This window comes from Canis lupus, chromosome 23 (assembly GCF_048164855.1).
Source record: "Canis lupus baileyi chromosome 23, mCanLup2.hap1, whole genome shotgun sequence".
Lineage (NCBI taxonomy): Eukaryota > Metazoa > Chordata > Mammalia > Carnivora > Canidae > Canis > Canis lupus.
This window is the reverse complement of record NC_132860.1, coordinates 22,647,190-22,705,181: the sequence shown is the minus strand read 5'-3', so window position 1 is coordinate 22,705,181 and position 57,992 is coordinate 22,647,190. Positions and strand designations below refer to the sequence as shown.

Below are 57,992 nucleotides of genomic sequence, written 5' to 3'. Positions count from 1 at the left end.
ACTGTGATCCTACAGGCCGTGCGAGTGGAGCCCAGTCTCCACGAGCCCATGTACTACTTCCTGTCCATGCTGTCCTTCAGTGACGTGGCCATGTCCATGGCCACCCTGCCCACCGTGCTCAGAACCTTCTGCCTCAATGCCCGCAGCATTGCTTTTGATGCCTGTCTGATCCAGATGTTTCTCATTCATTCCTTCTCCATGATGGAGTCAGGGATTCTGCTGGCCATGAGCTTTGACCGCTATGTGGCCATTTGTGATCCTTTGCACTATGCCACTGTGCTCACCAATGGAGTCATTGCTGGAATCGGCGTAGCTGTGACTGCCCGGAGCTTCATCACCCTCTTTCCCCTTCCCTTCCTCTTCAAGAGGCTGCCTGTCTGCAGATCCAATGTTCTTTCTCACTCCTATTGCCTGCACCCAGACATGATGAAGCTAGCCTGTGCTGATATCACTATCAACAGCATCTATGGATTCTTTGTTCTTATATCCACCTTTGGCATGGACATGTTTTTTATCTTCCTCTCCTATGTGCTCATTCTGCGTTCAGTCATGGCCATCGCTTCCCGCAAGGAACGCCTGAAAGCTCTCAACACATGTGTGTCACATATCTTGGTTGTATTAGCATTTTATGTACCGATGATTGGGGTTTCTGTAGTGCACCGCTTTGGGGAGCATGCCCCACGCTACATACATGTCTTCATGTCCAACGTTTACCTCTTTGTACCTCCTGTGCTCAACCCTCTCATTTACAGCGCCAAGACAAAGGAGATCCGCCGAGCCATTGTCCGTATGTTTCACCGCATCAAAATGTGATTTTCAGGTTTGACTTTGATATATGATGTTAACTCTAGACATAGGTTAGCAACCATAGTGTCATTGTCATCCTCCTCCTCCTCATCATCATCATCATCCTCGTCATATCACAAAGGATGAGATATGTGTGTGTAGTGGAGGAAAAATAAAAACCAGGAAATGGAGCTATAAAACTTGTAACACAAAAAAAAAAAAAAAATAAAAAAATAAAAAAAATAAATAAATAAAATAAAACTTGTAACACAAAACAAAAGATAGTACATTCAGCAAACCTCAGTGGCATTCACAGAAAGGTAAATATCAGACTATTGATTGATTAGACATAACTGCAAAGGTATATTAATCTAAGCTACTCATTTTCCATAAAAAATAATTGTTATTGGTATAATAATAATTAATACATGTCCTTAAAATTGCCAGTGTTTGTTAGAAATTATTGATGTGCATTAGTTCATGTTATTTTGTTAACAGTCTCATGAAGTGTAGAGAATTAAGTGTTTTTCAGAGTAACACAGATAAGATGTGATCCAGATGAGACTCAATACTTGTCTGTCTGCCCTATGTGTACCTACCCCTAGAACACCACCTCTGTGTGGTGTTGGCCTCGCTACTAATACTACCACTGCTACCTTTGCCTTCACCTCCCCTATTTCAAGTTCACAAAGTGACATTTGACCCTACAGGCAGAACATGCCATAAGATGTATAAACAAGTATGACTCTGGAGAACTGATGAAAGCTGACATCTAGAAGAAACTCCATATTGTTCTCTGCCTCCCTTATCTGCTCGCCAATCCATCCTCCCACAGGAAAACAACATTCAATATCTGGAACATAGAGCCTTGCACTTTTGACATGGTAGTAAGTGCATGATTTCTCTTGAGTTTCTTTTTTGGGATTTATTTTTTTTTTCCACACAATGACATAAGACATGTCAAAAAATATGCCTTTCTAGAATTTCTAGCTACAGAGTTTTTGGAAAGGCAGTATAGAGAATTTATGCCTGAGACACTACAAAATAATTATTATGGAATTCTGTTAAATTGCTTTTCCTGCTTACTCTGTCCTTGATAGCAGGATAATTTCTTGGCAGAATTGGAGTGCTCCCAGATGGATGAGGTTTGGGCTTATACCTTGACTAAATTAAAGCAGATGTTTCACTCAGCATAGTACCCTCCAGTTCCATCCACGTCGTAGCAAATGGTGGGTATAATAAGTCAATTGGAGAAGGACAAACATTATATGGTCTCATTCATTTGGGGAATTTAAAAAAATAGTGAAAGGGAATAAAGGGGAAAGGAGAAAAAAGAGTGAGAAATATCAGAAAGGGAGACAGAACATGAGAGACTCCTAACTCTGGGAAATGAACTAGGGGTGGTGGAAGGGGAGGAGGGCAGGGGGTGGGGGTGACTGGGTGTTGGGCCCTGAGGTGGGCACTTGATGGGATGAGCACTGGGTGTTATTCTATATGTTGACAAATTGAACAGCAATAAAAAATAAATTTATCAAAAAAAAATAAATTAAAGCAGATGCCCTGTGGAGACTGACCTAACACCAGGGAAGCAGGGCTGGAGACCTCAAGCAGCCGAGCATCAAGTTAATCTGGAGTTTTCTTTCTAAATTCTCTTCAGGGAATAGGAAGGAGAAGTATCAGGTGCCAGAGGGAGGGAACTGTTTCTGAATGGAAACAAAGTGAGCATTTGCAATCTGTGTTTCACAACAGGCCCCTAAGTGAAGTACAGGACTCATATAAATGCTCTTGTCCACTAAATAAACTAATTTACAAGCACCATTGAGCACCATAGCTGATCATGATTTCAAATGGAACATAAAGAGTTGGACGATGGCCTTCAGTCAGTTTAAATAGTGACATTGTTTAATCTTATAAAAAGCTCTATATTGCCAAATCAAATAATAACAATTTGTGATACCAAGAGAGTAGTGTTGAATGAATATGCAAATGCAAAACAAGTTGGGGAAATGGCAATATGTGAAAGTGTGGAAAACACTAACTGATTCTCACCTTGGGGAGAGTAAGGAAGACAGTCCTATGACCATAGGCCTAACATTGACAGCCAAGGGTAAAAAGGGGAAAGGATATGGAGCACCGAATAGAAGCCTCTTACAAGCGCCTCTGGCTCCTCTCCACTTTATTTCCTCCCTTCTTTCTCTATCATCAGTTAGAAATGTGGCTTGTTTGAGAGGATAGAGAAAAGGTATTTTTAGGGTTCTCTTCTTCTTATGAGGCAGGTACCATAACTTAGAGACACTCCTGCATCTTTCATCCTGAGAAGGCCAAGAAGAAGCCCAATGTTTTAGTTAATATAGAGACTCTGTTTGCCTCTTTCTATATAACAAGTTTTTCTTTGAACTCAACATTTTTCTCTATTAAAATGGGAAAATACCTGGATTTTAGCCAACTAAAAAGGAGCGAGGAAGATTGTATGCTTCTTGTACTTTAGGCCTCTTAGGTCCACCTCAAAAATTAGATCACCTTAGAAATGAAATACTAACCATGACTTAGCTAAGCTTGCAGACAGAAGTTTATAACGAAGCTTATGGAGAAAAAAAAAATCTATGAGTAATAGAGATCATGCTTTTGTATTGCCTTGTCAGGGGTGCCAATCTCATCCTCCAGGGCCTGTGTTGGGCGGGTCAATGCAAATCACAGAGAGAAGAAACTAGAACAGGACTAAGGATAGGGTTGGATTCCTGTCTCCCTTCCTCATCGTAAGACTCATAGTAAAATCAATGCAGCGAGAGTATAAGACAGAATTGAGAAAACATACATCCATTTGCAGGGGGGAGGGGCCTTCTATGGAATTAATTTCTATATGAGGCTGGGAAGTGGGAGAACCTTTAGAAATAAGAATGAGGTAGTAGAGGTTTATGAACCGATGCCTGGGTATGGCTGACAACAGTATCAGGGAGGTGCAGCCCCACCTCAAGGAAGACAACCCGGACCTGCTCAGCTCTGCTAGGACGAGACAGCTTTGCCACTGCAGGTGCCACTCAGTGGGATGACAAGTTCCCCTCCCCGGATACTGTTCTATGAATGAATAAATAGGAGCAGGGGCACACACTGCCTTTCTTCTGAGTTACAGTTCTCCACAGCAAGGGCATTGCCTCATCAGGAAGATACCCACCACTCCCTCATCAGCTGCCACACTGTCTCACTGTGTTGACACAGGGGTGGACTCAGGACCCTGAGCTGTTCTATTTCATTTTCAGAGAAGAGAGGATTCATGTGCTGGGGCCTGTGCATTGAGCAACGACAACCAGATGCCCTCTGGACAGTTGAGTGGGGTGTGTGCCCTGAAGAGGGCTCAGGTTTCAAGAGGGCCAAAACACAGATTTATGAAGTCAGCCATCACTCTGTGAATTACCATCTTCCTGGCCTCAGACAAGTAATTGAGTCCCTGCTGAGGCATTACCCTATGCAGGGAAGAGGAGGACAGCTAATCAAGCAGTGCCTCCACATGAATGTCTGTTGGGAGGATCATGGAGAGCACGTGACCACCAGTCGACCTACGCACTGGAGCCCAGAAATCGAGGCTCCTCACTCTTGACCCTGTCCTTGCATTGTGCATAGAGTTTGTCTTGCTTTTTCTCACAGCGGCCCCAAGGGCATAGTTTTGTGTTGCTGAGATCCTGTGGATCATATACAGACAGTTCAGATAAGGACTCTGCATACAAGCTCTTCAGGTTCCCATTCTCAGCGCAGAGATCTACTCTCTTGCCACCACCCACGATAAGCCTCCTATTTTAGTTCCCTTGCTTAGGAGCTCTGCCACTTGCCAATCTGTGGTGGCCTGGCTTTCTGTCACCTCTCCTTGTCCTCCAATTATGGGAGTCGGTATCAGATGACACTTGGGAAACTTCCGAGGAACTTGAGATCCAACAGTTTAAGTTTTGGGAGCATTGGCAGGCAGGGGGCATGTCACTTACTTCACCCTTCTGTCTGAAGGTAACTGGCAGGGGTCTGCATCTCTGCCATGGCTCCAGCTTCTGCTGGGCAAGGTCACCTTGCCTATAGCTCCAGGAACACCACCTGTAACTTCCCCAGCCCAGTGGTTGTAGCAGCCTCCTGCTGTTGTAAATCTCTAGGTTTTATTCCCATCTGCTCGTCAGTTTCTCAACTGTTTTGAAACCCATACAAACAATTCCCAGGTTTGAGCTCATTGTTGTATTGCACTAGTTTTTATGTTAATGTTTCTCTGTCTCAATCCCACCCTTTAAGCAATTCTTTTGTTTCTAGGGCCGGACCTCTGCAACTTGTCATTTCTCCTTTGCCACCCAGTTCCCAAGATCTGCAATTGGCCAAGGGGGAGGGTGGGCTGCAGAAGGAAAACATTACAGTGGCATCATTGTTTCTATTTTGCAGTTTTCCACATTTCCAGAACTAGTCACATGATGACCTGTAAAAGACCACAGAACAAGCTAAAGATAAATCCGCTGCCAACCCCACCTCCCCCTATCAGAGTGAGTCCCAGGCACACAGGACTCTTGTCTGAACTCTTGAGACCTAAGCACCACCTAAACAGCACCCATTCCTCCAAGTCTGAGTTTCAGCTCTGGCGGGGGGGGGGGGGGGTGTCTTTGCCTTTATCTGGTCAGAATTAACACTATCTCCTATATTTGTTCCCCAGACCTAGGGTGAGAGATGACTTTAGGAATTTATACCTTCGCATTCCTTTTTGTCTTGAGTATTCTCAAATAGTTTCCCAACAACTTTTTTTACATTATGTTTTCTCCATTTAAGGAACTGATGTAGTTAAATATAACTGATGAATACTGTTCTGGACCCTGGTTTTGGTCTCCTGGGTTAGATTGTGGCTGATACATGTGAATTCAAGATTATATACAACATTCCAAACCCTGTGCTAGGACCTGGAGACACATGCCAATCAGGAGTCCTCTGGGAGCACTTATGGTATAGTCAGAAATATAGCAAGTGCATTCATTGCAGTCTGCATAAAAGGACTGTTATTGAGAAAGTAAGGCATAGTATGGGAATTCCCAAGAACACACTCTACAAATAATGAGAAACAATTGAACAGAAGAGACACTAAAATTTCACAGATGCTTAAGGAAGAAAACCATTCACAGGATTTTCATCAAATAAAGCAGAAATCATGAGTTTGTTCATTCAACAGATGCTTAAAGAATACCTTCTGGTGTGCTACAATATTTCATACAAAGTAGACACAACTGTGAACAAAATAATTAAGGCAAGGCTCATTCTGATCATGTTTATGTTTTAGTGGAGATGACAGACAACAGAGAAGTAATCATTTGAGAGCATGAAGAGTGAGATGAAGAAAATAAAATTCAAACTAGGAACACATGATTGACACACTCAGGCTTGCCACCATGCTTTACATGGTGGCCAGCACTTAATCAAAGCTCCACATGCGTTGATTGAATAAACAGAGGGAGCTTCAAGTGAGTCAAGCAATGCAGAGTTGGGTTTTTATTTTTCGTTATGTTTTATTGGGCTGGGCAGTGTGAAGAGGAGGTAAGGGGCAGCACGAGCTAAAGCACAGGGTTTGCACATGTGGAGCAGAAGGAAGTACTTCTGTCACAGCTGTTGCTGAGGAAGATCAAGAGGGAAAAATGGGAGAGGAGGTGGAGGGGAAAAGGGAGCCGAAGACGGGTGGGAGGAGAAGAGGAAAGGATGAGACAATGAGAAGGAACACGGGAAGCTCTGGAAGAAAGAGGGGTGTAAGCAAGACGAAGGAGAGTAACTGGAAGAGGAGAAGGAGCATGAGGGACAGAGAGACAGCAATAAAGGGAAGGTGAGTAGAGGTGTGATCACCACGTGCTTTATAACCACTTAATCCATGGAACTTTCCTTTCTTTTCCTTTAGCTTTGAGGTGATTGTACTTTCTTCAAGTGTCTGGAAACTACTCAGATAGTCAGCATTACATGCTGAAACCTTTACTTCTCCACCGCCCCCAAAGATCGCCAGGTTAGGTGTCCATGCCCCTGGGCCATACCCTCTGTGTGTGTGATGGGGGGCTTGGTGACACTTCTATGTAATAGAATAAAGAGTAAATAAGCATGTGTGAGGCAAACACAAAACTGAAAAAAAAAAAACCTGGAAAATTAAAGAAAGGAAGCTGAGTAGCATTATACCAGAAATCACTCCTTCTGGAGAAAGTTATGTCAAGAACATTGCTATGGACGGGCCTCCATGGAAGCCTCCTTCCAACAGCCATGCGAGTTTGGGAGTGTATCTTCCAAAGCTAATCAGCATCAGAGACTACAGCCCTAGCAAGAGCCAGATACAATGAAAGAATCCAGGCCAGACCACCCGATCAATCTACTCCTAGACCCTAAGTGCATGAGCAATATGGCAGAGTTCACTTTTTTTTTTATTTGAGTACAGTTGACACACAATATTACATTAGGTCTACAACACAGTGATTCAACAAATCTATACATTATGCTGTGCTCACTGTAAGTGTAGCTGCCATGTCTCACTATATGATGCTATTACAATACCCTTGAGTGTATACCCTGTGCTGTGCCTTTAATCCCCATGACTTACTCATTAAAAAGGTGGAAATCTCTGTCTCCCACTACCTTTCACGCATTTGCCCATCCTTCACCTGCTCTGCCCACAGGTATCTTTCAGTTTGTTCTCTGTATTGATGGTCTATTTCTGCTATTGTTTCTCTGTTTGCTTATTTTTTAAATATAATCCATGTGCAAAGATAATATGGGATCTGTCTTTCTCTGTCTGATTTATTTCACATAACACAATACCCCTAGGTCCACCCATATTGCTGCAAAATTGCAAGATCTCATTATTTGTTATGACAGAGTAATATTCCACCCTATATGTAGATCACCTCTTCTTTTTTTAATTTGTTATTTTTGTATATTTTTTATTGGAGTTTGATTTGCCAACATATAGCATAACACCCAATGTTCATCCCATAGTGCCCTCCTCAGTGTGAATAGGCATTTTTCTAAAGATGAATGCATACAAATAGTCAACAGTTACTTATCATCAGAGAAATATAAATGGAAACCACAGTAAATTATCACCTCATATTTAGTTTGATGGGGATTTTTTTTGTTTATTTGTCTGTTTTGAGGTAGAGAGAGAAGGGGTGTGTGTGTAGAGGCAGAGAGAGAGAGAGAAAGGGAGAGTATCTTAAGCAGACTCTACACTGGACCGAGGGTTGATCTCAAGACCCTGAAATTATGATCTGAGCTGAAATCAAGAGTCTGACCCTTAACCAACTGAGCCACTCAGGTGCCCCCCCCCCCCCTGCTTTGGTGGCTATTTTCAGAAAGACAGGAGAACAAACGTTTCTGAGAATGTGGAGGTTAGAGAACCCAAGAACACTGCTGGTGGGTTACAACCAATGGTTATAACAATGGTTGTAACAATGTAATAACAATGGTTATTACAACCATTATGGAAAACAGTATGAAGGATCCTTTAACATTTAAAAATAGAATTACGGAGGGAGGAGGGGCAAGATGGTGGAAGAGTAGGGTCCCCAAGTCACCTGTCCTCTCCAAATTACCTAGATAACCTTCAACTCATCCTGAAAATCTACGAATTCGGCCTGAGATTTAAAGAGAGACCAGCTGGAATATTACAGTGAGAAGAGTTCGCGCTTCTATCAAGGTAGGAAGACGGGGAAAAAGAAATAAAGAAACAAAAGGCCTCCAAGGAGGAGGGGCCCCGCGGGGAGCCGGGCTGAGGCCGGGGCGAGTGTCCCCAGGACAGGAGAGCCCCGTCCCGGAGGAGCAGGAGCTGCACCGACCTTCCCGGGGGAAAGGGGCTCGTGGGGAGTTGGAGCAGGACCCAGGAGGGCGGGATGCCCTCGGGTTCCCTGGGACAGTAACAGCAACTGCGCGCCCAGGAGAGTGCGCCGAGCTCCCTAAGGGCTGCAGCGCGCACGGCAGGACCCGGAGCAGCTCGGAGGGGCTTGGGAGGCTCCGCGGAGGGGGCTGCGGGGCGGGAGCTCGAATCCAACAGCCCAGGCTCCGGAGCACAGGGCGCCGGGACACAGCCCAGGATCCGGCCTCCCCCGGGACAGGCAGAGGCTGGGAGGGCCCAGGACAGCAAGGACGCTCCTGCCCCGAGCTGAGCAGATCAGCGGCCCCGCCCCGGAGCCTCCAGGCCCTGCAGACGGAGAGCTCCGGAGTTCCTGCGGGGGCTGAATCCAGGGCTCCAGAGCTGGCCCCGCCAGTGGGGTTGTTCCTCCTGGGGCCTCACGGGGTAAACAACCCCCACTGAGCCCTGCACCAGGCAGGGGCACAGCAGCTCCCCCAACTGCTAACACCTGAAAATCAGCACAACAGGCCCCTCCCCCAGAAGACCAGCTAGACGGACAAGTTCCAGGGGAAGTCAAGGGACTTAAAGTACACAGAATCAGAAGATACTCCCCCGTGTTTTGTTTGTTTGTTTGTTTGCTTTGTTGTTTGTTTGTTTCTTTGTTTTTTTTCTTTTTGATTTCTGTTTGCTTTCCCCACCGTTTTTTTTTCCTTTCTATCTTTTTCTTTCTCTTTTTCTTCTCTTTTTTTCTTTTTTTCTTCCTTTTCTTTATTCTTTTTCTCTTTTCTTTCCTTCTTTCACTCTCTTTTTCTCCTTTTCCCGGTACAACTTGTTTTTGGCCACTCTGCACTGAACAAAATGACTAGAAGGAAAACCTCACCTCAAAAGAAAGAATCAGAAACAGTCCTCTCTCCCACAGAGTTACAAAATCTGGATTACAATTCAATGTCAGAAAGCCAATTCAGAAGCACTATTAACAGCTACTGGTGGCTCTAGAAAAAAGCATAAAGGACTCAAGAGACTTCATGACTGCAGAATTTAGATCTAATCAGGCAGAAATTAAAAATCAATTGAATGACATGCAATCCAAACTAGAAGTCCTAATGACTAGGGTTAACGAGGTGGAAGAACTAGTGAGTGACCTAGAAGACAAGTTGATGGCAAGGAGGGAAACTGAGGAAAAAAGAGACAAACAATTAAAAGACCATGAGGATAGATTAAGGGAAATAAACGACAGCCTGAAGAAGAAAAACCTTCGTTTAATTGGGGTTCCCGAGGGTGCTGAAAAGGACAGAGGTCCATAATATGTATTTGAACAAATCATAGCTGAAAACTTTCCTAATCTGGGAAGGGAAACAGGCATTCAGATCCAGGAAATAGAGAGATCCCCCCCCCCTCCGTAAAATCAATAAAAACCATTCAACACCTCAACATTTAATAGTGAAGCTTGCAAATTCCAAAGATAAAGAGAAGATCCTTAAAGCAGCAAGAGACAAGAAATCCCTGACTTTTATGCGGAGGAGTATTAGGGTAACAGCAGACCTCTCCACAGAGACCTGGCAGGCCAGAAAGGGCTGGCAGGATATATTCAGGGTCCTAAATGAGAAGAAAATGCAACCAAGAATACTTTATCCAGCAAGGCTCTCATTCAGAATGGAAGGAGAGATAAAGAGCTTCCAAGACAGGCAGCAACTAAAAGAATATGTGACCTCCAAACCAGCTCTGCAAGAAATTTTAAGGGGGACTCTTAAAATTCCCCTTTAAGAAGAAGTTCAGTGGAACAATCCACAAAAACAAGGACTGAATAGATATCATGATGACACTAAACTCATATCTTTCAATAGTAACTCTGAACGTGAATGGGCTTAATGACCCCATCAAAAGATGCAAGGTGTCAGACTGGATAAAAAATCAGGACCCATCTATTTGCTGTCTACAAGAGACTCATTTTAGACAGAAGGACACCTACAGCCTGAAAATAAAAGGTTGGAGAACCATTTACCATTCAAATGGTCCTCAAAAGAAAGCAGGGGTAGCCATCCTTCTATCAGATAAACTAAAATTTACCCGGAAGACTGTAGAGAGATGAAGAGGGACACTATCTCATACTTAAAGGATCTATCCAACAAGAGGACTTAACAATCCTCAATATATATGCCCCGAATGTGGGAGCTGCCAAATATATCAATCAATTAATAACCAAAGTTAAGACATATTTAGATAATAATACACTTATACTTGGTGACTTCAATCTAGCACTTTCTATACTCGATAGGTCTTCTAAACACAACATCTCCAAAGAAATGAGAGCTTTAAATGATACACTGGACCAGATGGATTTCACATATATCTACAGAACTTTACATCCAAACGCAACTGAATAAACATTCTTCTCAAGTGCACATGGAACTTTCTCCAGAATAGACCACATATTGGGTCACAAATTAGTTCTGAACTGATATAAAAGATTGGGATCGTCCCCTGCATATTCTCAGACCATAATGCCTTGAAATTAGAACTAAATCACAAGAAGAAGTTTGGAAGGACTTCAAACACGTGGAGGTTAAGGACCATCCTGCTAAAAGATGAAAGGGTCAACCAGGAAATTAAGGAAGAATTAAAAAGATTCATGGAAACTAAAGAGAATGAAGGTACAACCGTTCAAAAATTTGGGATACAGCAAAAGCAGTCCTGAGGGGGAAATACATCGCAATACAAGCATCCATTCAAAAACTGGAAAGAACCCAAATACAAAAGCTAACCTTACACCTAAAGGAACTAGAGAAAAAAACAGCAAATAGATCCTACACCCAGAAGAAGAAGAGAGATAATAAAGATTCGAGCAGAACTCAACGAAATCGAGAGCAGAAGAACTGTGGAAGAGATCAACAAAACCAGGAGTTGGTTCTTTGAAAGAATTAATAAGATAGATAAACCATTAGCCAGCCTTATTAAAAGAAGAGAGAGAAGACTCAAATTAATAAAATCATGAATGAGAAAGGAGAGATCACTCCCAACACCAAGGAAATACAAACGATTTTAAAACCATATTATGAACAGCTATATGCCAATAAACTAGTCAATCTAAAAGAAATGGACTCATTTCTGGAAAACCACAAACTACCAAAACTGGAACAGGAAGAAATAGAAAACCTGAACAGGACAATAACCAGGGAGGAAATTGATGCAGTCATCAACAACCTCCCAAGACACAAAATCCTGGGCCGGATGGCTTCCCAGGGGAATTCTATCAAACGTTTAAAGAAGAAACCATACCTGTTTGGAAAGATAGGAAGAGATGGAGTACTTCCAAATTCGTTCTATGAGGCCAGCATCATCTTAATTCCAAAACCAGACAAAGACCCCACCAAAAAGGAGAATTACAGACCAATATCCCTGATGAACATGGATGCAAAAATTCTCAACAAGATACTGGCCAATAGGTTCCAACAGTACATTAAGAAAATTATTCACCATGACCAAGGAGGATTTATGCCTGGGACACAAGGCTGGTTCAACACCCGTAAAACAATCAATGTGATTCATCACATCAGCAAGAGAAAAACCAAGAACCATATGATCCTCTCATTAGATGCAGAGAAAGCATTTGACAAAATACAGCATCCATTCCTGATCAAAACTCTTCAGAGTGTAGGGATAGAGGGAACATTCCTCGACATCTTAAAAGCCATCTACGCAAAGCCCACAGCAAATATCATTCTCAATGGGGAAGCACTGGGAGCCTTTCCCCTAAGATCAGGAACAAGACAGGGATGTCCACTCTCACCACTGCTAATCAACATAGTACTGGAAGTCCTAGCCTCAGCAATCAGACAACAAAAAGACATTAAAGGCATTCAAATTGGCAAAGAAGAAGTCAAACTCTCCTTCTTCGCCGATGACATGATACTCTACATAGAAAACCCGAAAGCCTCCACCCCAAGATTGCTAGAACTCATACAGCAATTTGGTAGCATGGCAGGATACAAAATCAATGCCCAGAAATCAATGGCATTTCTATATACTAACAATGAGACTGAAGAAAGAGAAATTAAGGAGTCAATCCCATTTACAATTGCACCCAAAAGCATAAGATATCTAGGAATAAACCTAACCAAAGATGTAAAGGATCTATACCCTCAAAACTATAGAACACTTCTGAAAGAAATTGAGGAAGACACAAAGAGATGGAAAAATATTCCATGCTCATGGATTGGCAGAATTAATATTGTGAAAATGTCAATGTTACCCAGGGCAATATACACGTTTAATGCAAACCCTATCAAAATACCATGGACTTTCTTCAGAGAGTTAGAACAAATTATTTTAAGATTTGTGTGGAATCAGAAAAGACCCAGAATAGCCAGGGGAATTTTAAAAAAGAAAACCATATCTGGGGGCATCACAATGCCAGATTTCAGGTTGTACTACAAAGCCGTGGTCAACAAGACAGTGTGGTACTGGCAGAAAAAGAGACGCATAGATCAATGGAACAGAATAGAGAACCCAGAAGTGGACCCTGAACTTTATGGTCAACTAATATTAGATAAAGGGGGAAAGACTATCCATTGGAAGAAAGACAGTCTCTTCAATAAATGGTGCTGGGAAAATTGGGCATCCACATGCAGAAGAATGAAACTAGACCACTCTCTTGCACCATACACAAAGATAAACTCAAAATGGATGAAAGATCTAAATGTGAGACAAGATTCCATCAAAATCCTAGAGGAGAACACAGGCAACACCCTTTTTGAACTCGGCCACAGTAACTTCTTGCAAGATACATCCACGAAGGCAAGAGAAACAAAAGCAAAAATGAACTATTGGGACTTCATCAAGATAAGAAGCTTTTGCACAGCAAAGGATACAGTCAACAAAACTAAAAGACAACCTACAGAATGGGAGAAGATATTTGCAAATGACGTATCAGATAAAGGGCTAGTTTCCAAGATATATAAAGAACTTCTTAAACTCAACACCAAAGAAACAAACAATCCAATCATGAAATGGGCAAAAGACATGAACAGAAATCTCACAGAGGAAGACATAGACATGGCCAACATGCACATGAGAAAATGCTCTGCATCACTTGCCATCAGGGAAATACAAATCAAAACCACAATGAGATACCACCTCACACCGGTGAGAATGGGGCAAATTAACAAGGCAGGAAACCACAAATGTTGGAGAGGATGCGAAGAAAAGGGAACCCTCTTACACTGTTGGTGGGAATGTGAACTGGTGCAGCCACTCTGGAAAACTGTGTGGAGGTTCCTCAAAGAGTTAAAAATAGACCTGCCTTATGACCCAGCAATTGCACTGTTGGGGATTTACCCCAAAAATTCAGATGCAATGAAACTCGGGACACCTGCACCCCGATGTTTCTAGCAGCAATATCCACATAGCCAAACTGTGGAGGAGCCTCAGTATCTGAAAGATGAATGGATAAAGAAGATGTGGTTTATGTATACAATGTAATATTACTCAGCCATTAGAAACGAGAAATACCCACCATTTGCTTCAACGTGGATGGAACTGGAGGGTATTATGCTGAGTGAAGTAAGTCAGTCGGAGAAGGACAAACATTATATGTTCTCATTCATTTGGGGAATATAAATAATAGTGAAAGGGAATATAAGGGAAGGGAGAAGAAATGTGTGGGAAATATCAGAAAGGGAGACAGAACATAAAGACTGCTAACTCTGGGAAACGAACTAGGGGTGGTGAAAGGGGTGGAGGGCGGAGGGTGTGGGTGAGTGGGTGACGGGCACTGAGGGGGACACTTGACGGGATGAGCACTGGGTGTTATTCTGTGTGTTGGCAAATTAAACACCAATGAAAAATAAATTTATTATAAAAAAATAAAAATAAATAAAAATAGAATTACCATCTGATCCAGCTATCTCACTTATGGTATATATCTAAAGGAAATGGAATCAGTATCTCTAAGGGATATCTGTACTACCATGTTAATAATAGCTTAGTATTGAAAGCACTTGTGTTCATCAACAGATGAAAGAATAGAGAAAGTCTGATTTTATACAATGAAACATTATTCAGCTGAGAAGAAAAGAAATCTTGCATTTTGTGACAGCATGGATGAAAAGCATTATGCTAAGTGAATAAGGCAGACAGAGGCAAATACTGTGTAGTATCATTTGTACATGGAACCTAAAAAAAAAGGCAAACTCAGAAACAAAGAGTAGAATGATTGTTGATGGGGTTTGGGTGGGGAACAAGGGGGAAGTGTTGGTCACAGTGTCTGAACTTTCACTTATAATATGAATAAGTTCTGGAGATCTAATGTATGGCATGATGACCATGGTTAATAATACTGTATTGTTTACTTGAAACCCGCTAAGAGAGTAGATCATAAGCATTCTCATCCAACACACACCCATAAAGACTAACTCTGTGATGTGGTAGATGTGTTATTCAATCAATACTTTGCAACGTGTATCTATGTTAAGTATCACACTGTACACTTTAAAGTATACAATTTTATATGCTAATTGTATTTCAATAATCTGGAAAAAAGAAAAGTAAACATTTGAGAATGTTTAGGCCACTATGGATGAATAAACTCCAGTATGCATATTAAAAGAGAGAAAGAGAAGAAGAAGAAAGAAAGAAAGAAAGAAAGAAAGAAAGAAAGAAAGAAAGAAAGAAAGAAAGAAAAAGGCAGAGGGATTAGAACAGGTAAAGACACAGAGCTAAAGAAAGGGTAGGCATTAAAGGAAATGGAACCTAATTCAGGGAAGTGGGGTTAGTTAGAAGAAACAGAAAAAAAAAATGATCTAGATTTTTTAATCTTCTTCAATCTTACCTTTTTTTGTTTCAAAAATCTAGATCATTTTAAGGAGTTTAATGTTCTAAGAACAGTGGAAAGCCATAGGAATTTTATGCATAACATTGCACAGGTCAAAGTGTATTTTAACACATTAATCCTAAATCTACTGGTTTTTTGGGGGGAGGGTGGGGGGTTGTGATAGTTGGCGGTAGGGTCGCTTGATTCAGTGGCCACTCTATTGCCCATAGCATACTTTACCCCTCATGAGGTGGGCAGCCTCTTTTAACCAAGGAAAAATCTAGTGCCTTAACTGCCTGAAGGAAAGTCTCATTCAACTCCAATTAGAAACCAATAAAATACCTTTCTGTGGGGCTTAGGAGTCTCTGGGGAAATAACTCTGCTGCCATGTGGTACAAAATAAGAAATGGCAGTTCACATAACTGATAGGGGCTAAAATTAACATGTATAATATATTTAAACAGGCATAAGGAAATTTCCACCTTACTCATTTAAGCATTGAATCATTTAAGAAAACCAACAGAATTTAAAGTTAAACAAATTGCTATAGACGTGGTGGTGAGTGAACTGTGGGAACTATCATTTTGAAGTAGTTGATTAGGGCTTCTATGTGGCCATCCTAGTCAGAAGGGCCAGCTGTCTACAAAGGCACACATTCTCAATCATGAAAATAGAATGATAATATTTGTGTATAAAGTAATAGTTTGTTGCTGTTATTTAAGTGACTGTGAATAGCAAGGATTCTAATTCAATTTTTTTTGTAATCCAATTTTAAGAGATAAATTATAAATTAAGTAGGAAGGGACATCAGAGTGCATTTGCATTTTAGCCTGGTAGAAAACATTAACTAATTGACCAGAAAACTATTTTTATTAGTCCAAGCTATGGCAATGTTAAGCTGTAGGTTCTATGTAACCTTATAATTGGACCATGTGTTCGCATAAAAGTCACTCAAGTTACCTATAACAAGCTCTGTTCCATATAATCAACATAGGGGAACAGAGTTTCCATAAAGGGACAGAATACCTCAAAAGTAAGGATTGGATATTTTCATGACAAAGATATACCTCCTCTTGATATAAAACACTGGCCAAGAAATTTCAACTTAGAACATCAAATAAAACACTATTATGCCTTTGGCTGTTATTTTCAATGGTCTTGTGATACAAGATTTAAAGACAGCCATTGGAAATGAAATTATGTGTACTCTGTGTCCAACCAGAAGGAAACATGCCCATGAATGAAACGAAGGCAAACAATTGGCAATTTTGGGGTCCACTGTCGGGATTATTGTGGAATATCTCTGCAGACAGACACAGAGATGCTGGCTGTGCTGTTCCAGGAAGGTGACCTGGCTGATTTGGGAGAAAAGAATTACTCAGGTACAAACTGAGACGTGGGCCTACAAACTCCTAATAGCTGCAGCAGGCATATCTCATGGTCTTCCCACAGGACTGTACTTTTTTTCATATTTGTTTTACCAATAAAAAATTGTATTATGCTTCAGGAAATAGCAGGAGCCAGGACTCAACGGTGAGAACAAAATATAAGCAAATGATGGATGTGATCAGACACACACAGTAACAGGAGCAGTGTGGGGAGGGGAAATTGCAAGAGGGGCATAAGGGTTATAGGCTGATCCTTTAGGAAGCCATAGAGTGATGTAGATAAGTGATGTAGATAAGAGTCATAGAGTGAAGTAGGTAAACGTGAAAGTAGCTATTCAATGAGAGAAAGTGATGGCTTGAGGAGATATTCAGAGGGAACAGCAATACATTTTTATAAAAAGACCTTCAAATCCTCCTAAGTGGTGGTGACATTTCCTGAGCATAGGAACACTGAGAGCAGGCCCAGGGTGGGGATGGGTGCAGGTTGGGACCTGTTGGATTTCAAGTAAAAAAGGGAGGCTCAGCCAAAGATACTACAGAATGGCAGCCACTGGATTTACCAATGAGAACATACTGACTTAGGCGATCAAAGGAAAGAGCGTCCAGGATCTGCTTCACTCCTGCCCAATTATAGAGATGGTGACAACCAACTATCCTGTTTTCTAGTATTAATGCTCACAGCCACATACCTACTACTCTCCCTGGGCGGGGGCGGGGGGGAAGTACGAATATCCATTGTAGAGCCTATGAAGGCCCCACTTTGAAAAGCAATAGAACATCTTGACGTGGGCCACGTGATCATTCTAAGAAATGTCCGCTGTGTTAGACATTTTCACAAGCACTGGTCTACCTAGTTTGTCAACCCTTCTATAATCGCAAGAGGTAGGTACTATATTATCACCTTCTTACAGATACTAAGTGATTTGTCTGAGCCCTTTATCCAAGGAGTGGGGTCAGGGGGCAAGAGCTTAAAGCTAGGTGATGTGACAGGTGGACAAGTGCAGGGCCATATTCCCACAGGCATGCAGGCTCATGTGCAATGCAAAATAATAAACATCCAGAGGAGGTATCAACTCCCAGGCTTGGGCATGGTTAACATAACTTCTTCAAACTTTCCCCTTGAGAGTAAGAGGATGCCAGGATCCCTCAGGCCCAATCTATTTACTTCTTCCCCAAATTGAATATTGGCCAGAAATAATAAATGAGCAGAGAATCCATCTTTCAACCATCCCTTGCTTTCTCCTTCACTTATTTCTTTGCTTGCTGCCTGCCTTTCTTGCAGAGTTTCTAGCTGGCTCTCAGCACTACTTTTCTGTATGCTGAAATCTCTATGCCCAGCATACTTTTCTGTATGCCCAAATCTCATGATTTAGGTGAGTGCTGGCTGTTTGAGGGGTGTGACCTGAACCAGGTATTGGACAGAAAAAAGAGGTGGGTGAGAACTCAGGGCTCAGTTTCCAGGAGCCATGCACTGAGACAGTCCCTTCCTTTCTGGGGTGATTCCCACATAGAATCCCAGGTCATGGTTACCAGAATTGCACAGATGCTCCGTCAAATGGATGACAAAGATCCAGACAGATCCACAACTACACACCTGGTTTGAAGATGGCCAAGCTAACTGTTGTCAGCAAAATTCTGGGTCAGACATGTGACAAGGACCCCCACTCTGACCTAAAAATGAGACTAAGTCTGCAGTTGTGTGTGTGTGTGTGTGTGTGTGTGTGTGTGTGCATACATGCATGCCTGAGCGACTTCTGTAAGTTTGGATGCATCTATCTGCTCTGTTCTCTTCTTCACCGAGTGGTCTGACAGTGAAGGATGATACAGATGATAGCAAATGTGGTCTATAGAGAGACTTACAACAGTCCGTGCTTGCTATGGGCTAGATACTGCACTAGGGAGTGGTTTGGGGGCATGCCTTTTATGTCCTAATAATAACTAAGAATTAGAGCTATTAGACCCTTTTCAAAAATGTGGGAACCGAGGAATTATACAGTTCAAATAATCTCACCTATGTTCCACATTTCGTAAATCGTGGAGCTGGAATTTAAATGCTCAGCGAAATGATCTGGCTCCACAGCATACCCATGTGATAATATTTCCTTGTGTTACTATGTGAATCTGTGTCGTGTGTGTGTTTCACCATAATACCATACACATATTTAATAAAGTGAATACTAATAATTTATATCATCCAATACCTATTAATATTTAAATTCCCACAATTATACATCATCTACCAATCCTTGAATTTTTTAAAACAATTCAATAAAGAATTGCCTTGGTGGTTCATTCTCTTAAATTTATTTAACCTAGAGAAGTATTTTCCTCATCTAAGCACCTTCCACTCTGTTAATAGCATTGACTTATTTTTTTTTGTCATTTTAAATTTTTACCCATTTATTTGTGAGATTTTTATATCTCAGTTTAAATTTATCTAATTTGAGTGAATTTGAACATTTTTTCATATTAGAGGGCTATTTTAATCTTTTCTGTATCTGTTTGTGTCTTTTCCCATTTGTCTTGGGGTTTTGGTCTTTATCCTTCAATTTTTAAAAGTTCTTTTTATATTAGGTATATAAGCTCTTTGTGATTTATGTTATAAATATTTTCTCCCAGTTTGTCAGTTGACTTTTAACTTTGGGGTTCTTTTTTTTTTAACTTTTTAAATTTTTTTTTAAATTTCTTTTTATTGGTGTTCAATTTACCAACATACAGAATAACCCCCAGTGCCCGTCACCCATTCACTCCCACCCCCGCCCTCCTCCCCTTCTACCACCCCTAGTTCATTTCCCAGAGTTAGCAGTCTTTACGTTCTGTCTCCCTTTCTGATATTTCCCACACATTTCTTCTCCCTTCCCTTCTATTCCCTTTCACTATTATTTATATTCCCCAAATGAATGAGAACATATAATGTTTGTCCTTCTCCGACTGACTTACTTCACTCAGCATAATACCCTCCAGTTCCATCCACGTTGAAGCAAATGGTGGGTATTTGTCATTTCTAATGGCTGAGTAATATTCCATTGTATACATAAACCACATCTTCTTTATCCATTCATCTTTCGATGGACACCGAGGCTCATTCCACTGGCACAAAAACAGACACATAGATCAATGGAACAGAATAGAGAACCCAGAAGTGGACCCTGAACTTTATGGCAACTAATATTCGATAAAGGAGGAAAGACTATCCATTGGAAGAAAGACAGTCTCTTCAATAAATGGTGCTGGGAAAATTGGACATCCACATGCAGAAGAATGAAACTAGACCACTCTCTTGCACCATACACAAAGATAAACTCAAAATGGATGAAAGATCTAAATGTGAGACAAGATTCCATCAAAATCCTAGAGGAGAACACAGGCAACACCCTTTTTGAACTCGGCCACAGTAACTTCTTGCAAGATACATCCACGAAGGCAAGAGAAACAAAAGCAAAAATGAACTATTGGGACTTCATCAAGATAAGAAGCTTTTGCACAGCAAAGGATACAGTCAACAAAACTCAAAGACAACCTACGGAATGGGAGAAGATATATGCAAATGACGTATCAGATAAAGGGCTAGTTTCCAAGATCTATAAAGAACTTATTAAACTCAACACCAAAGAAGCAAACAATCCAATCATGAAATGGGCAAAAGACATGAAGGGAAATCTCACAGAGGAAGACATAGACATGGCCAACATGCACATGAGAAAATGCTCTGCATCACTTGTCATCAGGGAAATACAAATCAAAACCACAATGAGATACCACCTCACACCAGTGAGAATGGGGAAAATTAACAAGGCAGGAAACCACAAATGTTGGAGAGGATGCGGAGAAAAGGGAACCCTCTTACACTGTTGGTGGGAATGTGAACTGGTGCAGCCACTCTGGAAAACTGTGTGGAGGTTCCTCAAAAGAGTTAAAAATAGACCTGCCCTATGACCCAGCAATTGCACTGTTGGGGATTTACTCCAATGATTCAGTTGCAATGAAACGCCGGGACACCTGCACCCCGATGTTTATAGCAGAAATGGCCACAATAGCCAAACTTTGAAGGAGTATTGACTTACTGAGCAGACCAGACTGTTTCATAGATTGCCCTGACTTCTATATTTGCCTGGCATAAACGACAAACCTCAAGGATGACACAGACTATGTGTGCCCATGTGTGTGTTTTAAAGGCTTTGGGTGACTGTGTGAACATCTGTTGTGTCTGAGTGCATGACACATGAAAAGTAGAAAAGACTCCTCCTAACATGGTTATGAATCAAGGATGCCTGCAGACAAGCTGAAGAGCTGGGATTGACAGCGCTGAGCTCAGGGTCCTGATGCTAGGTGCTGTTTCAGGCTATGAGCAGCACAGAGATGGGTGGGTTTTCACATGAAAGCTGAACAACCAAATCATATCCCTACTATTGGAGAAGGGAGAATCTTAGGCCCCCCTGAATGCATAAGAAGGAGATGAAGGTCACTCAGCCAGAGAGCAGGCATACGGAGCAGATGGGGGCTGGACTGTAGCCACTGTGTGAACTTGGGGTGTGCTCCTGAGCCTAGAACCTAAAATAACAGAGACACTTTAGAAGAGGGTTTCTGAGGCTTCCAGAAAAGTGTTTTTCTGTATAGATAAGGGAAGGTCAGAGAGGAAAGAAGAGATCATCCTGCTTCTGTTTTTAACAAAAGCAGAAGGGTGGAGACTGGAAGTGTTGGTCTGGCAGATGTTGGTCTGGTGAGCTGGGCCTAAGAATGAATGAAATGTGGGGCTTGGCAGGAGGCTGAATGTGAGCTTTGTCCATCAGGACTCAGAGGTGCAGGAACAGCACAAGCTTCCTGTCACTGCTGCTCTTGGTAGTGAGTGGCTGGCTGTATGGTGGCTTATGTGTAGAATATAAATAATGTTTCATGCAACACATTGCTGGAGATGAAAGGAGGTAAAGGAACCTAGTCTTTAAAAGAGCAACTCTCCAAGTCAAAATTCTGGGAATTCATTCAAGAAATAGCAGTTCCAAAATCCAGTTGTTAAATAGGTTGTTTGTACTTTCATTGGTATGTGTGCATGTGTTGGTATGATGCATGCAATGTGTGTAGGGTGTACATGTGCAGGTATGGTGTGTGTGTGTGGTGCATACATGTGTGAAAGATGTATCTGTGACACATACAGGGTGCTGGGATTAGCATGGGTTGGTGAATCTATTGTGGTAAAATGCATATTAGATTGTAAACACAGATCAGAGAATGTTTGAGATTGTGTGTCTGAGAGAATAACTGTTGTAACATCTGTGCATCTATCCAATAGAATATGGATTTGCAAGGAAACAATCCTTTTGGAAAGAAATTTTGACTAAATGTGTTACTAAGTCAACATAATAGAATGTTATGCAGCTGTTTAGTGTAGAGGGTCTTGAAAATTATTTTTTGGGCGGGAGGGTGTGTAGAGCAGACACTCATCTGCTCTCTCATGAACCTCATCTATATGGAACTTTTCTAAATTTTATTTAAGTTCTACATGTTGTTCAGCATAGGCAAAGAACCTACTGGTTCGGCCTCTGTTTGTTCAATTTACTAAATTTTTGGATTTTTACCTCCTCCAAAAGAATGGTTAGCACACAAATGTAAGAGCCATAGCCATCCAGCAGCATTAAAAGAGCAAGTATTTATGGTGAGGCAAATTTTGGTATTCCAAATGACAGGATAAGCAAATCTCGTCAAGATCTTGTCAAGACTAAACATCCAAAAGTGTCTATAAAGACACAGAAATTATTACCACCATAAAAAAGTAGATACTATAATTTTTAACTGTTATCAGAGGTATGTCATAGCATAAGAGAGGAATTACAGCCAGTCTGGAAGGCTGCCTGGGAGAGTCGTGTAAAGTAGCCGAGATTGCTAGAAGAAGGAACATCTTCTCTTGAGGTAGAATGACTATAAGTCTCAATATATCTGAGGCAATGCTAGTTTATGCAAACTACCTGCTGTTGTATCAACACAAAACTTTATTTATTTCAAAAGTATTCTTCTTAACTGATATGGTCTTGTTGTGTTTAGGAGTCAAAAATGATGAATGGTTGGAAATGAGAGTGACTCAAGTGACCCTAACTCTCCTCTACTGCCCTCTGTCTGTCCCCAGGACCTGTATTTAGGTCATCATGTCTGCCATGATCATTTTCAACCTGAGCAATTACAACCCAGGACCCTTCATTCTGGTGGGAATCCCCGGCCTGGAGCATTGCCATGTGTGGATTGGGATTCCCTTCTGTATCATCTATGTTGTGGCCCTCGTGGGAAACTGTACCCTTCTCTACCTCATCACAGTGGAACGTAGCCTTCATGAACCCATGTTTTTCTTTCTCTCCATGCTGGCCATGACTGATCTCATCCTGTCCACAGCTGGTGTTCCCAAAACACTCAGTATCTTTTGGCTTGGGGCTCGAGAAATCACATTCCCAGGGTGTCTTACACAAATGTTCTTCCTCCACTATAGCTTTGTCCTAGATTCAGCCATCTTGATGGCCATGGCATTTGATCGCTATGTGGCCATCTGCTCCCCCCTGAGATATACCACTATTCTGACCCCCAGGACCATCACCAAGATTGCAGTAGGCATCTCCTCTCGAAGCTTCTGCATCATTCTGCCAGTTATATTCTTGCTTACACGTTTGCCTTTCTGCAGGACACACATCATACCACACACATATTGTGAGCACATAGGTGTGGCCCGGCTCGCCTGTGCTGACATCTCCATCAACATCTGGTATGGCTTTTGTGTTCCCATCATGACAGTCATCTCAGATGTGATTCTCATTGCCGTTTCTTACACCCTCATCCTCTGTGCGGTCTTCCGCCTGCCCTCCCGAGATGCCCGCCAGAAGGCCCTTGGCACCTGTGGTTCCCATGTCTGTGTCATCCTCATGTTTTATACACCTGCTTTTTTCTCCATCCTTGCTCATCGTTTTGGACACAATGTCTCTCGCACTTTCCACATCATGTTTGCCAATCTCTACATTGTTATTCCTCCTGCACTCAACCCCATTGTCTATGGAGTGAAGACCAAGCAGATCAGAGATAAGGTCATCCTTTTGTTTTCTACCAAGGGTTCAGAATGATGTTTAAATATGCTATGCAAAGCTAATATCCTTTTTTAGTGGATATTACTGTAGGAAGAAGGAAAAAGTAAGCTAAAAATATTCAAAGTGAGAACTACATACAGGTGCTTTTACATACCTGGGAAATGGTGTGATCTTAATGAAGGAAATTATTCTATGTATAAAAAATTCCCTGATGATCTGTTTACTTGTGGAATATGAGTTGCACTGAATATGAAAAGGAAGAAAGGTCAAAACAGAGAACTGACTTACTTTAAAAGGACAACACATAAATTCGGAAATAGAGATTTGCAACTATAGTTGAAGACTGTGTTAAGTAAGGCAGAAACATGAAGAGAGAGACTAAAAGTGAAAATATCAACAAAAAATTATTATTAAGGGGATCTTTAGAGGGACAGAGAGCATTTACAATAATATCCAATAGTTATTATTATTGATGAGATGCATTAGCAGATCCCATTCAGTGCTCATGCCCACCCTCCGCCCAACACATGAAATCTTTCGATACAAGTGCTATGAGCAGGGTGGTCTACCAGAAGGGTTGCAATGAGGAGGAGAGAGGATATACTCTTCACACCAGCATTGTTAGCCCCAGTGCTAGCAGACGATGGTAGCTTCTAGGCTCCAGGACACATTGAGGAAGGGAACTGCAGAGATCGTTTCAAACCATTTCACTGGGACAGTAAAGTAGACCTGGAGCCTGTGAGGCCCTTATGTACAGAGTGTGTTTCCTGGAAGGTGAGAGAGAATCAAATCTCAGACACATAAGTGTGGTACAGGAGGAATAAACAGAGGAACTCTACAGGGAAGTAGCGCATGCATGAGAAGATGCATCTAATTGCACAAGGATCACATGGCACACAACACCATGTGTCATATTCGAAGAATGATCTAGAGTTCTTATGATAAATCTTTCATTTTTTGAAAATTATCCACTGCTTTAGAATTATCTGCTGAGTACTCACTGTATTGCAATGAGCTTCAAAGCATTCGCATTATAAAGGTTAGTAATACAAAGAGACTCTGCCCTGCTCTATGGAGCTTATATTCTCAGGAGAGAGATTCACAAGAAACACGAAAACAAATAAATTCCCTACTTTCAAAGAGTAATGTAACTGAGAGAAAAATGAAGTGAATGCAGTGATGCACTACAAGTGGGCAAGGAGGACAGTGGCAGAGAGGACAGCACAGGCAAAGGTCCTGGGACTGGAAACAGTGTGACATGACTGTGGACAGAGGAGAGGTAAGTGTGGCCGGAGCACAGTGAGGTGAGGGGAGGGGGACCAGAGGAAGGAGGAGGAGGAGCATGGTCAGGTCCTGTGGGACTGGAATCATCCAAACTTCGTTCTAGGAGGAGGAAACTGAAGCCTGCAGAGTGAACATGACTTCTCTAAGGCACACGGCAAGACACTTATAAATGCAGAGCCTTGAATAGCATGTGTCAAACCCCCAGTACAGAGATTTTTCCACTCCACATAACCTCACTCCTGAGAAAATAAAGCCAGAGGGATTAAAAAATAAGTAGAGATATCAGAGCCCATTTTTCTAATTTGGTGAAGTCTAATTGTCTTAAATTAAGCCCCATCGTACTACCTGAGGATTCTGCTCTATGTACTAGCTCGCTAAATCTGCTCACAAATGTCAGAAGAGATGGCCTCTTATTTTCTGAGAATATGGATTAGCTAAGGGCTGATATTTTTAAAAGTTTAATGAGGAAATCAAAATAAACACATTCTAGGAGGCCTGGGCTGCTCAGTGGTTGGGCATCTGCCTTAGGCTCAGGGCGTGACCCTGGAGTCCTGGGATCGAGTCCCACATTGGGCTCCCTGCATGGTGCCTCCTTCTCCCTCTGCCTCTGTCTGCCTCTCGCTGCGTCTCTCATGAATAAATAAATAAATAAAATCTTTTAAAAACAAAAACCAAACAGATTCTGAGCTAATTTAAAGGTATGTTCTCGTTTCATCCTGTTAGGAATTCAAAGCCATGGTTGTTCACCAACACACAGGAATGGCTCCCATGAAAGATAATGCCCTAAAAAAGCAATACAGCAAGGGAATGTCCTCTGCACTGTGTCCATTACCTTCTCCCACCCTCTATCTTTGGACCAGTTATCCGTTATTGTATTTCTACCATCGCTCTATAAAGGGGTTCATTTATTTCTGTGACTTATAGCCCCTGTGCCGGTAACTCTGTATCCTAGTGTTCATATATGAGATTCCTAATAAATCCTAGTGTCTGCTTTCCTACCTAAGAGGGCCAGTGTTAGGATGAAACAAGTAATGTGGATCATGTGCTTTGCAGATTGTAAAATATTGATCTAACGCTGGCTGTTATGTTAGTATTCTACTACTTACCACTGCCATTCTCATCTGGAAAGAGAATCTCATCACCATGTTTTACTCTGAGGTCATCCTTGTTATTTAAAATGCTCCCTCCACTTTACTATTTATGGAAATAGAAAACAGGTTAAGCCTGGTGTTTCTCTTCCCTCAGGTCAAATCTACTGCTTCAGCTGCCAATGGCTTTTTGTGGTAAGACTGGCTGCAAACATTGTGTTCCAGTGTCAGGCCATGAATGACATTACATGTTCTGGTTGGATTTAATAAAGAATACTTATACAAATATCAGCAGGTAACTTTCTCACACATGAATTGTCTTATCCTATACCTTTTTCATTTTGCAAATTCCTTATATCCCTAATATTAGATACGAGATATTAAAACCAAACCATTAGGGGAAATGAAGTGTTTTACTTTTCCATCCTCAGAATTTAGAGCTGTTTCCTACAAAAAGTAGGGATCCATGGATGTGTTTCTACGCCATGTCTTCCAGAGTTACCACATGTCAGCATTCTTTAGATGTTTGTGTTTCTATTTTTGTTGGCTCTCATATTTTAGTCCTATTCAGTCCACTGTCCATTTGCCTACACCTTAGTCAGACATTTACTATATGTCTAGATGTGTTTTACTTTATAAGCCAATGACAGCTAGATGTAGCCATTGTGTTCAGGAGAATAATGTAGGACTTATGAAAATGAGTAATGGAATAGAGTTGCAATGTCTCTCTTAGAAGAAAGGAGGCAATTGGAAATTTTATGCTTTGCCTGCCAATTTGAACCTATATTATTAAAACAAATATGCAATGATTTTTCTGTCATATTTCATTTCAGTAACATTCACAATATACATGTTGTAGGAAACAAAATGCATAGAAATTGGCAGTACTGATATGTAACAAGTACTACCATGCTGCTTATGATTGGAAAACTTCTAAATTGGCAAAAGGAGTACATCACATATATGGATACTTTGCTCAGCTAATCTTATGTGTTGCAATGAGTGGCATAGGATGTTAGGGAAACATCAAGAAAGCACATGCAACCATTCCTCAGAGGCAAGGAAAGCTTCCTAGCAAGGTTTATTTCTCTGATGGCGTAGAAGAATACAAGTTGAGCCTCATGAATAAGGGGAACAGGACATGCCAGTCAGAGGGAACTGCCTGAGCCTAGGTAAGAAACCCTGTGTTTCAAAAATCAACAAGTCTTAGGTTGTTGCAGGAATCAACCATAGTGACAATGGCATTGCTCAGGGGAGCTGTAGGTTTTGGATGTGAAATATAGGGGAAATAGTCTTCAGTAGACGTAGGAAGCTAGTTGGATATCAGTAGATGAGATTTGTAAACCTACATCCCATAGGTTGATTCTATTGTTGGCACTTGAAAGTTAATAAGTTGTCACATATTCTTTATTTCCTTTTGCAAAGTAATTGAGGATAAGCATACAGGTCAGACAAGTTGATATACAAATATGAGTTTTACTTCTGGTAGTGCTAAATTCAAGAATTGGATAGGGATGTCTATTCAGTTGGTTTCTTACCTCCATGCGTAATGTTGGAAGGACATATCCAAGAGAGAGTTCAGATCCATAAAACAATCATTCTTCAGCTGAAAAAATACATTGAATCACCAACGTAGATATACTTGTAGGTGGACAAAATAAAGAGGCTTCTAGGAAAGCTCTTCAAACTGTCAATGTGGAAGAACCGTTTTTTTTTTTTTAATTTCCAACAACTGTAGATTAAGGTTTTTGTAATAAAATAAATAAAATACTGATGAATTGCTGTATGAGTTCTAGCAATCTTGGGGTGGAGTCTTTTGGGTTTTCTATGTACAGTATCATGTCATCTGCAAAGAGGGAGAGTTTGACTTCTTTGCCAATTTGCAGTGTGGCAGGATATAAAATAAATGCCCAGAAATCAGTGGCATTTCTATACACTAACAATGAGACTGAAGAAAGAGAAATTAAAGAGTCAATCCCTAGTTATTCCTAGGAATAAACCTAACCAAAGAGGTAAAGGATCTATATCCTAAAAACTACAGAACACTTCTGAAAGAAATTGAGGAAGACACAAAGAGATGGAAAAATATTCCATGCTCATGGATTGGAAGAATTAATATTGTGAAAATGTCAATGATACCCAGGGCAATCTACACGTTCAATACAATCCCTATCAAAATACCATGGAAAAATAAATTGAATCACCAAGTAGATATACTTGTATATGGACAAATGTAAAGAGGCTTCTAGAAAAGCTCTTTTCAAACTGTCAATGTGGAAGGACCGTTTTTTTTTTTAAATTCCCAACAACTGTAGATTAAGTCTTTTGTAATAAAATAAATAAAATAAAAATAAAATAGAACACATAAGTCTCATTTCTAGTCTTGTATTGAAAGCATAAAATATATTACAGTAAGTATTACTAATGTAAACACAGCACACAAATGAAATACTTGCAGAAATGTATGCACTTTTTCTTGAAAGTGTGCAAATCGGTGTTTATTTTTTTTCTTTTTTTTTAAAAATCGGTGTTTAATATAGACAAATTATATTACTTTGTGAGATTTTAGCATTCTTTAATTGCAGTTACACAAGAAGTCAGCAGTGGAATAGTGAAAGCCTCATAGTAAAGATCTAAATATAACTTTAGAAGCAATGCCATGCTCTTGTGTATCATATTTATAAAATTTAATGTATCAAAGGAGCTTGCATCTTTCTTGTTAATTTATCTAACATATGCTGGCTTGAGATCAATGCTACTTGTAAGCAATAATTTATGTTTATTTTTTGTGTGTGTCGGGTAACATTTTGTCATGCTAGAAACAAGGAAACCTGCCTCTAAAATTTCTATTATGAAGAATAGAAGAAATGATTTCGAAGAAATTTGATCATTTTGAGAACATTTATTTGAACTTTTTATTCAAAATTAGCTAAGCATTGCTATATTCTCATTATTCCAACAATTTATCTTCTGTGTTTACACTAAATTCAACTGATCTTTCAATGAAAGAAATAGTCTGGATCCTTGATTTTCTATCTGTGGATTTTGCGTGATGGAAGATGAAATTCAACACATTCTATTCAACGTGCATGGTGTTTAGTGATGAATTTTTATTTTTACAAATGCCTAATATAGAGTTCATCACTTATTTAATTATTTTTTTATAAATTTATTTTTTATTGGTGTTCAATATGCCAACATATAGAAAAACACCCAGTGCTCATCCCGTCAAATGCCCACCTCAGTGCCCGTCACCCAGTCACCCCCACTCCCCGCCCACCTCCCCTTCCTTTTTTTATTGATAATTATTGGTACTTTGTGGAATATGACATAACATTCTGGAGAAATTCTGATCTTTCAAACTTCTAACTTGCATATCTACCTCTCAAACTCATCCACCAGTGATAAATACATTGCATGAAAGTAGCAAGCATATTAAGAATACCAAAGATGACAAAAAAGAAAATCTGGATGCTCCATTCATATCCTTAAGAGGTAGGAACAAAAATGTTTGTTCTTTTGCACAAACACTAAAGGTTTAGTCCATAGTTCAAACATCTCAGTGGAAGTTTTCCCCACAATAGCTATCAGTGCACATCAGAGAGTTCCTCTTGATTGTTTTTGTCAGCTTCTGGGTCATCACACAATAAACAGGGTAATCTGGAATTTAACCCATTAAACTTTATTATTCCCCGTTCTGACTACAGCACCAATCTCATTATTCAGTTTAGCTGACTTGTTTTTCCTAAGAAGACTTCTGATATAAGCCCCATAATCATCTCCATTGCTGCAGTGTTGCTAGCATCATGACACAATTGTATAGGAAACTGAAAATTTAAACTATGAGGTGCCTGTGTGGTTCAGTTGGTTAAGTGTCTGACTCTGGATTTAGGCTCAGGCCATGATCTTAGGGTCCTGGGCAGATCCAGCCCCAACATTGGGCCCCATGCTCAGCTGGGAGTTTGTTTGGGAATTCTCTCCTGCCCTGCTCGCTCGCTCTCTCTCAAATAGGTGTCAGTTGGGTTTGTTATTTGAGCAGCATGAAGCAGGTCTCCATCTGAGTCTACTGTGCCCCACCCAAGGGCTCTGCAGAGACCTCCCTGCTTGGCCTCTTCCTTTCCAGGGCTGAATGTATTAGGCATGGAAACCTAGGAGAACCAGGAGATTCAGCAGAGATGACTGCAGACTGCTGCAGATCCCTCATTAACAGTGCACAACTGAGACTCACAGGTTCTCAATCCCAATAGGAATGCAGCGTCCATGGCCCCCTGATGCCCTGAGAAGAGACCCATAAATTCTTCCTGCCCACTCCTGCTCTCCCCCAGGCTTGCCTGAGAGTACCTTTGGAGTCCCCAGATCACTGATGCCCTGACTACTGAATGGACAGGGTGGAGCAACAGGGACTGGAGCATCACTGGATAGATGGAGGCTGAATGTTCTTCCTCATCTCTAATCCCACCTCCCCAGCAGAGAGGTGAGAGCTCCTGACTGATGAGCAACAGGAATTCCTCAGCCAGGCTCAGTCACAGGATCTGAGGGTTCTTGAAAACATCTTCTTTTCCCAATGCTCTACCTGGATTTATCCCATAGTGATCCAAGCACTGAAGGTCCTGCCACCATGCCAGTCATTGGATGACCTAGGAAGCTACTTTGTCCTGATGGGAATGAGTTGTTCAGATTCTTTTTCAGAGAACAACATTGGGGTGCCAAGGAGAGTGTAGGTGGAGACCAGTGTGGCTGTTTGAAAAGTGGGGTCGGGTGTCACCAGTCCCTTGTCACTGTTCCTGGAACAGTAAAACATGGAAGGTGCAGTTGGGGCCTGGGAGCAGGGATTAAAGGACAATACCACCACATTCTCTATTTTCCTTGGAAGCAATCTTATATTCAATCTGCTTCTCTTGGCTCTGTTGTCAAAGGAATTTCCTTTCTTTTTTTAAAATTTTATTATTTATTCATGAGAGTTAGAGAGAGTGTTTGTGCGTGTGTTTGAGAGAGAGAGAGAGAGAGAGAGAGAAAGAGGCAGAGACATAGGCAGAGGGAGAAGCAGGCTCCCTGCAAGAAGCAGCCCAATGTGGGATTCCATCCCGGACCCCAGGATCATGCCCTGAGACAAAGGCAGATGCTCAACCGCTGAGCCACCCAGGTGTCCCAAAGGAATTTCATTCTTTGGTCTGATTACTTAAAATCTTAGAGTTTAAGCTAGCCTCTTAACCACTGCTTTATCCATACTCAGGACCCTTCTGATTTCAAATATCGTTTGTTCAGTCCCCACCTGATATATTTTTGTTTTGTTTTGTTTTGTTTTGTTTTGTTTTGTTTAAGATATAGGATGGTTGGTCAGATTACAAAATTGAGAGCTAAGAGTGCACTGGAAAGGACTCAACAGAAATGGGCTCAACAAATTTTATGACTGCTGGAAAGATTGTCAATTCTATCTAACAGTGTTGCGTATTCACTTTCACTGTGTTTTAGGCAGAATTGCTTTTCATGAGATTTTATTTATATTTACATGATTCCTGTAGAGCAGGTGCATTTATTCTTTCCTCAGTTTAGGGAAAAGAAATAAAGGAAATAAAGACATAGAGAGGTTGAGTATCTTGTGAAAAGTCCCACAGCTGGTAGGTGGCAGAACTAGGGTCTGAACCATTTACTGTGGCCACGGAGCCCGCTCCAGATCTTAACCACTGTGCTAGAGGAGGAGTACATGGCAACAAGAAAAGTGGATCATTGTACCTGCTTCCCTCTCACTCCTACCTCCACAGAGAGCATGAGGATCATGAATTCTGATTAAACCAACGGCCAAAGTGCTTAATCCGTTCACTCCAAATCATATGACAAAGCTGGGACTGAACACATGCTGCCAGAGTTCAGTTCCCGAACTCTTCCCCTCTGCCTTCTTTCTGTGTGACTGCTTCCAGCTGCATTTAATACATTCCTTGTTCTGCTCCTCCCTGGACGGAACACTTGTGCCCCCAGCCCCTTAGGCAGGACACAGTCTGTGAGCCACTCTGAGGAGAAGCAGGCAGCGTGAGAAGGATCATCAGCACAGGAAGAGGGAGGACACGGGCTCTGGCTTGGAACCCACGGGGGCGAGGCCACAGATGAATCAAGGTGAGTCTGAGTCCGTGGCTGGTTCATGCAGGTGTGTGTGTCCCAGTGCCCCCAGTGACTCATGCCAGCAAGACAGCATGCCTGTGTGAATGGAGTCAGAACAAGGACCCCCTCAGAGTGGGGGGATCCCAGGTCAGATGAGCTGCTGAATCTGTGTGAGTGGCAGAGTAGCTTCTCCTGCCAAGAGGAAAAGTGCTGTCTGCTGGGAACAAGGCAAAGACTTCCCAGGCAGGAAAGGGTCCTGGAATAGTGCCTGGAGACCTTATTCCTCGTCCCAGCTGTATGTGACCCGGGCCTCACTATGCATTGGTTTCCTGATCACAGAAAGGGGCATGGACGGTGATGGTTGCGTGCATCGGCAGGTAGGAGCAGCTCCAGGGCTCTAGGCTGTGGCTCAGAGACACAGTCTCCTGCCCAGGAGTCAGGGGGAATGGCAATCCCACTGCCACCTCCATCAGCATGTCCCTTGTGAACCCCTGACTCTGAGAGGACACTGAGGTGTGGAGGCCTGGAGATGAGGTGAGAGACCTGGCAGAGAGCAGAGCAGGCAGGGGAAGATGAGAAGCTCTAGCTGTGCACCTCTATTGAGTTCATGATACAATGTTCTCACTGAAGTGAAAGTGAATATTGTCAAATGCTGCTGAGAAGTCCAGCAAGGACTCACACCCGAGTGGGACATGGACTTCACTGGTGATGTTAGCAAAAGCTACTTTGGTGGAAAGATGAGGATAGATCTTGGAAACTAGCCCTTTATCTGATAGGCCATTTGCAAATATCTTCTCCCATTCCGTAGGTTGTCTTTTAGTTTTGTTGACTGTACCTTTGCTGTGCAAAAGCTTCTTATCTTGATGAAGTCCCAATAGTTCATTTTTGCTTTTGTTTCTTTTGCCTTCGTGGATGTATCTTGCAAGAAGTTACTGTGGCCGAGCTCAAAATTAATAGAAATGATATTAGCATGAGTTAAAAAGGTAAGTAGGACATGAAAAGCATGTATGTGGTATAGATAACTACACATCTAGCTATGATGAGAGAATTTAATTACTTTTTGTAATTTCTACTAGAAAATATTTGAGCCCATTTTAATTGTTTCTTTTTATTTTATTATTTTATTTTTTTACTGGAGTTCAATTTGCAAACATATAGCATAACACCCAGTGCTCATCCCATCAAGTCGCCCCTCAGTGCCCGCCACCCAGTCACCCTCACACCCCGCCCACCTCCCCTTCCACCACTCCTTGTTCATTTCCCAGAGTTAGGGGTCTCTCATGTTCTGTCTCCCTTTCTGATATTTCCCACTCATTTTTCCTCCCCTCCCCTTTATTCCCTTTCACTATCTTTCATATTCCCCAAATGAATGAGACCATATAATGTTTGTCCTTCTCCGATTGTCTTATTTCACTCAGCATAATACCCTCCAGTTCCATCCACGTCGAAGCAAATGGTGGGTATGTGTCGTTTCTAATGGCTGAGTAATATGCCATTTTAATTCTTTAAATGTTGAAAGAGTAGAAATTTTAAACGCGTTTGTTGAAGGCAAAGGCAAGAAGAGAATGAATGATTATGAAGATTGGAAAGATTTGAGAGAGAACGGGTTGGCTTTTTGGGACCAGATATGAAAGGGAGTTGTACGATTGTAACAGGAAATAAAATGTAGAGGATATGTATGTGCGTGTGTATGTGTATATACATACATATGTGATGTGATTGCTGTCTTACGTGATTGCATATCTAATGAGTTTAAATCTGTATGAAGTGAAATAAAAAAAACTGTCTGTTGAGAAGGAGATAGCTGGAGTTGGTGGATGTGCTTGGAAAAAATTAGGAAAAACTCACAGGGAGATGATGCTGAGCTAGATCATGTTGATAGTCATCAGGCAGTGTTGACAGTGAGCTTTAGTTTGATGATCATGAGATTATGGAAATAAAAACATACTTGGCTAAGGGACTTTCCGTCTTGATCTGAAGGTGTTATTAGGTTTTTGAATCTAGGAGTTGGGTTTTGCATACATACGTGATGGGAGGTCGGTGGAACAAGGGCAAGCAAAATACGTGTAAGAAAGCGGTTGATGTGATGAATCAGAATTTAACTTAGATTACCTAGGTTAAATTTAGTATCTTCTTCCATACGAATATCATATATATGCCATTTGCCATACACTCTATAGAGAATTATCTTTCTCACATGAGAGTCTAAGAAAAGACTCGCTGGTTTTATTTGTAGCTCTAACATTTGCTTACCTTGTGGCCTTTGGCAGATAAATTACCTTCTCTGTACTCCATTTCTGCATCCTGAAAATGTAGGCAACATTATTACCTATCTCATAGAGTTTTTAAGAGCATTATAGAAGTGATTTCATGTAAAGTTGTAACTTGTGTAGTACTGTGAAAGTTTCCAAAATATTATTTTTTATGTTATGGAATTTCCTTGTTTGCTTTTATCTTAACCTGGGATTTAAATGTGTCAATTGTATATTTCCTCCACTAGAGGTCCTCTCTGTATTTACCAAGAGCAAACTTTTTTTTTTTTTTTTTTTTTTTATGTGGTTGGAACTAGAGGGTATTATGCTGAGTGAACTAAGTCAATCACAGAAGGACAAACATTATATGGTCTCATTCATTTGGGGAATATAAAAATTAGTGAAAGGGAATAAATGGAAAGGAGAGAAAGTGAGTGAAAATGTCAGGGAGGGTGACAAAACATGAGAGACACCTAACTCTGGGAAATGAACAAGGGGTGGTGAAAGGGGAGGTGGGTGAGGGGTTGGGGTGACAGGGTAATGGGCCCTGAGGGGAGCACTTGACGGGATGAGCACTGGCTGTTATGCTATATGTTAGCAAATTGAACTCCAATTAAAAACAAAAACAAAAACAAACACAAACAAACAAACAAAAAACAAGGGCACACTTTTAAAGATTCCCCTTTCAGTGCTGAGAAGGGGCTGGAGGCTGAACTGTGTATATCCATTTCCATATCATTCTCCATGATGAGGCACCAAACCTCAGTCTCAGAGAACATTCTGGTCTGCAAATCCCAGGTGGTAGAGTGTAAGGGAAATCAGGAGAGTAATTGCAATTGGCGTAGGGTTAGTGTGCTGGACACACTGCAGATTGAGTGTTAGGTTTTCCACCACTGACTTCCCTACATCTCAGGCCTCTTCTCAGCGCCTGGCATCTAAGAGTGTGTCACCTGAGCAATCACCTGGTTGGCACCACAGCTGTGGTGGAGTTTTAGCTGTGAACTGTACTGACCTTGGCTCTGCCAGTTATCCAAAATGAGATCTTAGGTAAAATTTTCTCTCAGAGTGTTGGATTCTAGAGCAAAACAATAAAAAACAAATGAGGAGAATGCAAATACTTACTCAGAAGATTATTCTAAATGAGATGAACTGTGTAAAGCCTGACGTCTAGTAGGAGTCTGTCATTGTTAATTATCCTGTTATTTTCCCATTGTATCCCCACTTTTCTTAGTTTCTTTCTCTGTATGTACTTAGATTGTAGTTCTCTCTGGTCAAATCAACATATCAAATAATTGCATTATTATTAATATAATTTTTATACAATAGTATACAGTCTTCGGTATTCAAATGGGAATAGCAGTTTGAAGAGATTCCAGATGCCCAAGGGTAGGACGACTACAGGGTATCAAGTCTAGGGAATCTTTCTTAAAGAGATGAGCACTGGGAGTATCTTTCTTGGCAGATAGGAAAGAGGAGAACTAACCGGAAGGAGAGAGTGCAGGAAGAATTACCATACAATATTCTCAGGTTCACTATACACATTTTGTTTTTCAGACTCAAGATCGATTCATGAGACCACCCTGGCCATGTACAACCTGAGTAGCTACAACACAGGTGACTTCACCCTCCTGGGCATCCCTGGCCTTGAGCAGTACCACGTCTGGATCAGCATCCCCTTCTGCTTTATCTATCTCGTGGCCATTGTGGGCAACAGTATCCTCCTCTACCTCATTGCCGTGGAGCGGAGTCTTCACGCACCCATGTTCTTTTTCCTTTCCATGCTAGCCATTACAGATGTGATCTTGTCTACCACATGTGTCCCCAAATCCCTTACCGTCTTCTGGCTTGGTCCCCAGAAAATCAGTTTTCCTGGTTGCCTCACCCAGTTATTCTTTCTGCATTATAGCTTTGTCCTGGACTCAGCTATACTCCTGGCCATGGCATTTGATCGCTATGTGGCCATCTGCTTCCCCTTGAGATATACCGCTATTCTGACCTCCAGGACCACTCTCAAAATTGTTGTGGGAATTTCCTTCAGAAGTTTCTGCATTTTTGCTCCATGTGTTTTTCTTGTAAATCGTCTACCTTTTTGCGGGACACGCATCATACCACACACATACTGTGAGCACATAGGTGTGGCCCGGCTCGCCTGTGCTGACATCTCCATCAACATCTGGTATGGCTTTTGTGTTCCCATCATGACAGTCATCTCAGATGTGATTCTCATTGCCGTTTCTTACACCCTCATCCTCTGTGCGGTCTTCCGCCTGCCCTCCCAAGATGCCCGCCAGAAGGCCCTTGGCACCTGTGGTTCCCATGTCTGTGTCATCCTCATGTTCTATATACCAGCATTCTTCTCCATCCTTGCCCATCGCTTTGGCCATAATGTCCCCCGGACTTTTCACATCCTCTTTGCCAACCTCTATGTAGTTATGCCACCTGCACTCAATCCTATTGTCTACGGAGTAAAGACCAAGAGTATCTGGGACAAAGTCGTTCTCTTGCTCTTCCCTCGTGGGACTCAATGATGTAGGCCTGAAATCTGGGTGGGCAGGGTAAGTTCTTAGTGTATATTAGCTTAGAAACCTAATCTGTAGCCCTAGGTCCAGAGAAGGGACACAGATGAAAAAATTATTTGGTAATCAGAGCTGTGGTTTTGCCTGTAATTTTATTTTTTTTAATTTTTTTAATTTTATTTTTTTTGCCTGTAATTCTGGTCAGATTTTTACTTACTCATTCAGTTTACAAAAAAGTATAATCTGTGTCTGGGCAACTGTGTATATATATTTTGCAATTTCTTCTTATTGCTATGAGGTAATTACAAAACTCTTAATGAAAATAATAAAATTGCATCTCCTTTTCATGACAAATATTTTTCTACAGAATCTGAATAATCTTTATCCAGCTCCATAGATCTTAGCTGTTTACACATCACTGAAGATCAAGAAACTTCTATTGTGATGACGCTGAGGTTTGGGACTTTTACTTTGGTTACTCCAATCCATTTCTAGGCAGCTTCAAGCACAGGTTGTGGCACGTAATAGGTGCATAGGGAATGTTTATCATACAAATGAGTGGCAAATAATCATGAAATCAAAGTTAAGACTGCAGGCATTTATTGTGGACAAAGGAAGAAGGCAATCGGGAACCTAAAGCTCATTTTTCACTCAATCTTGGAAAAGTCGAATGAGATATGAGTGGTCAGAGGCCCCTAAGAATAAACGTAAAGGTGATGCTAACTTCCTATGGCCAATTAGAAGGAAAAGTACATACAGTATAAGATGTGGGTTTGAAACCCAGGCAGTTGGAAGAACCGGTGGCCCAAGTCTCTTCTTCCTTTTCATACCTCAAAGAGATGTCGTCCAATGCTAAACATGTCTCTTTATTTGTATGATTCTCTTTTCAAATCCAGCATGTCTATAATTGGGTCAGAGGGAGTCACTCAGTCTATGTTAAAGAATAGCTATTTTTGGTGTTTGCCAGGTGTCAAGGGTAGTTGATGTCTGCTTTTCTCCCAGATCCAAGGTGTCCTCAATGCCTGTTGCTTCTTTCTATACAATCTCTTCAAGTCCCCAGGGAGTGTGAGGACCTCCTCTCTCCCCATAGTGATCCCCACACTTGTCACTTTCCTCTGCAATGGAAATGCCAGAGTTCTACATGGTTTCTCTACTTCTACTGCTTTCCCATCCTTTTCACATGGGATTAGATTCATCATTCTACAGTAACTCTCAACATATAATTGTAATAAGTAAGACTGCTTTTGTGGACACAGACACTATAGTTTGAGTGTATGTTCTTTTCCTATGTGACAACAGTCACATATTTTCCTCCAGAATTATTGGGTATATTTTGAACACCATACATAGAGATGCTATGAAGTAAGTACAGGAGGTAGTGGAGGCAGAGAAAAAAAAAAGCAGTGATGAAGATTTTTTTTTAATAAGAAAAGGATTAATATACTTTCCCTCTACCAAGTGTTCCTATGCTTTTATTACATGAGGGTAAAGAATTAAGCTGTAGTCTACGTGAGAGATAATCATGATTCAGTTTCATAATCCGTAGTGAATATAAACTAGAAGGCAGTGAGATGTTCAGAGAAGAGCGACCTCTCCTGCTATGAGAACAGAAGGGAGTATCATCAGAGAGCTCGTAGAGAGAAGGCCCCGGTAATTATTCATACTCTTGCAGAATATAGTTTCAAGCAACTCTTTCATCTCTCATCCCAGTATAGAGCTGTTAGAACATCCTAAATTTCTAATCAGTAAAAGCAAAAAAAAAAAAAAAAAAAAAGATATTTTTCCTAACAAAGTTGGGAATCATAAGAAGAAGCCAGTCAAATTGGGTTGGGAAGAGTGCATGGTTCAGGAAGAGGACCTGATGTGGCTACAAAGGCAGAAGGAAATGTAGACAAAATAAAATATCCTTATAACCTGCAGCCCGTTGACAAATACTTGAGGCAGGCTGAGTATGCTGATTCCCAGGAAGCTCCCAAGAGTCTGAATGTTACTGCCTTTCTAGAGGGAGAAACATCCTTAGTTTTACAGTAGCAAAGCCTCCAGAATGCTCTGGAGTCTTCCTTAGCAAATGAAAGTCCTTTTGGAACTTCCCTCATTTTTACTCCTCTCCCCTCCCCCTTTACGATCCTGGGGCAACAGTTCTTTCCGCACAGGACTGCTGTCCCTGTGCTTTATAATAGCACCTTGGCATTGAAGGTGTTTCAAGAATTCTTTTTTGGCCATCTGCTCTGGACCCCAAACATTACTATTCAAGTCACATCAAAATCACATCAACCACCTTACGTGTCCTTGACCCGTGGTGCAAACTTGTTGAGTACTTTCCTCTCCAGGGGTTTTTCAGGGGTATGATCTTAATGGAACACTTTCATGTGGATTGCTTGGGCTGCAATCTTCCAGGCTGGGGCTACTCTATGGGGAGGAGAAAGCTTGGCTTGGCTGGAAGTTATAGTACAATAGCCAGAATGATAACGATGAGGTAGCAGAAGGCATGCTGAGGACGAAGCACAAGCTGATACCCTGCAACCCTCCCCAACCAGGTGGGGTATGTGTGCCGTTCCTAGGCACTCCTGGCTGCCCTAAAGTTAAAGGAAGGAACAACGAATACATAATAGAGATGACAGCCCAGCCAGACACGAATCTTCCTCAGTTTACAGATGTCTTAGTGATTTGCAAGGAAAAATATATTACCAATAACCTCACTTTCAGAAGGAAACTCTCAACTTGTCTTCATGTTAATGATTTGTTAGAGGGAAAAACAACCTTAACTTGACAATGGTAAGATCATGTAGGATCTTGTAGGTCCTCTTTAGGATGTACAAGTTCTTTTGAACTTATCCCCTTTTTCCTTATCTCCAACTCCCAAGTCCTGGGAGTTATTGTAATCTCCAACTGATGATATAAATCAGTCACCCCTCACAACCCTGGTGCAGCAGCTCTTTCTGCCCACAGGTCCTGTCCCTGTACTTTAGTAAAACCATCATTTTGTACAAAAGATATCTCAAGATTTCTTTCTTGGCCATGGGCTCCAGAACTCACCTCACCTACATTCTGAAACTACATCAGTAATAAGACCCAGAAACTTGATGCCCTCTCTTTATTCCTGTCTTTATACAAAGTTGCCTGTCTTGGGCACAGGACAGCCTCCTAAGTGACTAACATGGCTGCCAATCTTCAGAGTCCTGTGTGGGGTTTCCTCCTCATTGGGCTAATGTGATCCCCTCCCCATCCCTGTTCTAGCTGCTTCTGGCAGAGAGACCTCCCCTAGAAACCGGCCTAAACAGTACCTGATTGAATTAAAACCCAACCAGGGACTATTTCCTAGGGAAGTTGGCTGAAAAGACTTCATATGTTGGAATGTTGCTTAGAGCCATGATGGATTTAAATCTTTACTGTTTTCTGTCAATATCCTCCACTAACTACTTAAGTTACACAACTGGGTGATTTCTTTGATCTTGTAAAACTTTTCTAGTGTTTCCATGGGTTTAGAACGTGTGGTTCAACATGGCCTTCATGGCAGGGCCTTTGCAGCAAGGCATCCTCGGTCCATATGCTGGCATACATCACAGTCTAGAATGTAAAGGGGAAGCAGGAGAGGGCAAGCCTCCCTCCTCCAAGGCCTTCAGGGCAGGCGATGATCAGAGCAATCTTGTTGAGGGATGGCTCCGGTCACTTTGACATCAAGAACCTCTAACATATCCTGCAGGCGGGAGACCACACAGGTAATGGGAGTTGGAGGGGCAGATTTTCTTGGTAATAGACCTTCTCTCTTCAGTCCCTAAAGACTCTGCCTTGGGATGCTCTTTAACCCACTGGAAACAATTCAGATTGCAGGATTTATGAAAAAAAAAATGGTGACTGGTCATCTCTGAGGTTGAAGCAGGAGAGCTAGGTTCTTATCTCACCTAGTAGAAGAATGAATCTTGCGGGCAAAAGAGAGCGAATAAAGTGATAGAAGTTTATTAAGCAAAGATACAGAGAAAGCTCTCAGGGGTGAGAGGGGGTCCTGACTGTTGCCAATGTGGGTCTCTTCTGATAGTCTTTGATTTAGAACTGACCAGAGAGCTTATGGCCTTAGCATTCTGTGACGTCTTGGTTCGAGTAAGGACTGGTGATACCATCTTTAATGGCTTCTCTTTTGGGGGGTCTGGTTATTCTTTGTTGTCACAGATGACTATCAAAAAAAGACCTAGGGCAGAGTGGTCTGGTTTGTTCCCTTATCTCTGGTTTCCTTACATCTCAGCATTTTGGGGATTTCTGTGAGCCTGATCCCATAGCCCCCTACCTATTTCTCCCTTCCTAGCTCCACCTGTCCCTTACTCCAGGTGATGAAGTTTTGAACCGGGAACCCTTTTTCTCTGTCTTCTGGCAGCACCTCACCTTTTCTGCCTTCTTTTCCTCTTGTGTCTGTATCACCATGGGTGTGGCCTTCATAATTGGCTTCTAAATCATCCTTGGTGCCTCTCCCACCAGTGGCTTCTCCTCCTCCTCCCCTTGCTCTCCTGGAAGAAAGAACACTCCTGGACTTATCACCTCCCATGTCCCCACCAGTGCCCCAGGTAAAAACTGGCAGTGGGGAACATACTGATTGATTTTTTAAATGTTTTATTTTATTTAAATTCAATTTCCCAACATAGTATAACACCCAGTGCTCTTCTCATCACGTGTCCTCTTTAATGCCCATCACCCTGTTACCCCATCCTCCCACCCACCTCCCACTCTGCAACCCTTTTTTGTTTCCCAGAGTTAAGAGTCTCTCATGGGTTGTTTTCCTCTCTAATTTTTCCCCTCTCAGTTTCCCCCTTCCCAATTGATTTTTCAGTGGACCCAGGTGGAACATAATTCAGTATTTAAACTAATTGAAACTTTTTATTCTATAAGCTTTACTAAAGGTCAAATAGCTGGTGTTATCTCTGTTGCAAGTTGTTAGCAAAAGGATGATTTACAATGATAATCTTCAGTCTCAACATTTCCATGGGTAATTGTTAAGATAGCTTTGCAAAGTCTTTGGTCATCTGAAACTGTATAAAAAGTTTTGCTTGGGTGATAAATTTGGATTGAATTAATTGGATATCTAGGTCTTTCCCAAAGAGAATGGAATACTAAAGCAATGATTACCGAAGTAGGTTTGAAGTTTTGACTTATTGCAGAGAAATAAGGATATTTGAGTCTGTTGGAAAACATGTTTTGTGCTGAAATGGTTGATAAATTTGCCATCTAAGGAATTCTGGTGTAAGAGTTCACACTTGGTTAGTACTTAGTTTTCACTGGACACTAAGGTTTCTAAGAGTTAAAATTCTGCTAAATGTAATTAAGACTGATGGAAATAAGGGAAACAACTCTGAACAAAAAAGTTGTAAAATGCTTATGAAGGGAAATCGTTAGAAAGGAATTTTATATGTGACCAGGACTTAGGTTGACATGAATGGATTTTAAAAGTACTTTGGGGAAAGATTGAAATTCTACTTTTCTCAGTTCAAAGGAAAAAGTTTTCTTAAATCGTTTGCACTTGATAAGAAAAGGTAAACAGAGATTTTTTCCTTCTCTTTTATCTGCCCAGAAAACCAGGTTCTAGGTTTTATCTTTATCAGTTCTCTGTTTTCTTGGTTAAAACGTCTCAATATTAAAGGAGCTCAGTTTTGCTAACAACTATATAGCTATACATTGCCTTTGAAATGTCTTATTGCCACCTTGGTTAAATAAATAAGTTCAATTTTGCAATGATCTGTAACCCTATTTATTTACTCATGTGCTTTCAAAACGTTCTGAGGTTTTTGAACAAACTTCCCCAAGATTTGAATTGTAAAGAAAGTCTCATTGACTCATAAGGTCTTTTTATTTGGTATGTCAAGTTGCTCTGGAAGCACTTATTGTTGCTTAATAAGTCTTAGATTATGCTTGGGTAAATGCCATTTTAGAGATGATATGCAATTTATAAAGTTTTAATATGTTCTAGTATAAGGCCATTATTTGATCTTCTTTTTTTTTTTCATTACTTGATGTTCTAATTATTGAAGTGTTATGTGTCACAGAAATAATGATTTCCTTGCCAGCTATATTGTAACCTCTCATCAGATATTTAACCACGTCCATTTTTGAGTCTTTTTGTCATTTGTAGTTATAGTTCTTATTCTCTTGCAACACAGGTTTCATCTTAGGAGATTCATCAAAAGGGCTTTTGACAAATGCAGGCTTTTGATACCTTTAAAGTCCTAAAGCTAAAATTGGTATTTCCACAACTTCCTAAAAAGCTGCATTCAGACTAAATACGAATTAGTAACATGGAACTAAATGAGCTTAAAAAGATGAGTATAGTTTGTGACTCTTGTTTGAATCTCATTACAGGACACGATTGGAAACACTAGTTATTTTACCCAGGCTTTGACTGGAATGTTATATTTGAGAGAAATGCATAGACTCAGATACAGCTAAACAGCTCTAAGGAGCTAAAGTTGACTTTATGAAGCATGAAGACAATAGAGCCTTTTGGAAAGGTTGGCCAGATGCCTTCTTAAGAGCTGCCAGCACCTTACCAGGTGAGTAAAGAATGTCACTTCCTGGCAAGTGCAAGAACCTTAGGATACTTTGGGGACCTCTTGAAGAAGAATTTGCCCAAATCTATAGGTATTGCAGGAATGTGAGATGGCAAGTACTTGGCATGGCTTCTGGCATGGAGAGACTACCAAAAGGTCAATCTGATTCCTTATAAAAAATATCAGCAAAACAGAGTCTAAAAGACCTATATGACTAGTCACTATTCTTACCGAGTTTATATAAATCATTAGGCCAAGTTTGTTAGAATTAGACTTGCTTTACAAATGAATTAGTACTGATTTGGTTATCTCTGATTTAAATGGAGGGTTATTATAGACAGAAAATGTGTCAATAACACATCTTTCTGGATACTATATTCTAAGCACTGAGACTCAAGAAAACTGGATTACTACTCTTTTACTATTAGGGCTTCTCAGAAGTGAGATTGCCTCCAAACCACCAATATAATTCTGTCCCTTTGAATTACTCTATGAAAAGCCCTTTCTCACTGTAGACCTGTCAATATATGGAGATTATAATGGTCTGTTAAATTATTCCCTTGAGGCCAGGTGAATTCATAAATCTCTAAATGCACACACAAAACATATCCTCCCTAAAACTAATCTGATGGTCACTAGCAACCACCATATAAATGACTGGAAGTCTAATACAGCAGGGGTTTTAACTTTAAAATGGAAGGGCCCCTACTGGGTCATAATATGTACTCTCACTGCAAAAGAGTTAGAGGGACACTCTTCATGGGCTCATATATAGAGAATGAAACCTTATCTCCTTCACATGAAACCAATGAGCAAACTAATGTGCCTTCTTATTCCTGTGAACCTGTGGAAGACCTCAAATTTCTCTTCAAACAACAATAAAGGACTGGAGGACAATTTTAGTCAACTATCAGGTCTTTTTATTCAGACTTCTATTTCTTACTATAATACTAAACCTTCTTTTGTTGTCTTTTCTGGTGCCTTCCTGCCTGGTGCCAAACTTCTAGCTACAGATGATCTTTTCTACTCAAGGAGGTTCATATATGATGTCTACCTTGCATTGGCTGTCACTGCCTTTGGGAACTCCTATATGAATCGCCCATTTGATCAGTGTTGACCCATAGGTAGGGATATCTCTATGCCTCTATTAAGTAGGAAGAACTTATGGAGAATAAGACCTTCCACCCTCATCAACCTTAAAGATTTAAGGTTGTCAAAATTGTTCATAGGGGATTGATATATGAGAAACACAGGCAGAAGGAAATGTAGGGAAATTAAATGTCTTTATAACCTCAGCCCATGGAAAAATACTTGAGGCAGGCAGAGTATAATGTTCCTCCAGGAAATTCCCAACCGTCTTAATGTTAATGCCTTGTGAAAGGGAAAAACAACCTTAGTTTGAGAACAGCAAGACATATGGTATTCTGCGAGTCTGTGTTAGAGCATGAAAATCCTTTTGGAACTTCCCTGTCATTACTACCCCCCACCCCGACCAACACCCACTCTCCCGAGAACTATATAATCAGTAACTCCTCACCATCCCAGGGCAGCAGCTCTTTTTGCCCACAGGTTCTGTCCCTATGCTTTAAGAAAACCACATTTCTGCACAGAAGACATCTCAAGATCTCCTTCTTTCTTCACCCTCAGCCCCGGAACTCAACACCACTTCAAACCACATCAAGGTGGCTGCTAAGCAGGAGGATAAGAGCTTCTTAGGTACAAACTGAGACCTGTCCTCCAAGCTCCTAACATTGTCAGTGGGCACATTTAACAGACCTCCCGCAGGAAGATACTTTATTATTCATATTTGTTTTATCAGTAAAAGTGGTATTAGTGTTTCATTTGGGTTGAGTCCATTAAGGAAAACATGAAAAAGTTGCCAATGAAGATTAGTTAAGCTACCAAAAGGCAGCAGGAGCCAGGACTCAGAGATGAGAACAAAATGGGATATAGCATTCTGGGTGTGACCAGATATACATGGTAGGAAGAGCAGTGTGTAGAGGGGACACTGTGGGGGAGGGGCACAAGAGAAATAAGCTGATCCTTTAGGAAGCCATAGAGTGATGTAGATAAGAAGTGATGTAGGTAGGAGCCATGTGTGATGTAGTTAAGACATGAAGGTAGCTAGACAATGAGAGAATTTGAGGAGATATTCAGAGGGAACAGCAATACATTTTTATAAAAAGACCCTGAATTCCTCCTGAGTAGTGAGGTGACATTTGCTGAGCCTAGGAACATTGAGAATGGGCACAGGGGTGGGTAGTGGATGCATTTTGGAGACTGACGGATTTCAAGTAAAAAAAGGAGGCTCAGACAAAGCTATTACAGAATGGTAACCACTGGATTTTCCAATGAGAACATACTGACTAAGGCATCAAAGGAAAGAGCGTCCAGGGTCTGCTTCACTCCTACCCAATTATAGAGATGGTGACAATCAACTATCCTGTTTTCTAGTATTAATGCTCACAGCCACATACCTACCACTCTCCCAGGACAGGGAGGCAGGGAGGTATGAATATCCATTGCAGAGCCTACGAAGGCCCCACTTTGAAGAGCAATAGAACATCTTGACATGGGCCATGTGATCATTCTAAGAAACGTCTGGTGAGTCTCTATTGTGTTAGACATTTTCAATAGCACTCGTCAACCTAGTTTGTCAACCCTTCTATAATCGCAAGAGGTAGGTACTATATTATCACCTTCTTACAGATACTAAGTGCTTTGTCTGAGCCCTTTATCCAAGGAGTGGGGTCAGGGGGCAAGAGCTTGAAGCTAGATGATGTGACAAGTGGACAACTGCAGGGCCATATTCCCACAGGCGTGCGGGCTCATGTGCAATGCAAAATAATAAATATCCAGAGGCAGTATCAACTCCCAGGCTTGGGCATGGTTAACATAACTTCTTCACACTTTCCCCTTGAGAGTAAGAGGATGCCAGGGTCCCTCAGGCCCTATCTATTTACTTCTTCCCCAAATTGAATATTGGCCAGAAATAATAAATGAGCAGGGATTCCATCTTTCGACCATCCCTTGCTTTCTCCTTCACTTATTTCTTTGCTTGCTGCCTGCCCTTCTTGCAGAGTTTCTAGCTGGCTGTCGGCACTACTTTTCTTCTTCCCGTGTGGCCCAAATCTCACGATTTAGGTGAGTGTTAGCTGTTTGAGGGGTGTGGCCTGAACCAGGTATTGGACAGAAAAAAAGAGGTGGGTGAGCACTTAGGGCTCAGTTTCCAGGAGCCATGCACTGAGACAGTCTCTTCCTTTCTGGGGTGATTCCCACATAGAATCCCAGGTCATGGTTACCAGAATTGCACAGATGCTCCGTCAAATGGATGACAAAGATCCAGACAGATCGACAGCTATACACCTGATTTGAGCATGGCCAAGCTAACTCTTGTCTCCAAAATTCTGGGTCAGACGTGTGACAAAGACCCACCACTCTGACCTAAAGGATGGGACTAAGTCTGCAGTTGTGTGTGTGTGTGTGTGTGTGCGTGTGTGTATGCACATACATGCATGCATCAGAGGCTTCTGTAGGTTTGGATGCATCTATCTGCTCTGTTCTCTTCTTCACCGAGTGATCTGACAGTGAAGGATGATACAGATGATAGCAAATGCGGTCTATAGAGAGACGTACAACAGTCCGTGCTTGCTATGGGCTAGACACTGCACTAGGGAGTGGTTTGGGGGCATGCCTTTTATGTCCTAATAATAACTAAGAATTAGAGCTATTAGACCCTTTTCAAAAATGTGGGAACCAAGGAATTATACAGTTCAAATAATCTCACCTATGTTCACACATTTCGTAAATCGAGGAGCTGGAATTTAAATGCTCAGCAAACTAATCTGGCTCCACAGCATACCCATGTGCCAATATTTCCTTGTGTTACTATGTGCATCTGTGTCGTGTGTGTGTTTCACCATAATATCCACATAAATATTCACGCATTTAATAAAGTGAATACTAATAATTTATATCATCCAATACCTATTCATATTTAAATTCCCACAATTATGCATTATCTCGCATTCCTTGTTATTTTTGTAAGCAATTCGATAAAGAATTGCTTTGTTGGTTCATTCTCTTAAATTTCTTTAGTCTAGAGGAGTATTTTTCTCATCTAAGCACCTTCCACTCTGTTAATAGCATTGACTTATTGAGCAGACCAGACTGTTTCATAGATTGCCCTGACTTCTAGATTTGCCTGGCATAAACGACAAACCTCAGATGACACAGACTATGTGTGCCCATGTGTGTGTTTTAAAGGCTTTGGGTGACTGTGAACATCTATTGTGTCTGAGTGCATGACACATAAAAAGTAGACAAGACCCCTCCTCACATGGGTATGAATGAAGGATGCCTGCAGACAAGCTGAAGAGCTGGGACTGACAGCACTGGGTTTAGGGTCCTGATGCTGGGTGCTGTTTCAGGCTGTGAGCAGCACATAGATGGGTGGGTTTTCACATGAAAGCTGAACAACCAAATCATATCTCTACTATTGGCGAAGGGTGAGTCTTAGGCCCCCCTGAATGCATAAGAAGGAGATGAAGGTCACTCAGCCAGAGAACAGGCATACTGAGCAGATGGGGGTTGGACTGTGGCCACTGTGTGAACTTGGGGTGTGCTCCCGAGTCTAGAACCTAAAATAACAGAGACACTTTAGAAGAGGGTTTCTGAGGCTTCCAGAAAAGTGTTTTTCTGTATAGATAAGGGACAATCAGAGAGGAAAGAAGAGATCATTCTAATCATTCTACTTCTGTTTTACCAAAAACAGATGGGTGGAGACCAGAAGTGTTGGTTTGACAGATGCTGGTCTGGTGAGCTGGGCCTAAGAATGAATGAAAATGGGGGCTTGGCAGGAGGCTGAATGTGAGCTTTGTCCATCAGGACTCAGAGGTGGAGGAACAGCACGAGCTTCCTGGCACTGCTGCTCCTGGCTGAGTGGCAGGATGTATGGTGGGTTATGTGTAGAATATAAATAATGTTTCATGCAAGACATTGCTGGAGATGAAAGGAGGTACAGGAACCTAGTATTTAAAAGACCAATTCTCCAAGTAAACATTCTGGGAATTCACTCAAGAAGTAGCGGTTCCAAAATCCAATTGTGAAATAGGTTGTTTGTTTTTTCATTGGTATGTGTGCATGTGTTTGTATGATGCGTGCAATGTGTGTAGGGTGAACATGTGCAGGTATGGTGTGTGTGTGTGGTGCAAACATGCGTGTAAGATGTATCTGTGATACATAAAGGGTGCTGGGGGGTGTGTTTTGCAGGAGTATGGGTTGGTGAATCTACTGTGGTAAATTGCATAATAGATTGTAAATATAGACCAGAGAATGTTTGAGATTGTGTGTCTGAGAGAATAACTGTTGTAACATCTGTGCATCTATCCAATAGAATATGGATTTGCAAGGAAACAATCCTTCTTTTGGAAAGAAACATTGACAAAGTGTATTACTAAGTCAACATAATAGAATGTTATGCAGCTGTTTAGTGTAGAGGGTCTTGAAAATTATTTTTTGGGTGGGGGGGGTAGAGCAGAGACTCATGAACCTCATCTCTATGGAACTTTTCTAAATTTTATTTAAGTTCTACATATTGTTCAGCATAGGCTAAGAACTCGGCCTCTGTTTTTTGAATTAACTAAATTTTTGGATTTTTACCTCATCCAAAAGAATGTTGATCACACATATGTAAGAGCCATAGCCATCCAGCAGATTTAAAAGAGCAAATATTTATGGTGAGGCAAATTTTGGTATTCCACATGACGGGACAAGCAAATCATGTCAAGATCTTGTCAAGACTAACCATCCAATAGTGTCTACAAAAGACACAGAAATTATTTCCACCATAAAAAAGTATACACTATAATTTTTAACTTTTATCAGAGGTATGTTATATCATGAGAGAGGAATTGCAGCCAGTCTGGAAGGCTGCCTGGAAGAGTCGTGTAAAGTAGCCGAGATGGCTAGAAGAAGGAACATCTTCTCTTGAGGTAGAAGGACTGTAAGTCTCAGTATATCTTAGGCAATGCTAGTTTATGCAAACTACCTGCTGTTGTTTCAACACAAAACTTTATTTATTTCAAAAGTATTCTACTTAACTGATATGGTCTTGTCGTATTTAGGGACAAAAATGATGAATGGTTGGAAATGAGAGTGACTCAAGTGACCCTAACTCTCCTCTACTGCCCTCTGTCTGTCCCCAGGACCTGTATTTAGGTCATCATGTCTGCCATGATCATTTTCAACCTGAGCAATTACAACCCAGGACCCTTCATTCTGGTGGGAATCCCCGGCCTGGAGCATTGCCATGTGTGGATTGGGATTCCCTTCTGTATCATCTATGTTGTGGCCCTCGTGGGAAACTGTACCCTTCTCTACCTCATCACAGTGGAACGTAGCCTTCATGAACCCATGTTTTTCTTTCTCTCCATGCTGGCCATGACTGATCTCATCCTGTCCACAGCTGGTGTTCCCAAATCACTCAGTATCTTTTGGCTTGGGGCTCGAGAAATCACATTCCCAGGGTGTCTTACACAAATGTTCTTCCACCACTGTAGCTTTGTCCTAGATTCAGCCATCTTGATGGCCATGGCATTTGATCGCTATGTGGCCATCTGCTCCCCCCTGAGATATGCCACTATTCTGACCCCCAGGACCATCACCAAGATTGCAGTGGGCATCTCCTGTCGAAGCTTCTGCATCATTCTGCCAGTTGTATTTTTGCTTACACGTTTGCCTTTCTGCAGGACACGCATCATACCACACACATACTGTGAGCACATAGGTGTGGCCCGGCTCGCCTGTGCTGACATCTCCATCAACATCTGGTATGGCTTTTGTGTTCCCATCATGACAGTCATCTCAGATGTGATTCTCATTGCCGTTTCTTACACCCTCATCCTCTGTGCGGTCTTCCGCCTGCCCTCCCGAGATGCCCGCCAGAAGGCCCTTGGCACCTGTGGTTCCCATGTCTGTGTCATCCTCATGTTCTATATACCAGCATTCTTCTCCATCCTTGCCCATCGTTTTGGGCATAATGTCCCTCGTACATTTCACATCCTCTTTGCCAACCTCTATGTAGTTATCCCACCTGCACTCAACCCCATTGTCTATGGAGTGAAAACCAAGCAAATAAGAGAAAGGGTCATCCTTTTATTTTCTACCAAGAGTTCAGAATGATGTTTAAATATGCTATGGGAAAGCTAAACCTTTTATAGAGGATATTAATGTAAGAAGAAAGAAAAAGTAAGCTAATAATATTCAAAGTGAGAACTATATACAGGTGCTTTTACATACCTGGGAAATGGTGTGATTTTTATGAAGGAGATTATTCTATGTATAAAAAATTCCCTGATGATCTGTTTACTTGTGGAATATGAGTTCACTGAATATGAATAGGAAGAAGAGGTCAAAACAGAGAACTGACTTACTTTAAAAGGAAAACACGAAAATTCTGAAATAGAGATTTGCAACTATAGAGAGAAAAATGTGTTAAGTAAGGCAGAAACATGAAGAGAGAGACTAAAAGTGAAAATATCAAAAAATAAATAACACTGAAAATATCACTCACTCTCCCGAGAACTATATAATCAGTAACTCCTCACCATCCCAGGGCTGCAACTCTTTTTGCCCACAGGTTCTGTCCCTATGCTTTAAGAAAACCACATTTCTGCACAGAAGACATCTCAAGATCTCCTTCTTTCTTCGCCCTCAGCTCCGGAACTCAACACCACTTCAAACCACATCAAGGTGGCTGCTAAGCGGGAGGATAAGAGCTTCTTAGGTACAAACTGAGACCTGTCCTCCAAGCTCCTAACATTGTCAGTGGGCAAATCTAACAGACCTCCCGCAGGAAGATACTTTATTATTCATATTTGTTTTATCAGTAAAAGTGGTATTAGTGTTTCATTTGGGTTGAATCCATTAAGGAAAACATGAAAGAGATGCCGATGAAGATTAGTCAAGCTACCAAAAAGCAGCAGGAGCCAGGACTCAGAGATGAGAACAAAATGGGATATAGCAAATGGTGGGTGTGACCAGATATACATGGTAGGAAGAGCAGTGTGTAGAGGGGGACACTGTGGGGGAGGGGCACAAGAGAAATAAGCTGATCCTTTAGGAAGCCATAGAGTGATGTAGATAAGAAGTGATGTAGGTAGGAGCCATGTGTGATGAAGTTAAGACATGAAGGTAGCTAGACAATGAGAGAATTTGAGGAGATATTCAGAGGGAACAGCAATACATTTTTATAAAAAGACCCTGAATTCCTCCTGAGTAGTGAGGTGACATTTGCTGAGCCTAGGAACATTGAGAACGGGCACAGGGGTGGGTAGTGGATGCATTTTGGAGATTGATGGGTTTCAAGTAAAAAAGGGAGGCTCAGAAAAAGATATTACAGAATGGTAACCACTGGATTTACCAATGAGAACATACTGACTTAGGCCATGAAAGGAAAGAGCGTCCAGGATCTGCTTCACTCCTGCCCAATTATAGAGATGGTGACACCCAACTATCCTGTTTTCTAGTATTAATGCTCACAGCCACATACCTACTACTCTCCCAGGACAGGGAGGCAGGGAGGTACGAATATCCATTGTAGAGCCATGAAGGCCCCACTCTGAAAAGCAATAGAACATCTTGACATGGGCCATGTGATCATTCTAAGAAATGTCTGGTGAGTCTCCGCTGTGTTAGACATTTTCACAGCCACTCGTCTACCTAGTTTGTCAACCCTTTTATAATTGCAAGAGGTAGGTACTATATTATCACCTTCTTACAGATACTAAGTGTTTTGTCTGAGCCTTTATCCAAGGAATGGGGTCAGGGGGCAAGAGTTTGAAGCTAGATGATGTGACAAGTGGACAAGTGCAGGGCCATATTCCCACAGGCGTGCGGGCTCATGTGCAATGCAAAATAATAAATATCCAGAGGCAGTATCAACTCCCAGGCTTGGGCATGGTTAACATAACTTCTTCACACTTTCCCCTTGAGAGTAAGAGGATGCCAGGATCCCTCAGGCCCTATCTATTTACTTCTTCCCCAAATTGAATATTGGCCAGAAATAATAAATGAGCAGGGAATCCATCTTTCAACCATCCCTTGCTTTCTCCTTCACTTATTTCTTTGTTTGCTTCTTGCTCTTCTTGCAGAGTTTCTAGCTGGCTGTTGATACAATATTGTGAAAAATGTCAATGATACCCAGGGCAATCTACATGTTCAATACAATCCCTATCAAAATACCATGGAAAAATAAATTGAATCACCAAGTAGATATACTTGTATATGGACAAATGTAAAGAGGCTTCTAGAAAAGCTCTTTTCAAACTGTCAATGTGGAAGGACCGTTTTTTTTTTTTAAATTCCCAACAACTGTAGAATAAGTCTTTTGTAATAAAATAAATAAAATAAAATAAAAATAAAATAGAACACATAAGTCTCATTTCTAGTCTTGTATTGAAAGCATAAAATATATTACAGTAAGTATTACTAATGTAAACACAGCACACAAATGAAATACTTGCAGAAATGTATGCACTTTTTCTTGAAAGTGTGCAAATCGGTGTTTATTTTTTTTCTTTTTTTTTTAAAAATCGGTGTTTAATATAGACAAATTATATTACTTTGTGAGATTTTAGCATTCTTTAATTGCAGTTACACAAGAAGTCAGCAGTGGAATAGTGAAAGCCTCATAGTAAAGATCTAAATATAACTTTAGAAGCAATGCCATGCTCTTGTGTATCATATTTATAAAATTTAATGTATCAAAGGAGCTTGCATCTTTCTTGTTAATTTATCTAACATATGCTGGCTTGAGATCAATGCTACTTGTAAGCAATAATTTATGTTTATTTTTTGTGTGTGTCGGGTAACATTTTGTCATGCTAGAAACAAGGAAACCTGCCTCTAAAATTTCTATTATGAAGAATAGAAGAAATGATTTCGAAGAAATTTGATCATTTTGAGAACATTTATTTGAACTTTTTATTCAAAATTAGCTAAGCATTGCTATATTCTCATTATTCCAACAATTTATCTTCTGTGTTTACACTAAATTCAACTGATCTTTCAATGAAAGAAATAGTCTGGATCCTTGATTTTCTATCTGTGGATTTTGCGTGATGGAAGATGAAATTCAACACATTCTATTCAACGTGCATGGTGTTTAGTGATGAATTTTTATTTTTACAAATGCCTAATATAGAGTTCATCACTTATTTAATTATTTTTTTATAAATTTATTTTTTATTGGTGTTCAATATGCCAACATATAGAAAAACACCCAGTGCTCATCCCGTCAAATGCCCACCTCAGTGCCCGTCACCCAGTCACCCCCACTCCCCGCCCACCTCCCCTTCCTTTTTTTATTGATAATTATTGGTACTTTGTGGAATATGACATAACATTCTGGAGAAATTCTGATCTTTCAAACTTCTAACTTGCATATCTACCTCTCAAACTCATCCACCAGTGATAAATACATTGCATGAAAGTAGCAAGCATATTAAGAATACCAAAGATGACAAAAAAGAAAATCTGGATGCTCCATTCATATCCTTAAGAGGTAGGAACAAAAATGTTTGTTCTTTTGCACAAACACTAAAGGTTTAGTCCATAGTTCAAACATCTCAGTGGAAGTTTTCCCCACAATAGCTATCAGTGCACATCAGAGAGTTCCTCTTGATTGTTTTTGTCAGCTTCTGGGTCATCACACAATAAACAGGGTAATCTGGAATTTAACCCATTAAACTTTATTATTCCCCGTTCTGACTACAGCACCAATCTCATTATTCAGTTTAGCTGACTTGTTTTTCCTAAGAAGACTTCTGATATAAGCCCCATAATCATCTCCATTGCTGCAGTGTTGCTAGCATCATGACACAATTGTATAGGAAACTGAAAATTTAAACTATGAGGTGCCTGTGTGGTTCAGTTGGTTAAGTGTCTGACTCTGGATTTAGGCTCAGGCCATGATCTTAGGGTCCTGGGCAGATCCAGCCCCAACATTGGGCCCCATGCTCAGCTGGGAGTTTGTTTGGGAATTCTCTCCTGCCCTGCTCGCTCGCTCTCTCTCAAATAGGTGTCAGTTGGGTTTGTTATTTGAGCAGCATGAAGCAGGTCTCCATCTGAGTCTACTGTGCCCCACCCAAGGGCTCTGCAGAGACCTCCCTGCTTGGCCTCTTCCTTTCCAGGGCTGAATGTATTAGGCATGGAAACCTAGGAGAACCAGGAGATTCAGCAGAGATGACTGCAGACTGCTGCAGATCCCTCATTAACAGTGCACAACTGAGACTCACAGGTTCTCAATCCCAATAGGAATGCAGCGTCCATGGCCCCCTGATGCCCTGAGAAGAGACCCATAAATTCTTCCTGCCCACTCCTGCTCTCCCCCAGGCTTGCCTGAGAGTACCTTTGGAGTCCCCAGATCACTGATGCCCTGACTACTGAATGGACAGGGTGGAGCAACAGGGACTGGAGCATCACTGGATAGATGGAGGCTGAATGTTCTTCCTCATCTCTAATCCCACCTCCCCAGCAGAGAGGTGAGAGCTCCTGACTGATGAGCAACAGGAATTCCTCAGCCAGGCTCAGTCACAGGATCTGAGGGTTCTTGAAAACATCTTCTTTTCCCAATGCTCTACCTGGATTTATCCCATAGTGATCCAAGCACTGAAGGTCCTGCCACCATGCCAGTCATTGGATGACCTAGGAAGCTACTTTGTCCTGATGGGAATGAGTTGTTCAGATTCTTTTTCAGAGAACAACATTGGGGTGCCAAGGAGAGTGTAGGTGGAGACCAGTGTGGCTGTTTGAAAAGTGGGGTCGGGTGTCACCAGTCCCTTGTCACTGTTCCTGGAACAGTAAAACATGGAAGGTGCAGTTGGGGCCTGGGAGCAGGGATTAAAGGACAATACCACCACATTCTCTATTTTCCTTGGAAGCAATCTTATATTCAATCTGCTTCTCTTGGCTCTGTTGTCAAAGGAATTTCCTTTCTTTTTTTAAAATTTTATTATTTATTCATGAGAGTTAGAGAGAGTGTTTGTGCGTGTGTTTGAGAGAGAGAGAGAGAGAGAAAGAGGCAGAGACATAGGCAGAGGGAGAAGCAGGCTCCCTGCAAGAAGCAGCCCAATGTGGGACTCCATCCCGGACCCCAGGATCATGCCCTGAGACAAAGGCAGATGCTCAACCGCTGAGCCACCCAGGTGTCCCAAAGGAATTTCATTCTTTGGTCTGATTACTTAAAATCTTAGAGTTTAAGCTAGCCTCTTAACCACTGCTTTATCCATACTCAGGACCCTTCTGATTTCAAATATCCTTTGTTCAGTCCCCACCTGATATATTTTTGTTTTGTTTTGTTTTGTTTTGTTTAAGATATAGGATGGTTGGTCAGATTACAAAATTGAGAGCTAAGAGTGCACTGGAAAGGACTCAACAGAAATGGGCTCAACAAATTTTATGACTGCTGGAAAGATTGTCAATTCTATCTAACAGTGTTGCGTATTCACTTTCACTGTGTTTTAGGCAGAATTGCTTTTCATGAGATTTTATTTATATTTACATGATTCCTGTAGAGCAGGTGCATTTATTCTTTCCTCAGTTTAGGGAAAAGAAATAAAGGAAATAAAGACATAGAGAGGTTGAGTATCTTGTGAAAAGTCCCACAGCTGGTAGGTGGCAGAACTAGGGTCTGAACCATTTACTGTGGCCACGGAGCCCGCTCCAGATCTTAACCACTGTGCTAGAGGAGGAGTACATGGCAACAAGAAAAGCGGATCATACCTGGCTTCCCTCTCACTCCTACCTCCACAGAGAGCATGAGGATCATGAATTCTGATTAAACCAACGGCCAAAGTGCTTAATCCGTTCACTCCAAATCATATGACAAAGCTGGGACTGAACACATGCTGCCAGAGTTCAGTTCCCGAACTCTTCCCCTCTGCCTTCTTTCTGTGTGACTGCTTCCAGCTGCATTTAATACATTCCTTGTTCTGCTCCTCCCTGGACGGAACACTTGTGCCCCCAGCCCCTTAGGCAGGACACAGTCTGTGAGCCACTCTGAGGAGAAGCAGGCAGCGTGAGAAGGATCATCAGCACAGGAAGAGGGAGGACACGGGCTCTGGCTTGGAACCCACGGGGGCGAGGCCACAGATGAATCAAGGTGAGTCTGAGTCCGTGGCTGGTTCATGCAGGTGTGTGTGTCCCAGTGCCCCCAGTGACTCATGCCAGCAAGACAGCATGCCTGTGTGAATGGAGTCAGAACAAGGACCCCCTCAGAGTGGGGGGATCCCAGGTCAGATGAGCTGCTGAATCTGTGTGAGTGGCAGAGTAGCTTCTCCTGCCAAGAGGAAAAGTGCTGTCTGCTGGGAACAAGGCAAAGACTTCCCAGGCAGGAAAGGGTCCTGGAATAGTGCCTGGAGACCTTATTCCTCGTCCGAGCTGTATGTGACCCGGGCCTCACTGTGCATTGGTTTCCTGATCACAGAAAGGGGCATGGACGGTGATGGCTGCGTGCATCGGCAGGTAGGAGCAGCTCCAGGGCTCCAGGCTGTGGCTCAGAGACACAGTCTCCTGCCCAGGAGTCAGGGGGAATGGCAATCCCACTGCCACCTCCATCAGCATGTCCCTTGTGAACCCCTGACCCTGAGAGGACACTGAGGTGTGGATGCCTGGAGATGAGTGAGAGACCCGGCAGAGAGCAGAGCAGGCAGGGGAAGATGAGAAGCTCTAGCTGTGCACCTCTATTGAGTTCATGATACAATGTTCTCACTCAAGTGAAAGTGAATATTGTCAAATGCTGCTGAGAAGTCCAGCAAGGACTCACACCCGAGTGGGACATGGACTTCACTGGTGATGTTAGCAAAAGCTACTTTGGTGGAAAGATGAGGATAGATCTTGGAAACTAGCCCTTTATCTGATACGTCATTTGTAAATATCTTCTCCCATTCCGTAGGTTGTCTTTTAGTTTTGTTGACTGTACCTTTGCTGTGCAAAAGCTTCTTATCTTGATGAAGTCCCAATAGTTCATTTTTGCTTTTGTTTCTTTTGCCTTCGTGGATGTATCTTGCAAGAAGTTACTGTGGCCGAGCTCAAAATTAATAGAAATGATATTAGCATGAGTTAAAAAGGTAAGTAGGACATGAAAAGCGTGTATGTGGTATAGATAACTACACATCTAGCTATGATGAGAGAATTTAATTACTTTTTGTAATTTCTACTAGAAAATATTTGAGCCCATTTTAATTGTTTCTTTTTATTTTATTATTTTATTTTTTTACTGGAGTTCAATTTGCAAACATATAGCATAACACCCAGTGCTCATCCCATCAAGTCGCCCTTCAGTGCCCGCCACCCAGT

General features: G+C 41.5%; 4 protein-coding genes across 4 annotated transcripts in view; all 4 read left to right on the top strand.

The window, feature by feature from the left end:
* The window catches only part of LOC140615480 (olfactory receptor 51I2-like), a 939-nt gene extending 126 nt beyond the window's left edge, over positions 1–813 (top strand). The window contains exon 1 of the mRNA XM_072795347.1: positions 1–813. This exon is cut by the window's left edge and continues 126 nt beyond it. Within this exon, the coding sequence (XP_072651448.1) occupies positions 1–813 (813 nt within the window).
* Positions 814–22,956: 22,143 nt separating this feature from the next.
* On the top strand, positions 22,957–23,904 carry LOC140615479 (olfactory receptor 52H1). The gene has a single exon (XM_072795345.1). It carries the CDS (start codon positions 22,957–22,959, stop codon positions 23,902–23,904), a length of 948 nt encoding a protein of 315 aa, XP_072651446.1.
* Positions 23,905–36,174: 12,270 nt separating this feature from the next.
* On the top strand, positions 36,175–37,116 carry LOC140615267 (olfactory receptor 52H1-like). Its single transcript, XM_072795185.1, has one exon. The coding sequence runs from the start codon at positions 36,175–36,177 to the stop codon at positions 37,114–37,116; it is 942 nt and encodes a 313-aa protein (XP_072651286.1).
* A 12,745-nt stretch (positions 37,117–49,861) lies between these two features.
* Positions 49,862–50,881, top strand: LOC140615478 (olfactory receptor 52H1-like). Its single transcript, XM_072795344.1, has one exon. It carries the CDS (start codon positions 49,869–49,871, stop codon positions 50,814–50,816), a length of 948 nt encoding a protein of 315 aa, XP_072651445.1. The 5' UTR covers positions 49,862–49,868; the 3' UTR covers positions 50,817–50,881.
* The last annotated feature ends 7,111 nt before the right edge of the window (positions 50,882–57,992 follow it).

What these genes read in the sequence shown, in the direction of transcription:
- LOC140615479 (XM_072795345.1), top strand. Translation starts at nt 22,957, where the DNA reads ATGATCATTTTCAACCTGAGCAATTACAACCCAGGACCCTTCATTCTG.
- LOC140615267 (XM_072795185.1), top strand. Translation starts at nt 36,175, where the DNA reads ATGTACAACCTGAGTAGCTACAACACAGGTGACTTCACCCTCCTGGGC.
- LOC140615478 (XM_072795344.1), top strand. Translation starts at nt 49,869, where the DNA reads ATGATCATTTTCAACCTGAGCAATTACAACCCAGGACCCTTCATTCTG.